The sequence below is a fragment of the Spinacia oleracea genome, chromosome 6 (assembly GCF_020520425.1).
Source record: "Spinacia oleracea cultivar Varoflay chromosome 6, BTI_SOV_V1, whole genome shotgun sequence".
In the NCBI taxonomy this organism is placed as follows: domain Eukaryota; kingdom Viridiplantae; phylum Streptophyta; class Magnoliopsida; order Caryophyllales; family Amaranthaceae; genus Spinacia; species Spinacia oleracea.
This window is the reverse complement of record NC_079492.1, coordinates 21,946,557-22,018,645: the sequence shown is the minus strand read 5'-3', so window position 1 is coordinate 22,018,645 and position 72,089 is coordinate 21,946,557. Positions and strand designations below refer to the sequence as shown.

At 39.8% G+C, this 72,089-nt stretch overlaps 1 protein-coding gene and 1 long non-coding RNA gene across 7 annotated transcripts in view; one reads left to right on the top strand and one right to left on the bottom strand.

The window, feature by feature from the left end:
- LOC130462447 (uncharacterized) overlaps positions 1 to 9,424 on the top strand; it is a 9,466-nt gene extending 42 nt beyond the window's left edge. Inside the window, exons 1-6 of one of the 6 annotated variants that reach the window (XR_008922672.1) lie at positions 1 to 429; positions 692 to 742; positions 967 to 1,023; positions 6,842 to 6,974; positions 7,709 to 7,953; positions 8,777 to 9,424. The exon at positions 1 to 429 is cut by the window's left edge and continues 42 nt beyond it. This is a non-coding gene — a long non-coding RNA (uncharacterized lncRNA). Of the gene's footprint in view, positions 430 to 691; positions 743 to 966; positions 1,058 to 6,832; positions 6,975 to 7,708; positions 7,954 to 8,776 lie in introns of all 6 variants that reach the window. The other 5 variants (XR_008922674.1, XR_008922675.1, XR_008922676.1 and 2 more) reach the window with 5 other exon arrangements.
- Positions 9,425 to 37,597: 28,173 nt separating this feature from the next.
- Positions 37,598 to 38,153, bottom strand: LOC130462468 (uncharacterized). Its single transcript, XM_056830709.1, has 3 exons — positions 38,032 to 38,153; positions 37,832 to 37,930; positions 37,598 to 37,730 (listed from the first exon to the last, which is right to left on the bottom strand). The coding sequence occupies exons 1-3, from the start codon at positions 38,146 to 38,148 to the stop codon at positions 37,632 to 37,634; spliced, it is 315 nt and encodes a 104-aa protein (XP_056686687.1). The 5' UTR covers positions 38,149 to 38,153; the 3' UTR covers positions 37,598 to 37,631.
- Between the last annotated feature and the right edge of the window lie 33,936 nt (positions 38,154 to 72,089).

Here is a 72,089-nt window from a genome sequence, read left to right as displayed (position 1 = left end):
CCCTCTGATTTCATTGTTTATCGCTGCTTGTTGAGTCTCTCACCCCTTCTCCCTTTCCCTCACCAAACAAGAGCCATTTATAGGGTATACTTCCTCGCCATCGTTCCTCACCATCGCGTCTCAATTGCCTCCATCCTCAACCGTCCCAGTGGCGGCGTCTCCCTCGGTAGCCAAATTGTCGTCATCGGAGGGTGGGTTCCTCACCTATCTCTCTTCTCTCAAATCTGAATCGTTTGAAACAAAGTTGCTTGAATGGTTTCCATCTCTCCAAATTTCAACTTCTTGGGTTCTAACTTCTACTCTATCTCCGATATCAAATCATTACTGAATAACAATATCTCCTCTCTCTAAATCCGACTCAACAATGTCCGATTTGTGTTCTTGGCTCCACAGCAGGATCGTCGAACCCCATCTCCAATTTTTACGCAGGTATTTATATGTGTGTTTTTCTACTCATTTTCCTCAAAATTTGGACCTTTTACTTTGATAATCTACAATTATTGTCACTTTCTGAAGTGGGATTTCATTATCTAAGTCAAATTGTAGTTTTAAATGCTTATTTGGTTTCATTATCTATGTCAAATTGTAGTTTTAAATGCTTATTTAATTTCATTATCTATGTCAAATTATAGCTCTAATTTGGGTACAATATAATTTTATTTTTATTTATTTCAATTGAAATGGGTTACAGAGGTGCAGAGCCTAAGCAACTGGCGTTTTCATCAGCTCTTAGTTATATGTGGTATGTTGCGTTCATTTCATTTCAGCCTTTTAGAATGGATAAATCAACCATGGTGGTTTTTTTAATTTGAATTTGATAATTCATGTAGTACGGAAAAATATTGTTCCATTACTTTAAAAAATTAAATTAGTAGTCAATTTTGTTTTTGTTTTTGTATAAAGTATAAATTAATGTTTAATACAACTAAATCTGAACTTCAATTAAACTTTTAACCTGTTGTTCAGATGTAGCACAATCTCCGTCTTCTTCAGCTTCCACTGGATCAACTCCAGCTACTTCAGGTAACAATTGAAGGAAATAATGCCCTTGGTCCAAGTATGCATTTAATGTTAAGTCTAATAAATGCGGTTCAGTATTAAGTAACAAGTTAATAATTCAGTGAGATCAAGTGAGCTGAATGCCTAGCTAGATGCCGCTTCAGATCAAGTGAAATTAATGATATTAATCCACAGCTTACTCTTGACTGAACCCGTAGGGTCACATAAATAGTACGTAAACGGATCAAGTATTTAATGTCATTAAATACTCCATTTATGGATATTCGGAATCGACGGATCTTGGTTTTAGTGGGAGCTAAGATCGTCAAAGGCAAACAATGAATACTCCGGAAACGATGATATTGCCGGAAACGGAAATATGGATCGTATCGGAAATATAAATATTATCCAAGTCGTAAATGTTTCCGGAAACAGGAAACATGGTACGTATCGGAAAATATTATCGGAAATGGAAATATTGCCGGAACCTGAAATATTGCCGGAAACGGAAATATTGTCGGAATCGGAAATATTGTTTTCTCGGAATTTAATTTTGATTATTATAATTATTATAAATTTTAATTTATACTAATTATTTTACTAAAATTAAACTTCCTTGGTATCATATACCGCTTGAGGTTCTTACTTCGGTAATAACTCAAACAATGGAAGCTAGGATACACTAATGACCTACAAGTGGGAAATTAGGCATGGCAATGTTACATTAGTTGTAGTGTCATCTAGTTTGTTTTAAGTCCTTTCAAAGGCTGGAACTTAATGGCTATTTTGTTCCATAATCGGAATACCTAAATTTCTGTTTTCAAACACAGAAAGACTCACATTCAAGAAAAACAAAAACAATGTTTGTTTGTTTTTTGAATGAAATGGTCATTTACGGGTTGAATCAATATGCTTGATTAAAACAAACAACTCTTTAACAATAAGAACTTTACTAGGTTCAAATCAATCTCTTGATCTGAGTTCCGTAAACCTTTAGCATTGTTGCTTAGACCATGTCAACAAGTTAACATTCAAAAACTCTATTTTGATGAACTTTTGAAAGTTGATTGATTACTAGATCAATTTAAGACAACCTAGTCTTACTTGTTGAAAGTAACAAAAGATATGAACTATTGTTAGAACCCCTAGACAATAGAGTTCAAAGCTAAAGAAAGATTTTATGACTTTGTTACACCTAAATTTGAGTGAATATTGGTATGTTTACTCAAAGTGATATAAGTTTGAATCTGTTTGTCTAGTTCAAAGATTCAGAAGTATAAAATCCACATGGCAAGAAATCATAAAGATCTAGGATAGATCATGTTGATGATTACTTGAGAACAAAAATGATCATCAATGATTGTGTGTTGTAATTTCACGATCTAGCTCCATAAGATATGGCATATCTAAGTTGGAATGATCGAAGTCAATCAGTACTTGATTCGATCAATGATGAATCATAAAGAACTTTCCTATAATTTCTAAAAACAAAATGCTCAACTACCACCAAACTAAACCTAATTCGTCAAAGCTATTGAAAAGTAATTTCCGAATATCTTTTCATAGTATGTCTAAAGAGTTCCTAAACTCAGTGGGAGCTTAGTGTTTGTTATTCAACAAACTAAGGCCCAAGTATAGATATATGTTTCATTATGATTTATTCAAATGAGACACAAGAGAATTGTTTCTACCACGAAATTTTGAGAACATAATGTTTGTTTGCTCGAAATGATGTCCTTTTGGAGATTCGTTTCCAAAATGACAAGTGGGAGAAAATAGACCTCGAAAGTATTCGAGGCGAACAACAAACATAAACGGACATTCCGGAGGCTTTTTGAAGTTCTTCAGAAAATCCGAACACTTATCTTTAAGGACTTTAGAAGTGGCTTTAAAGAATAGACATCTCTTAGAAGACTTTACAAGTGTTTCAAAGAGAACAGAATATTCAAAAGACTAACAAGTGGCTATTGATATTCTATTGTTTGATGTTCTATACCCTAGTAGGCATGGAGTTCAGGTCACTGAAGCTATGCCATTCTTCTATTAGATAGTGAAGAAACCTACAACTTGCAGTCAAACTATTATCACGTAGATTAATAAGCTTGTGACTTGTAAGAAAGCTATGACGAAACCCAGATTCCCTAAAATGGTTAGAGGCCATATATAGACTCAAATGTTTTAGATGGTTAAAGGCCATTAAACAAAATCAATGTTTTGATGACAAAATTGAAAATTTGTTGATTTGCAAGAATGGTTTACATCTATTGTTTGCAAATTGATTTTAAGGATAAAAACCATCGAACATGGAATTGTGTTCACACACAAAGCTAGATTTGTTGCTAAAGGATACAAGCAAATTCACGACGTGGATTGTGTTAAAACCTCATGCATAATCATAATGCTCAAGTCTATAATTCAAGCAATGATTGCATATTGGTACATATGGCAATTGGATGACAAAACGTATTCCTCAGTCAAATGTTGGAATTAACTATGTAAATGGTATGTCATAGGATTTGTGGATCCAAATAAATGCTTGAGAAGGAAAGCTAGCTTATGAAATCTAAGTACAGATTTGAGCAAGCAATTGGGAATTAGAAATGTGTTTTAGTGAAGCTAATAAGTATTTTATTTTCATAAAATGTACATGATTCTTATAGATATATAAGAAGTTTAGTGGGAGTACGTAAAACTTAATTGGTCCTATGTGTATCACACACATATCTCTCTATTGTGAAATAACATTCAAATGTTAATGACTTAGATTTTAAATTATTCATCAATGATAGACCAAGGCGAAACTTAGTACATATTGGGTATTAAGATCTATTTACAAAGATCTTATAATATTGTTTTGGATTAAGTAATGACATTTACTAAATCAAACACGAAAGACTCCATTGGAGATATTCGACCCATATGAAATGTTTGAACTATGCATAAACATTTACTAAGTTAAACATCAAAGAGTCTAAATGAGATTCTTAACCTATATTATATGTCAAAGAATTTAGCTGGAATTATTATCTACTGAAACTAGATAGCTAAAGTTACATGAATAGAATTTAATTGGGAATTATTCTGCAAAAGAATTTATCATGTATGATATAATATGAGGATCGCCAAAAATGTATCGTATGACTTTAGGCATGACGAACATATACCAATCTCTATTGATCTAAGTAAAGATCAACTAGATTGAGATCAAGGAAAACTTATGGTACTTGAAAAGGTACATAAGAATAGTTCTTGATTCAAGGAAATAAAGATATGCTAAATATTGATGCTACACGCATAAACACTGGCAAAGGATCAAGCAACATTCCTTTGGAGTTAACCATTGACAAAGACGAGCTAAAGAGCATCGTGTTTTCAAATGGCAACATGGATTGGAGACCATGGGTTGTTGCGTGGGAAATTAAAATAATAATTTCTATGTTCTAAGATATAGTTGGAAAGTCTTCCACATATCTATGAACTGCTTGGATAGGTAAATCTAAACAAAGCATCACTAGCAACCTATACAGTTGAAGTAAAAGTACTTATTGCCTAAGAAGCAATAAAACAGGGTTGTTTATGTTAAAGAGTTCTTCATTGAACTTGGGTAGATCACATATCTGCTGACTTAATAGTTCTTCATTGCAAAATGCGTAGAACCACTATTTAAGTAAGAAAGACTAGATCACATAAAAAATAAACTCAAAAGATGTTATCATCCTATCTCGAAAAACATTCGATGAAAGGGATATTAAGATTGGCAAAGCATGATAACTAAACCTATGCAACAAGTGAGAAGCAACACTCACATTGTAGCACTGGAAATCAATCATAGCTTTGAAATCCATGAACTGTTTTAAAGATGGGTTAGAGGCCCATGGTTGTAAAACGTAGGGGTTGAACATATATCATATATGAAATGTATTTTCATATTCCATTTAATCTTGGTTTAGTATTAAATGATGAGTCCCTTCAATTTGACGAAATATTCAAGATAGACTGTCAGGACCAGTCCTGTGACTAAGAAATGTCTATCAAGTGAACTTGAATGTCAAAAGTTGAAAAAAGGTCCTTGGTCGGAGTTTTCTATAAAGATGGACGCATAGAAAACGTTAGACGACTAGAATGCAAGATGACTAGTAGTTCTGTTTCTTGAACTATGTGGACATGACAATGTCATAATCATTTGCATAGATACTTACTTTGGGAAGATTAGTATCGGACAGACCTATGAAACTTTACTGTAAAAGATGAAAATCTGTCAAAAGTAAATTTCATTAAAATTATTAGACACTAATCCTCAATATCTGAGTGATTTGAGATTACTTGTTTAAGAACTGCTTACTTTGACGTTGTCAACCGTCGCACCGTAAAAGGAGGCTACAAAGGCGACGCTCAGGTAATCAACTATCAAACGAAGTGTAATGTCAAGATCGCAAGATTGAGATTGTCCTCCTATAAATCGGGATGAGATGCTAAAAGTTGTACAAGGCCACTCGGAGAGCTGTAAACTGTAAAATGCATGGCCGTGCTCAGATGAATCATAGGCTATGATTATCTGTTTATTTGATCAGTTGAACTCTGAAACCGAGAAACACCTCTGGACATAATAAGGATGACAACTCTTACCTTATGTTCAAGAGCAAGCATCAAGTGAGAAAGGAATTAGGAAATGCACACTTGTTCCTAAGGACAAGTGGGAGACTAAAGGAAATAATGCCTTTGGTCCAAGTATGCATTTATTGTTAAGTCTAATAAATGTGGTTCAGTATTAATTAACAAGTTAATAATTCAGTGAGATCAAGTGAGCTGAATGCCTAGCTAGAGGCCGCTTCAGTTCAAGTGGAATTAATGATATTAATCCACAGCTTACTCTTGACTGAACCTGTAGGGTCACACAAATAGTACGTAAACGGATCAAGTATTTAATGGCATTAAATACTCCATCTATGGATATTCGGAATCGACGAATCTTGGTTTCAGTGGGAGCTAAGATCGTCAAAGGCAAACAATGAATACTCCGGAAACGATGATATTGCCGGAAACGGAAATACGGATCGTATCGGAAATATAAATATTATCCAAGTCATAGATGTTGCCGGAAACAGGAAACATGGTACGTATCAGAAAATATTATCGGACATGGAAATATTGCCGGAATCTGAAATATTGCCGGAAACGGAAATATTGTCGGAATCGGAAATATTATTGGAATCGGAAAATAATTCCGGAAACGGAAATATTAAATATTTATTCGAAACGAAAATTAATTCAGGAATCGGAAATATTAAATATTGTTCGTATCGGAAATAAATTCCGGAATCGAGAAATTAATCGGAAGCGCGTCGTACGAATTAACATCAGACGAGACTTGCTAGACGAAGGCCCAGCACGAAGCCAGGCCCGCGTCCAGCAAGCCATGCGCGCCAAGACAAGGCAGCCAAGGCCACGCCAGGCCCAACGCAAGGCCAGGCCCAGCAGGCCAAGGCGCGGGCACGGGTGGGCTGCGAGCTGCGCTGCTTGCGTGGGCCGCAAGGCTTGCGTGGGCTGTGCGGCAAGCTCGCTCATGTGTGTTTGTGTTCGATACAAATCCTAAATCTAATGGGATTCGTTCAATGATTAATTCCTAATCCTAATAGATAGATTAGTTAAAAAGAGTTTTAATAAAATTCTAATTAAGCTAATTAGTATTCTAATAGTATTCCGATTCTCTTTCCATATCCCTATAAATATGTGGCCTAGGTTCACAATTTAATAACGAGTTTTAAGTATTCAGAGTGACATTTTGAGAGCACAATCCAGTCATATTGTTTCCCATATTAGCCGAAATTCCTAGTACTTTCAGGGCGATTCTAGTTGGTCAATCTTAAAGCGGATCTGGACAAGCTGTGGACTTTCTACGGAAGGACGACACTTGGAGTCCTAAAGACTTGTTCTTGTTCGGTTCGGGCGCAGCTAGGGAGGGCACGCTACAAAGTGTATGCGTTCTAGACTAATTATTGGATTATATGCAATTAATTTGAATCCTGGCATATAGGTTTTTCCGCATAATTTATGTTGTTCATATGTATCATAACCTAACAACAATAAAGTTTCCATTTTTGTCCTCTTTCAATTTTGAATGTTAGTCTAATTTTAGTTTTGTCAGTTAAGAGTTTAATATTAGGGTTGTGCAACTTAACTAATTGCAAAATTAAGTGCTTTTTGCATTAACATCTTAATACTATGTCCAATTTAGGGTACAAAATTAACAGCTTTTTGCATTAAATAGATGGTGGTTGCTGGTAGTTGTGATTTTGTGAATCGGGTTGATTGAGTTACTATCATGAATCATGATTGTACTTAATGAAGTGATTTGTTCTTGGATTTTTTTCCATATGGATTTTTTTTACCAAGAAGGGTGGTAGATTTAAACTCAAGTTACGAGATAGGAGGGAGCATATGATTAAAACTCAAGTTACAATAAATGTTTGGGCAAGAAATTAGATTTTAGCTTGAGTTGGACCTTATTGGTTATATTTTTGTTTGTTCTGGCATATAAAACTTTGAATTGTTGTGCTGAAAATTATATGCTCCTTGAACCGTTTTTTAATGGTGTCCCATTAGGAGGTCCTCCTAGGCTTAGAGCCGTGTACTATGTTCAGGCATATAAATTTGCATTATACCGAAAAGTCCATCTTGAACAGCTAAAGTTTTAAAAACTTTATACCAGGTCCACTTTCTCTTCTGATCTTACAAATGACCGAATGGACCACTAATATGGAGTTTATTTGGACCAAATGGAGCAATTCCCGGCTCTTAAAGAACCAAATAGTCGAAGAAGAAACTGATCAAGATGGAAAAGTTTTGTTTGGACCAATCAATGGCCCTTCAGTTCTGAGCGCAAAACCAACCCCAGGAATGCCAATTGTGGATGATTGGGATTGCTTGAAATCAATGGTAACAACATATAATCGGGTAAAACTATCCTGCAATTTATTTATCTTTGTAGTTTCCTTTGTGTAAAGAAGAGATTCAAATTTATACCGATTTGGTGGTTTCCTCTTTGTATTTGTTTGTCTTGGTTTACAAAAATTCATGATGCTCATATTCACCGTATTGAGTGGATTCATGATATTCTTTCATATCCATATTTGTTTATCTTAACATGTGTTGAGGTTTTAATAATCTATGTAGAATGCATATTCTACAACAGTTTTGTATTGGTGGTTTACCTGATGCTTACTATTTGTGCCACCTTTTGACTTCATCCGGCTATGTAGAAGGCGTTAGGCCTGAATTTGTTTACTAAACACATCATTCATGGTTTTTGGTGTTGATTTATATGGATAATATTGGCATGATGCCCTGTCAATGTTCAAATTTTTTATAGAAATTATTAGTGTGTTTATTGGTCAGTTCAAATTTGAATAAGACGTCAAACACACTATGGAAAATAAGAGCAAATTCTTCAAACTATAGAAGAGTTCATTTGTTTTGTTGTTCTCAATTTAGTTAGAGGACCGGAGATAGCATTTTTTTATTGCAATGGCCGAGGTGGTTAGTTTAGATTAATAGTTGTTGTCACACTTTTACTAAGAGCACTATTTGAAGAACGATGAATAAAGACTAGCTACGATTCTTTTCTTCTCACTGCCCCCTGGTTAGGGCATGTCAGTGCTTCACTCCTGAATTGGTTTCATTCTTTTATTTGTGTTTGTTTGTTTCCTTCTTTTTTTTCTGTGGCTCTTAAAATTTGAGATTTGTTGATTTTCTTTGGTGAACATTTTCTTTTCCACAGGGATATACCATTGGAAGCATGCTTACACAAAGTACCAACAGATCCATTAGAACGTGGGTCTCAATTGCCAGTCAAGTGGCGATCACGGTTGGATAAAACTCCTTAGGGGCCGCCTGGATCAGATGGAATGGAGAGTAAAAATTAGGGGAGCAGAAGTTATGGGCTGAAATGATAAGCCTGGATTGAGGTTAGATTGTAAGGCCCATAATTTTCCCCCTCCACAAGGGTATAATACATTACCCTAGCCCCCCCTAGTGTAACAATTACTGGAGTAAAAATCTGACGTTCTCTCCTCTCTCATGCTTCGTATATTTGCCATCTCTCTTTCTCTTCCATTTTTCGTCTTTGTCCCCTCATATTCTCTCTCTTCCTCCATTGAAGCTCTCATGTACTAATGACAAGGGTAATTTATTTTTAATTTATCTATTAATATTTTGCTATTTTACAAACAATAACTTTCTTTTCAAATTCTTTTACCCAGAAATTATCTTACTCTCCTGTTGATTTGATGAAGTTTGCATAGTACAATTGATTTCTCATCTGGATATCATCAACACTTTTCGAATCTTATGCAAAAGTAACAGATTCAGTAATTTATTTATTTATTTTTTTGTTGAAAATTCAATAAATTACCGAACAAAAAAAAAAGAGAAAAACTAATTACCCTTGCAAATAGTACTGACATACCAAACCAAGTACTTTGAAAAAATCATCCCCCAAACTAGTCCCCGGTTGTATTTACTCTCCTAAAATTCTCCCCCATAATCACTAACTCCGATCCAGGCGACCCCTTAATGGTTAAAAGACTTCGAGCCTGGGGTTTATGGAAAAACAACTCCTAAGGACTTCAAAGCTGACTATAAGCACTGGAAATGTATTGTTGCTGATTCATATATGTATGGTAATGGCATTCATTGGTCGTCGGTGAGAAATGTGATGGACATGAGAGCTATATACGGAAGGCAAGTTCTTATTACTTTGCTTTAAAATTTATTAGGTTAGTGAAATTTGTAAAGTTGACAGGTCTCATGCTAGGAAATGTATCCTGATATTATTCCGTATTTGATAGTTTGAACAGTAAATGCAATATTAAGTATCAGTTGAAATTTGAATAACCCTGCAGTTCACATACACCAGTTAATTGAATAAGTCAGACCATGACTTACCTTTGAGCTGACTTGATTAAGACTACAGATCATTACTGTAACTGCGCAGAAAATTCTATACTCCGGATTAAGCTACTATAACTTTAGAAATAGTCGTGATCTTAAGATGTTTTGCAAAGATTTTTGTCAAGATTAAGAATCTTTGCCTAATAAAGAGCTGCAAGAAGAGCTACGCCAGGGTGTTTCTGATAGAACTGAGAGTGATGGTGCTGCTAATTTGATTCAAAAATTAAGGGTTGTTAACTATGCACTTGGGGAACTAGGACAGTGGTGTGCTTATAAGGTTACTGTTTTGCTGTCAAAGTTTTATTCTTTGTCCTCAATGTAATTAATCACCCACGGACTGTTTATTCTACTTGCAGGTTGCACACAATTTTTTAGTACTCACTTTTATAGTGTCAGTTATCAAAGGGAGTTGCTCTCAACAAGGATGCCAGCAGTATAGAAGAAGAGAAGGGCTGCCAATGCCATCATCGAAACATTCATATAACATCAACATTATGTTTTTTTTTTTTTTTATCTTTTTATTTTTAATCCTAATAATTAACCATGATTAAACTATTTAATAGAAAAAGTTAGGAAAATAACGAACTTAATAGTATAAGTGTACCGTTGGAAATATAATTTGAAGTAAGTGTACCATTGGAAAAAGTCAATAATAAGAGTGTAATTATGGGAGTTTCCTTTTAAATATGAACTTTGTGAACTACTTTTTAACCAATATTTATATTTAGTGGTAGTAATACAATTTTAAGTTTTTATTTATATAGTTATATTTTATTTTCGAGATTTAGGGAAGATTCATAGTCTCTACATTAACTTTAATTGATCTATGGATGCTTCATAGCAAGATGTGAATCAATGATTCAAGATGCTTCATAGCAAGATGTGAATTTGTAACTATGAAAATACAGTGTTACTACAATGTTCTTGATTATGTTCACATTCACAGTTATTGATCAAAAATTCAAGATGCTTCATAGCAAGATGTGAAATTGTTGCGCTCTTGATTTCACCATCCCGTCAATCTTTGTGACCTGCTTTGGCTATTTCATAAGTCTTATATGCACGCGATGCGTATAATAATTTCGCACGCATCGCGTGCATATAAGACTAGTAAGAGCTTATGTTAAGAGCTAATGCATTTCCATACTTTTTAGGAGGAGACTCTTATTTGGAGTTGGTGCTTAGGTGGCAAAGGAGAGAGATTAAGAGCTCTCTAAACAAGAGTCTCCCTTATTGATGCTCTTAACACTCCACTTCTTATCCAACCAAATCAAATTATACCACATCACCATACTTTATCCTATTTAATTATCTTTTTTTAGGATTTTAGTTGGGTTTGAGGCGAGCTAGTATGGGGATAATGCATAAAAATAGGGAGAGTCTTGAGCAGGCCCGGTGAAGGCCTTGTGCATCCTTGTCAATAACACAGGGCCACCGGATATTATAGGGCCCATTATTTTCAGCCCAAAATTAATGTTAAAAAAAGTTCTGCTAATAAAATTTGTTGGTCTTCCTCGGTTCATCTCTCCCATTATCAATAACAGTCAATTTCAATGCTCCGTATTCTTCGCCAATCAATTTCAACTCTCCGTATTCCTCTCCAATCAGTCAAATTAAATTCTCTTGTATTCCACTCCAATAAGTAAATATTATTCTTGTTTCCATTATTATCTCAATTACAATATTCATTCTTCAAACCTTTCCTATTCTAATAAACAACTTTCCTTTAAACAATCTTGAATCTCAACGGAAGAAATACTCAAATGGTCCGATTTTTTCATCAAATATTCAATTTCAACAGCACCTTCGGAAGAATTACATCCTATTTTTCGCAATTTATCTAATTTCGTATCAAACGGATAGATTATTACCCTCCAAAATAATTTCAAGAAAAAAATCAGATAGGGGATTTTCTTTCTTTAATCTATTGTTACATTTCTTCATTTTCGATTGGTCAATTGTGATCTATTTGCTTAGAGTTGGAAAGGAATGAGATATGGAGATTTGTTGAAAAGCAATAAATCAACAAACTTTCAATAGTAGAAAAAACTCCATTTGCAACCCCTCGGTTGCAACTCTCCCTCGTTGACCTTGCTGCAACTACATGTGGTCAACACGGGTCAATGCATTAAATGAAAAATCTGCAACTCTGTTCCCTAATAAAACACTGCGCGTGAGATTGCGTTTTCTGCGATAAACGCTGCGAAATAACCCTTCGGATCTAGAATCCCCTTATCCAAAACATAGAGACCTCCGCCCAACCTCTCATTCTTCTCTCACAATCTCTCACTCTAATTCCCTCCCCTATTCCATAATCTTCCAAGATCTAACTTTTATTCAATTCTGCTTTGATAATGTCGACCAGAGAATTGAAATCGAAAAATCAATTCAAATCTAAGAAGTTGGAAACAAGAAGTTATGTGTTTTCAAAAAATTGGAAGATATAAGTTCCCGGACGTCGAGGTGATTGATTTTCTTCAACCTACTCCGAATTGTAAGTCCTTAGATCTCCTGTTTTTTAATCTTTAGCTTTACATAATTTTTGGTACTTATGATTATTTGTGTATTATTTTGCCAGATGTACTTGATTTCCCAAACCGCCAGTCACCGGAGAACGACAAGTATGGAGAACGACAAGAAATTCGAGGGCGATTTTCCCGATGCCGGCTTACGGTGTCGCCGCAAGATCCTAACTCCTCCCAGGTTTGTTCGTCTTTCTCTCTCTTGCTAAATCTTATTTCCTTTCTTACCTAGTTTTAGCCCTAACTTGTTGTTTTGAATAAAATTAAAATAGATCTTGAAAAGTTGACGATATGAGAAAGATGCTTGAAGATAAAGCTTGTGTGCTTTGTGAAATACATACGAAAGTCGAGCAGGCGATGAGGATTCGCCAAGGTATTTATTTTTGGAATAATTTGTGCTTAATTATTGTTGATTTGTATTTTTATGGCTATTTAATTAATTTATCTGGTATTTTTGTTATTGTTGTTATTTTAGAGTGTTTTTTCATAATAATCAGGATTATATTCTGGTGCTTACTACTTGTATATTTTCCGAATGTGTGTGAATTGTGCTTTGCTCATTTTGCTACTATTAATTTGATGTTTGTAGTTGTTAGTATATGTTGCCATAAAACCTCTATGTGCGGCATGTTCTTTGGAAAATTTCCTCAGTTTGTATTTGTGTGGTGGGGCTGAAAGTGGGTTAATTTATGGTGGGTAGGAATTGCCAGTTCCATCTTTATTGAGGGGCTTCAGTGCATCTATCAGTCTTGAATCAGATATGTTGTTACTAATTGGTTACTAGACCTGATTTTCTTTTTTTATCTCTTTTCTCATTACTCAACTGGTATGCAAAACACTATTTCCTCGATATGGATCGAATTAAAATCTGGTGAAGAAACTGAACTTGTAACTATTATATGAGTTGATAGTTTCTTGAAAAGCAGGCAAGTGTAAGAATAGATAAGTTCACTAATATTTAAACAGTCTTCTTAATAGTTTTAGTTTAATAAGATACATTAACAAGAGTTTTAGTTTAATAACAAGTCTTCTTGTTTATCAGATTCTCTGTATGTATTTTGGTATCTGTAATCCTCTGATGGCAGTTAACATCCAGTGTACAACTAACTAAGTTTAAGTTATGTTGGTAGAATCAGTCAAAATCTTATCTGCAACAAACAAGTGATTAAATTTCCTTATTTACTACATTTTATTTAATCTACAAATGTTGTAGTTTGATAATCATTAGGATAACATAACCGCCCTACAAACTTTATATATACTTCTTACTCCCATCACTTTGATCATACTTCATAGACTCCAGTTCATACTTCAATCTTTCTTAAACTCCATTTTTACAAGATTATTCGTTTTTACTGAAACACCATTAAGAGGTTGAACAAACTTGTTAGGCAGTATGTTGCAGCTGATGATGATGGACCTCTGATGTCCACAATTTAGCTTGTTAATGTTCCGATTTGTTAGTTTAGGTTTTTCTTGTGAGTTTGAATATTGATTCATTTGTGCGTTTAATTTGTTTTTAATTTCGTTCATTTAGCTTGTTATGCCGGGTTTCACTGTTTCGTGAGTTTAGGGTTTTGTTTGTTGAGTGTGAATTTTGATTGATTAGTGCACTTAATTTCTTTAGGTGTGCTGCAATTTAGATTGATTAGTGCACTTAATTTCTTTTTACGCGCGCTGCAAATTATAGTCCGGTTGTGTTCGTTCTCCAGTTTGTAGGTGTTTTTTACGCGCGCTGACATTCCCATTTCCACATCCATTAATGCAAACTGTCCAATGGGAGCTGTTCCCATTTCCACAGACATTAGTGCAAACTGTCCAAAATGTAGGAGGAAGACTTGGGTATGTAACTGTTGCCGGTGCTTTCTCTCTCCTCTTTTCCACCCCATTTCTTCATCATACTAGTTATTTCTCTGCTGATTTTGATTTTCTCTCTCCTCCATTTGCAGTTCTTCTGACTTGCGTTTCCAGGACCAGGATGCGGGACATGGAAACCCTCTGGAACCAGCCGCAACAACAACATCAGCAGCAACAAGGAATCTCCTACATTGATGATGTTATGGTAGATGATAGTTGTAGACACCTAATTTGTGTCTCCCCTTTGGGATGATGACGATACCATTATCCTTCTTAGGCGATTGGAGTAACTCCAGGAGGAAATCCCAATTGCTCAGAACACCTCCAAAATCCAAGGTCCAAAATCCAATCCTCGAGGCCGTTCCCCTCCCGGAACTCGGTACAAAATACAACTTCCAAAATCCAACTTCAAGATTCGAGTACAATCTCAATTAGTGGACCATCTCATTGCTTTTACTAGGACTTTTCCACTCAAAATCATATAAGGCATGTCAAATTCGGGCGCCGACCCACAAAATCGAGCATGCCGGGCCCCGTCCCGTAAAACCGGAATTCAAAAACTCGAGAAAGGCTTGTTTTTAGATGCTAAACGATGCCTTAACCTCCAAGAAAATACAAAACGCCAAACCTAGTACGATTCGTACAACGGGTAAAGCATTACAAGACAAAACAAGGACGATTCCTCGTCCTTGCTTTGGCGGCATTCAAGCCACGTCAGCAGCGCACAGCACTGGCCTAGCGCCAGGCGCTGGCATGTGCTGGCGTTTTGCACCATTTCCTCCTATAAATACCCCTCATTTCCATCGAAAAAAGGGGGAGCACAATACATACAACGTCGTAATTTTGACATTACTCCTCACAATACAAACTCAAAAACTCCTCAAAAACACATACAAAATTCCTAAATTCAAAAGAAATTGGGAGCTCGTGCCTAAGCCTAACTAGGTAAATCCGAATCCCATTTCAATCAATCATGCTATTTTGATTTCAAATGATTAGCAAGTTGGTGTTTTTTGCCATAAAAAACACCACTTAATTGCAACAATCATACATGCCTTTTCAAAAATACAAACTTTTTCAAAATACAAAATACTCCCTCCGTCCCAGATTAGTTGTTACACTTACTATTGCACAAAGTTTTAGGTGATAAGTGGTTGTTTGGTTATCAATTGTTATTTTATTGAAAAAGTAGATATGATAGAAGTTAGTGGGGTATTTTTTTAATTGAATGAGAGAGGGTGTGAGGACAAAAAAAGGTTTAGTGGGAAGAGAGAGACAATATAATAATCGTGGGGTCATTCCTAATTTAGAAGTGTAACAACTAATCTGGGACGGACGAAAAAGGAAAGTGTAACAACTAATCTGGGACAGAGGGCGTACAAACTTTCAAGATTCAAGGATGTTCAAAGTTGCTTACATTCATCTCTTTGAACTAGAATCACATTCAAGTGTGGAGTAATCAAAGATGACACCTTTTTAGCATTTAAAGGTTTAGTCTTTTGAGATTCAAGACTCCATTTTTCAATGTACAAGTCCAAGTTTTCAAATTTCAAGATCCAACCATGTTTAGGGTTGTTCATAACTACCTCTCTAAACTAGGATCATTTCAAGTTCAAATCATTTCAAGATCAAACATTTCAATATTCAAGCTTTCAATTTCAAGTTTAATATGCAAAATCTAGGATATTTGGGTTGAGCAACCTCTCCCAAGTTGAGATTTTTGGCTTTGAATTCGTGTCGGGCGCACTTATTTTTAAGGAGCCGCTTGGCGTTCGAATCTCATGTGCCTAAATACAAATTTCAATTATGCACCTTTCAATATCGCAATTTCAATATCGCACCTTTCAATATCGCACTTTCAATACCGCAATTTCAATACCGCAATTTCAATTTCGCACTTTCAATTCCGCACCTTTACTTGCCTAGTCCATTTCTAGGCAATGTGGACCTACTCCCTAGTCCTTTTCTAGGGGGTCTTGTATTTACTAATTCCGCACTTTATTTAGTATTGTGATGTTGCTTTATATGCTTTATCGCTTTCATCACCAACATGCTAAATACCACGAAATACAAAGGTTACATCACGCTTAACGAAGATATTTTTGGACAAACCGACCTTAGGTTCCTTAAATCAATCTTTAAAGCAAAGTGACCACCGGACAATTAGAAATTCTATTTTGCTCTAAATTTCAAACCTACATAGTCTAATCTTAGGGTTTATTTTCGAAATAATGTTCTGCCAACGTACTTGAATATTTCTAAAGCTCTCCAAATAAGCATTTTCGTTCCCGAGCCCGGATCTCACCCATCCGTTTCAAGGATTCAAGGCCTTATCCAAAAATAGAGTCATTTTGCGGTCTTCCCAAACGGGACCTAAAATAAAGTTTGGTGGCGACTCCTTCGAGGTGCAAAAAAACAATTCAACGGTTCTCTAAATGAACCGCCGCGGGATCGTAGGAAACGGGAAATCAAAAAAACCCCCTACAATTCTGGCGACTCCACTGGGGACTTTTCTAATTTCAATTTCGAAAATGAGAGCAGATTTCGAGCAACCAGCCACTGATCTGCCGAAGTACTGGATGCTAGCATTGGCGCCAGGCGTAGTCCCTGCGCCCAACGCCACTGCCTGCATCCAGGACAGTGGCTCACAGTGGCTTGTCGCCCACTTTTGCTCAACTTTTCGTGTCGGGAGTTAGTCTGTTTTTGCATCTGGAAGGACGCTCCCAAACCTCGTGAACGAGTGCCGAAAAACGAGCTTTACAAATACAAATTCAAGTACGATTTCAATTTCAATTTCTAGGCATTTCATGCATTTTTCGAAAACCATATTGCGCAAAATGAATTTCTACCTTTGCCCAAACGGATGTGTTCTACATTCGGGCTAGCCCCTGGGGCAACGAAATGGTGACTCTCCATACGGTTCCCGACCAAAGTGTGTGACCATTTTCGCGCCTACCGAAACTTGGCATTTGCTTGACATTCCCGATGTCAAGTATGGAGGCCGTCTGCCGACACACACTTCGAGTTCTAGCTTGCCAAAACCAATTAGCCTCCAACTAGGAAACCAAACCCCTAGGAGCATCATTCAACCTCATGCATCTAAATCGCCGATTTTTAGGGTCTTTAGGAGTGCCACTCCGTTTGATTCAAAACCCTCAAACACGCCTCACGCACAAATCAATCCAACGGCGTCATAATGCCGGATTTTCAAGTCCAAATTCCAAGCTACAAATTCAAAATCAATCCAACGGCGTTATAATGCCGGATTTTCAAGTCCAAATTCCAAGCTACAAATTCAAAATCAATCCAACGGCGTGATAATGTCGGATTTTCAAGTCCAAATTCCAAGCTACAAATTCAAAATCAATCCAACGGGTTCATAATGCGGGATTTTCAAGTCCAAATTCCAAGCTACAAATTCAAAATCAACCCAACGGCGTCATAATGCCGGGTCTTCAATTCCAAATTTCAAGCCACAAATTCAATCCAACGGCGTCATAATGCCGGATTTTCCATTTCGAATTCCAAATTTCAAGTTCAAAATTCAATCCAACGGCGTCATAATGGCCGGTCTTCAATTCCAAATTTCAAGCTTCCCATTCAAAACCCAATTTCCTAGTCCAAAACCTCAATTGTCAAGTCCAAATCCAACGGCGTCATAATGCCGGATTTTCTAGTTCATGTTTCGAGTTTCAAAGTTTCAATTCAAAACCCAAATCCAACGGCTTCATAATGCCGGATTCTCTAGCCAAATTCCAAGATCAAATCCAACGGCGTCATGCTGGATTCCCTATTTCAAAACATTCAAGTCTTCAAACCTCAAACTCAAGTTGCTAACTCCAATCTCAAAACCTCAAGTTCAAATATCCAAACTCATTGCCGGCACAATGCCGACTTTTCAACTCAAACCTCAAGTTCTATGTTCAACCTTTCGAACCTCAAGTCCTATACTTCAAAATTCCAAGTCCACGGCGGCATAATGCCGGACTTTCAAGTTCCCAAATTCAATGTTTCAAATCCAACGGCGGCACAATGCCGGATTTTCCAAACACAAAGCCTCATATTCTATGTACAAAAGTGCATCTCCTCCCATTTCAAAATTCAAACTTCAAGCTCATCTTCAAGTTACAAAAAATCCTCGCCTTCCCAATACAAAAGTCAAAATACTTCCAACGGGTTGAAAATCCCCAGAAATAATACAAGTTCAAGATTCCATCTACGGGTTGAAAATCACCTGAAATAATACAAATTCCAATGGGTTGAAATTCCCTTCAAATACTCCAATTCCAATGGGTTGAGATTCCCCTAAAATATTGACGGGTTGAAAATCCCCTAAAATAATACAAGTCCAATTGTTCAATTGGGTTGAAATTCCCTTCAAATATTCCAAGTCCAATGGGTTGAAACTCCCCTAAAATATTGACGGGTAGAAATTCCCTTTAAATAATACAAAATCAATCCCTTTCAATTGGGTTGAAATTCCCTTCAAATATTCCACGTCCAATGGGTTGAAACTCCCCTAAAATATTGACGGGTTGAAATTCCCTTTTAAATAATACAAAACTAGCTCTCTTTCAATCGGGTTGAAATTCCCTTCAAATATTCCAAGTCCAACGGGTCGAAATTCCCTTGAAACTTCAATTTCCTAGTACAAGTCCAATTTCCAAATCCTAGAGCGGGTTGAAATCCCCTTCAAATAAGTCCAATTTCCAATAGGTCGAAATATTCCTTTTCGATTTCCTAAATTCTAGTACAAAGAGTCAACTTTCACAAAAGAATGAAGGCTCCTCTCAAAACATTTCCAACGGGTTGCAAATCCCGAATACAAATACAAAATCCAAATCCCGAATCTTCGGAGTGACACTTAGAGTCAAGTCTAGGTCTCATTCATTGCATGCATATCATATCATGTGTCGGGAAGTCCAAGTTCTAAAATTGTCTGGTGTGTCCTAACTAGGAGTCCAAAGATCCTGTGGATTCGCCGAAGAGGGGAGAGGTTGAAAAGAACTCCAGCAACCCTAGCCTCCCGCATAGCCGGTGTCGAGCAAGTAGCCAGATCATCTCCTACAAATCAGACTCCCAGCCCCATTCAAGGAACAGTCCAAATGTCTGCCTCTGATCAACTCGCTCAACTCCTAGCGGCTTTCGCCAGCCTCAGTGCCAATGTGGAGAGCATAAGCAACCGGTTGGGTGCCTAGAACAGGGTGCGCCCACCGATGACTTAACCAAGAAGATCGAGAGTCTTGTCAGCAAGGTTACCAATCAAGACAACTACTTTGACACCTCACTGGAAGACAACCTTAAGGGGAAAGCGAATCTGCCAGACAAATTCTCCGCCAATGATATTCCAAAGTTCAAATCAACTAAGAATCCCAAATACCACCTCAAGAACTTCAGAGCTACAATGGCCATCATGGGGGTCGAACTCGAGCTATACCCAGTGGTATTCCCTACGTCTCTGGAACCTGTCTTCCAGAAGTGGTACTATTCACTCAAGGAACATCAAACAAATACCTGGGAAGCGGTTGCTCGAGCATTCATGGAGCAATATCAGCCCAACATTCAGCTGCAAACTACTCTAAGGGAACTAGAAGTTCTCAGGCAAGGGCCTCAGGAAGGATTTACTACTTACCTCAACCGGTGGAGGGAAATGGCATCCCAAATGGTAACCCGGCCCTCCGAGAGAGAGTTAGTCAAGATTTTCATCGCCGGTCTTCTTCCAAAGTACAATGCTCACATGAAGTACCTAGGCCTGGAAATCTTCCAGAAAACCTACAACATCGTGGTCGACATAGAGGATGACCTAATGAAAGCACCCGAAGCCCCAGCTCCGCAAACTGAAAAATGGAAGGGGAAGAGACCTGAGGCAACACACAAAAGTTCATGAGGTTAACGCCCTAGAGGCTCCTCGAGGTCCCAAATCGAACAACTTCAAAAGCAATGCTAACCAGCGCAACTATCAAGGCAGGCCCCAAAGAGTCTTCACAAACCTCGGGATGTCTTACAGTGAGGCATTTGATCGGCTGGTCGAAAAACAAGTCATAGCACCAATTGGTCCAACACCCGATCTTCCAGTTGACAAAAGATCCAAGAGTTGGGATCCGAAAGCTCATTCCAAATACCATCAAGGGAAGGGTCATGACATCGAGGACTGCTACAAGCTCAAACACTTGATCTAGAACATGGTCGACAACAAGACTTTACCCTTACCACCCGGGGCTAAGCAAACCCCCTCTGTACAAGCCATCTCCTATGCCTACGAAGATGAAGAAGAGGAGTTTCCATGCAATCTGATCTCCACAATATGCAAACCAGGTTACGAGCTTATGGTTCCAAGCTTTTGCCATCTACTTCCAAGTGCTCAAAGTTGGGTGATCCCCGAGCCTAGGGTAACCACCGACATACCAGAGAACATTTGTCCACTCGCCACCGTGAAGGCTTTAGGATTCTCAGAGTACGATCTCATGCTGAGTGCCCAACAAACTGTCAAACTCCAGGGTGTCACATACAAATTCTTGGGAGTCCTTGAGCTGGTTTTCTCCTTTGCAACCTATTACGACAATGCTGAGTTCCTGGTAATCTATGTGCCTACTAACTTCGACCTACTATTCGGAGAGCCTTGATTCGAGGAAGTACTAGATGGCCCTGCCTGCCTCACCCTCAAAGGTTCAAGCTTCTGAGACACTCTCATCAAGCAAAAGCCGGCTGTACGCCAGGAAAAGGATGAGTGCATTCAAGATTACTACCACCGATGGGCAATCTCCGCTTGTACAATTCAGCCAGAGCTACCAGAGGGAAAAATGGTGAGAATGTTTCTCTTAGGGCTCAACACTTCATGCAAGGGTAGCTTCGCCGCATTTCCTTACAGCACATGGAACCAAGTCTGGGATCAAGCCCTGAAAATCTGTGCATGCAGTCCCATCTTCGAGGATTATGACGATTACAATGCAGATGCCTGGGAATTCCCTGAGAACTATCTTTTCGATTAGTATCTTTGTCCAAGTCCAGAGTCTATCTTTCAATTTTCGAGTCTAGCAATGAGTCTAAGTGTCTAGAACTAGAGTCTTGCATCAATCAAGTGCCTCTAAAGGCCGAGCTACAAGTCAAACAAGTCGATGTTATGATTGCTGATTTCAATAACACTTCAATTTCTACTTACTCTTCGAGTCCTAATTCAAAATCAAATCCTAATCCACACAACTTTGCTTCACAAGAAACTGACTTTGAATTTCTAAAAGCTATCGAAAATCATGAAAACAGGACGCCCATAATTGAGGACACAGAAAAAATCAACCTTTCTAACAACAGTGATTCAAAACTAGTTCAGATTGGTTTAACTCTTTCTCCAGCAGAGCGGGACGATCTTATCAAGCTACTTTCAGAGTATGTAGACGTCTTCGTATGGTCCTATCATGATATGCCAGGGGTTGATCCAAGCATCGGTTAGCATACAATTCCCCTTATTTTAGGGTCAAAGCCCATCAAGCAGAAGCTCCGTCGCATAAAACCGGATGTTTTCCTCAAAATTCAAGAAGAGGTCTCCAAGAAGTTAGAGGCCGGGTTTATTCGAGAAGCAAAATATCCAGAATGGATCGCAAATGTCGTCCCAGTTCCAAAGAAAGACGGCGAAGTACGAATGTGTGTGTACTACAGGGATCTTAACAGGGCCAGCCCTAAAGACGGTTTTCCATTGCCTCACATCGACATCTTGGTCGACAACACCGCAAATCATGCCTTACTCTCTTTTATGGACGGGTACGCAGGCTACAATCAGATTCCCATGGCAGAGGAAGAGATGGAGAAAACAACCTTCATCACTTAGTGGGGTACATGTTGCTATACAGTTATGCCGTTCGGAATAAAGAACGCAGGAGCAACCTACCAAAGAACAGCAACAACTATCATGAGCGATATGATTCACAGGGAAATTGAGGTATATGTCGACGACATGATTGTTAAATCCAAAGAACGGCACGAGCATACCTCAGTACTTCGAAAGTTTTTCAACAGGCTCAGACAATACAATAAGAGGCTCAATCCTCAAAAGTGCGCATTCGGGGTAACGTCAGGCAAGTTGCTCGGATATGTTATCAGCTCTCGAGGCATAGAGGCTGACCCTTCAAAGATCAAGGCAATTCTCGAGATGCAACCACCAACGAATGAAAAGGAAATTCGGGGTTTTCTTGGCAGACTACAATATATCAGCAGGTTCATTTCAAGACTCACAATGATCTGTGAACCAATATTTCGAAAGCTCCGAAAAAGCGAGCCCAAAGTGCGGGATGACGATTGTCAGCATGCATTCGAAACAATCAAAAGCTACCTTTCCAACCCACCAGTACTACAACCAGCAATGCCAGGGATTCCCCCCAGGCTCTACATCACAACAACAGATTCAGCAGTGGGGGCTATGCTTGCTCAAGAAATTGAAGGCAAGGAGAATGCCGTATACTACATAAGCAAAAAACTGATCGAGTACGAGACCAAATACACTTAGCTCGAGAAACTCAGCATCGCCTTGGTTTGGGCCACAAAGAAACTACTACATGCTCTCCCATACAATACATGTGATCAGCAAAGCCGATCCTCTCAAATATCTATTCGAGAAACCAGCTCTCAACGGACGTTTGTCCAGATGGTTGGTCATGCTAGCAAAATTCGACCTCAAATACATTCCACAGAAATCTATCAAGGGTTCAGCAGTCTCAGATTCCCTAGCCGACTGTCCTGTCGAGGCAGAAGAGGAAGATTACGACTTACCCGACGAGCAAATCTTAATGGCCAGTGATGACAGTTGGTCAATGCATTTTGACGGTGCCTCCAATCAGAACGGATGTGGTGTTGGAGTAATTCTAGTAGCCCTAGACGACACACACATTCCTATATCAGCAAAACTGCAATTCAACGTCACAAACAATGCGGCAGAATATGAAGCATGCATCATGGGCCTGGAAGCCGCCTTAGCCCTAGGTGTCCAGAAACTTCGAGTGTACGGGGATTCCCCCCTAATCATCAATCAAATTTCCGGCAAATGGAAAGTAAGGAGCGAGAGCCTGGCTCCATACCAGTCATACCTTGAGCAGTTGTCCGAACAAATAGAAGAGCTCCGCTATACATACCTCACAAGAGAGGAGAATCAATTCGCCGATGCACTGGAAAAACTGGCCTCAATGATCAACATTCCAAGCGGCATGGCTGAAATGCCACTTACAATTGAAACACGTCAAGAAGCAGCATATGTCCATGCTATTGACAACGTCGAGCAAGACGAAGATGAACCTTGCTTTACAGACATCCAAAGGTATCTACAAAGTTCGGAGTATCCCCCACACTTTTCAAGCATGAATCGAAGGGCTCTACGACTACAATCAACCAATTTCATCATAGAAGGCGGCATTCTATACAAAAGGTCCCTTAACGGTCCTAACCTCTGATGTGTTGACAAGCACAAAGCTCAAAGAGTCATGGACAACATACATGCAAGAGTCTGTGGCACCCACATGAATGGGAAAATTCTAGCTCTCAAGATCGTCAGGGCACGATACTACTGGACTACCCTCGAACGGGATTTCTACTTCTTTGTCAAGAAATGTCCCACATGCCAAAAGTGTGCGAATCTGAAACACATTCCTCCATCACTACTATACTCTCAATCATCACCGTGGCCATTCTCAGCCTGGGGTATCGACGTCATCGGCAAAGTCACTCCGACAGGCACCGGGGGTCATGAGTTCATACTGGTCGCCATCGACTATTTCACCAAATGGGTCGAGGCCAGATCATTCAGAGTATTGGGTTCCAAGCAAGGGGCCCAGTTCACACAAGAAAACATCATATGCAGATATGGCGTTCCTCACGAGTTCATCAGTGACCAGGGAACCCATTTTCAAGGAGAATGTGAAGATCTATTCACCGAGTACAAGATTCAACATCATCGCTCTTCACCTTATCGCCCACAAACCAATGGGGCAGTCGAAGCAGCCAACAAGAATGTCAAGACCATCATCATGAAAATGACTACCAATTACAAGGACTGGCCCCAAGAGCTGCATTTCGCATTGTGGGGATATCGAACTTCAATTTGCACTTCAACAGGTGCAACGCCGTTCTCAATGGTCTATGGAATGGAGGCAGTACAACCTATCAAACTAGAGATACCTTCTCTAAGGATAGTCCTAGAAAGCAAAATCCCACAAGCTGCATGGGTACAAGCAAGGTATTACGAGCTAGTCATGCTCGATGAGCGACGGCTTCAAGCGGCTCACCATATACAAGTTTATCAGTGCCGAGTGGCCAGACATTTCAACAAAAGGGTATGAACTCGAAACATCAAGGAAGGCGAGCTTGTCCTGAAAGCCCTTCGCAAAAGCATCATGGACCCAAGGGGAAAATTCAAACCCAACTGGGCAGGCCCATACATCGTCAAGAAGATCCTCTCCGGGGGAGCAGTTGAACTAACAGACATCGACGGAACAGAATTCAGATCTCTGACCAACCTCGATCAACTCAAGAAGTTCTATGTCTAAGTTCAATGTTCAAGGTCAAGAATTCAAATTCAAGTCCTGTAAGGCAGGCAGAACTACGTCCGGCCTGATTCCCTAACGGGACACGTAGGCAACCTCATTCCGAGGCCCGACCACTTTAATACAAAAAAAATTCAAAGTTTCCTCAATTAAGGGCATCCTAAAAATCAAATCAATTTCAAAACTCAATTGTTGTTGTCTTCCTTTCCAAATGTGCCAATTCAAAGCAAAGCATGTTCAAGCGGAATTTAACACAACAACTCTTTATTTGGCCCTAAGGTCTTCAAAGCTAATTCAAATACAAATTCAGGATCAAATGAAGCAAAGTTCAAAAGCCTTTTGACTTCCTAAACACATCTTCTAAACACATCTTCCAAACACATTACAAACACATTCCAAACACAATTCATTCCAAACACATTTATCCTACAAAGATCTAGGGTCGGGCGACTATGCTCTCGAGTCTTGGCACCTTGAGTACTATCCCCTGGCTCCTCCCGCAATCAATCATCAATCTTCCCCTAGCCCAAGCGGCGGGAGCAGGAACTTGCAAGCCTTCCAAGACGAGAGGACGACGAACCTCCTTTGGATTCCGAACGGTCAAGCACCGGATGGGCCACACTCCCGTCACCTTCCTCATAGTCAGTTGATGCAAGACGTCTAGCTCTAGAACCTCGGACTCTAGCTGGTCCTGAGCAAGAAGCGTCCCTCTGGCTTAGGCCACTCATCCATACAATGTACCCCGCAGACAGAGTAACTGGCTCAGACGGGAACTGGATATTCAAGAATGGTTTGGCGATCCAATACCGCCTCCAAACTCCAAGTCGATTTGCATTCAGCGCAACAGGTTTCGGGTTCTCTTCCTTGCAGTCCGGGACCTCCTGTTTCAAGCCATACTGTCTCATCACTCGAGCAGGCGAGTAGGAGACCAGTATTGTGAGGCTTAGCACCCTCAAAGCAGTAGAACTAGGGGTATATCTCATAGCAGCAATTCCCCACCAAGGAACTACCCACCTTATACAAGATTCAATCCTAGAGAGTGCGCATCTCCACTCGTCCAATGAAAGCCGGCCATACACCATGGGCCGCACGGTGAATTCTTTCCTATTGTAGCTCTCCATGGTCTCCGATGGTGCCACCAACATGAGCCTCTCCATAAGCCAAACCTTGGGTAGTATACAAGAAGCACATTTCAAAATTCAACATTCAAAATTCAAATACAAGTACAAGTTCAACAATACAAAGAAGGCTCAAGATCCTTACTTGGAGTAATACCGGACTTCCCGACGGCAATGAAGAGGGGTCCGACTTCAGCATGTCAAGGCCCATCAATGTTTCGCCAACCACGAGCAGCATTGGGTCCCGACCATTAGCAAACTGCTCTACAATCTCAATTAGGGAGGCATCGCCATTGCCAAACCCCTGCGTCGAAAAGAGGAAGCGAGCAAATATACAAAAACTCAAGGCTCTCAAGCGGAAAACTCTGCGAACATCAAACCCAACAAAGTAGGTGACAAAGAGGGAAAAATCCACCCCTCTGCCATATACAACATCACTCAAAAGTGGGGGCTTCAGGCCCGAATACCTTTCAAAGCTAAAAAAAAAGTGTTTTTCAACACTAGGCATGCATGGCTCCAGCATCATGGGCCACCCCAATATGGCACTAAATTCCTCAGGGAAGGGACATACCTCATTTTTTCCAAAGCGGAAGACATGATGATTCGCGTCCCAAGCCTCCAGAGCAGCAAGAATGAAGTGCAAGTCCAATTTTACAAACCGGAAAGAGACGAGCACCCCAAGATGCATGCCATCAAGCTCCCTTTTCTCCAACTTGCCTAGCGAACCAAGCTACGAGTTCAAGGCACCGTCAAAGGACACAACCATATTTTCTCTTCGTGAGGAAGCAGTATGCAATGATAGCAGGGAAGGATTGATACCAGAAATGATCCGAAATGCTCCCTATTTATACAAGAGTCGGCTTGCACGGTAGCTCACAGGCGCCAAGCCCGCGCCGAGCGCAGGGAGCCTGCACCAAAGGACGAGGCCACCGTCCTCTCTTTTGACTCCGAGTGCACACTCTTTAGTGTTTCGGACAGCAGAGTACAACTTCCATTATTCAAGATTCCAAAGCCGCAAGCCGCGCAATTTCAAGCAGTCCGGATCAACGCTTCGGGCAGATTTCGGATCAATTTTTCTTTCAAAATTCAAGCATTCTAGTCCTAGATCGGCGTCCTAAGTCGAGTCTGCATGTGCATTAGCAAAAGTTGAATATACTTTGACTTGCGCTTTTCCTAACCAAAAAACCTCAGTCAAAGTGGGGGCTTATAGTGGGTACATACACCCGAAAAAATGGGCAAAATTTTTTCAAATTTTTTGGCAAAATTGTCATGCATGCATATAGCTACAAAATTTCAAGGCACACACAATGCATACAATTTCAAGCATTTAAACATACAAAAGCCAGTCTTCAAAAAACTTCAAACAAATTCAAGTTCGAAGCCATATAAACCATACAAAAATTCAAGTTTCAAGCCATACAAACACAATACAATCCAGCCTATACAAAATCAACCCAGGCAAGCTGGAACTCGCTACCATGCAGGGTAAGTCTGAGTCATCATCAGCGGTGACGCTAACCACAGGCGCCTTGTCCCTGTTTCGCCTCCTAAGGCGCTCCAGCTCCTGGTCCAGCTCCGTCCCAGGGGTACTAGGATCCTCCTCCGAGATACGAAGTGTGCCAGTGGAGGGATGAACTCCCTGCTGAGGAGAGGAATACTGATAAGGTGGCGGCATCGGCATATACGGGTACGACCCAAACATCTGAGCCTGACGCATCCTCTCCATCTTCGTATAACAAGCCCATGAACCTGCACCCCAAGGCTGAGGACCACTTCCTCCGAAGTAGTAGCCGGAAGGAGGAACAAAGGGCCGTGAACCGCTAGCACCTCCAAATGAATGCCTGGTGGGATCAACATGTACAAAAGGGGAAGCTCCCCGCTCAGCATCAGAATACCTCTGATGAGCACCAGCACCGGACCCCTGTCCCAGCTCCAAGCTTGGTCCCTCCTGTCCCAAGGACGTCTCTGCCTGAGGCTCCCTGTCAACAGAGTCTATACGGTCTCGACGGCGCTCCTATACAAAATACAATTTCAAGAATCAATTTCCCAGTTGGAATTTCCAGTATACAAGTTTCAAGATCAAGTGAGGTACCTCTCTGTTCCGGCCAGAAAGCTTCCGGGTCAGCTTGGCGCACTGCCTCTTCCAGGAATCAAGCAATAGCATCCAGCGACGCACTCTCACCCGAGGCGCCTGCATACAAAATTCAAGATCAATTTCCAAATACAAGTTACAAACAGTTTCAAAAATGCAACAGTACTTACAGGGGCGTAATGCTCGGATACAACATCATATGTTTTCCGGTGCGAAGGAGAAGCCCAAGGAATGGTCTCCAACACCTCTTCCCCGTCCGAATTCTCATAGCGGAGGATCATATCAGCATGAGGAATGTCCTCAGGATCAACCTCCTCCTCCTACATACAATCATTCAATCATACAATCATACAATCATCCAATCAATACATCAATATAAGAATATAAGAATACAAGAATACAAGAATATAAGAATACAAGAATACAAGAATACAAGTTGCAAAGCTCACCGGCAGTACGAAGCGTACTGGTGGAGCCAACCTCATCAGGAAGTCATCATAGCTCCCCTTCCTGTGTACAAAATCCCTCCAAGAGCGGCAAACAGCATCGCCCCTAGCCTCCACATAGAGCCGGGCCAACTCTTCATCCAACGCCAGCATGGACCCTGGTGGGTCCTTGGGGATAAGTCTCTCCCCCGAATTGTGCTGAGGGGACACCCGCTCCCCCAGATACCACATATGGCGGTACACCCCTGGAAGCAAAACCCGCCGCCCAGACAGGAAATGGGCACGAGCAGCTGAGGCAGGTACAACCGCGTTGGCAAAAGGACGCCATACCACCTACAAAGCAGACAACTCAGGCAGCAGTACAAATACAAGAGAACAAAACAGTACAAGAATATTACCCTATCAGCAAGTAAAACTCTCCAAGCTCTGCGAGAAGCCGCCAAGGACGCACCAACGCGCACCGTTCCTATCCAAGAGGCAGCATACGGGTAAGCCACATCTCTAGTACGCTCCGACGCCAAAGTCGGAAAGTGATCATAGATCCAAATCTTTCAAGGAACAAACAAAACACCAGTCAAGTTCAAGATACAAACATACAATTACAAAGTACAAAGTACAAGGAGTCTCGAATACCTCCAGCACGCTCCACAGAGCAGCCATGCTCGGGTCACTCCCCAATGCAGTCCGGGAGGCCCGCCCCCTTTCATACAAGAGGTGGCTATATGCCAAACCACCCCAGTTATAAATCGCGACAGCTCTCAAGTCCCTCAGAGCGGACAAGAAGCTAATATGCACCCGACTGTTCCTACTCGGGGCAAATCACTCTGCTAACCAAGACAAGGAGGAAGAGCCTAACCCTCTGATCCGCGGACACACCCTCACCACAGATGGCTTCCACAAGCACCGTCACAGAAGCGTGGGAGTCGTCCTCTGACAAATCAAAAACAGGGCCGAGCAAATCCCTGGCAATGGCCGAGCGCCACGTCAGCTCAGAATCAAAGGTCACATTCCTCTCAGGAAAAGGAAGACCTGTAATCATAGCAAACTCAAGAGGGGTAACAGTGATCTCTCCCCATGCCATGTGGAAAGTGTTGGTGGTATTCCACCACCGCTCTAACAAAGCCCACAAACGGTTTTTAATCCCCGTTCTCCTCGGGGAACATGCCATGGTGCGCCAGAAATCGGCCAGGCCCATCTGCGACCAAATCTCCATAGCCTCTGCATCAGCACAGAGAGCTTTAAAGGCCCTCTGAACCTCCACCAAGGACCAGTAAGTACGGAACGACTTTCCATCGACCTACAGGTGAACGAGTTAGCTCAAGATCTATACAAGTACGAAATACAAAATTCAAAACACATTACAAGACTCACCATGCCAGCACGAGGCCGCTGAGACAAGTGCCAATCTAGCCGAAACACAAGGTCGGAAGGGGTCCAACTAGCACCAGGGAAAGCCGGCGCATCTCGGGGAACCATACCCCCACCTGGCGCATTTATTGCAGCCGCTTCGTCATCCAAAGCGTCTTCCTCAGCAGCTCGAACCACATATGATTCAGCGAGCTTTCTCCAAGTGTGACGAGGCATACTAAATCAAGCAGCATACAAAGTGTCAAAATTCTAAACTGGGGGCTATCCTATACTGGCCCACACAAGGTCAAAAGATGCAAAACAAAATCCCCAGTGGACCTCTAATTCAAAATACAAGTTCTACACCAACGCCTAAGCTATCCACGCCGAAGCAGGTATTCAAATTCATACACCAACGCCTCAGCTACCCACGCCGAAGCAGGTATACTAGTTCTACATCAACTCCTAGGCTATCCATGCCGAAGCAGATACGAGTTCAAAAAAATTTCAAAAGTACAAGTTCCAACAGTTTAAGTTCAAGTGGCTATCAAACAGTTTTTGTAATACCCTGTATTTTTATAACTTTAAGTTTCGGGACGAAACTTCTTTTAAGGGGGATAGATTGTAATATCCCAATATTTTATAATTTCGTATAATATATTTTATAGTCAAAATATAATTATATCCGTTTTTAGCTAGTCCTTTTAATATTTTCAGAAATTTAAAAACGCTATTTTAAAACCAGTAGGACTCTTATTACGAGCACCTATATATAACCCTTTAAACCTAATTATTTTATGTAAACCTTGTGCAGCCGTAATTTCACCCTAGCTAACAAATCCTCTTCATTCATTATATATTAGTTGCGTATTACCTCACATCTAACCCAAATATCTTTAGCAACCATTGTTTTTCATCATATTGATCTATCATATTGATTATTTGGTTATCAAAAGCATACAAGAAAATTTGAGCACACTGTCACCGTAAGATGATCATCTTGCTACCCCGCACGCACCTGAGTGCGTGTGTTCATTGCGTACATTATCGTATATTAATTTCGGGAAGGTAATCACGCACACTTAGTCTCTTTAAATTATTCGTAATTAAGTATTGATTATTATATATAATCATGTATAGGTCTTTGGAGTTGTTTGTTATATATAGTATAAATTTTATGTCTAATTATAAGTGAATAATGTGATAACGTGTATTAGATAAATGCTCAACTCATGGATAATGTTGTTGAGTTAGATTTCTTATTATATTAATCACTATTATTTTGTATATGTGTAGATATCTAAGGGTCTAGTTTATTTGTGGATTGATATTGAAATTTGGATTGGGTCAATCTATATATTCTAGAGTTTTAGATCGTTATAGAGTTTTTTGGCTTTATTAATTAATAGTTAGTAATCACACTTAGTCCCTTCTAATTGTTCGTGTATATTATTAGTTGTAATCACACGCACCTAGTCTATTTAGTTATTTATATATATTAATTACTGAGTTATTTATATATATTAATTATTATGTGTACTCTCGTAATGTTAGAAGTTGTTACATATATTATATGTGAAGTTTGCTTAATTGATTTATCAATGAGATCTTTTTACATGACTTAGATTATTTTGCCTTTGATATATGCTTATATGGGTTACAACTGCGTTGTTTATATGTTAACTTCTAATACTTGATAAAGTGAATTAGCATAGTAGCCGTATAAGATTGAGACTGTAATGCTACAAGTGTTTTATATTGTACCATACGTCTAATTCTATTAGTCTGCGAGCTTAACGCTATTTACAACATTATTTTTATGGAAGTTTAGATTAATCATTTTGGGATGATAATTGATCATCTTGTAGTAAAATTTCTCTTAAGATAATATATAAACCGATTGGAAAGCACATTGTGCTTTATTATTTTGTCGGGGCTAACTAGCACGACCTAGGCTTATTCTACTCCTTTGAGTTAAAAACACTCACTGGGGGGTGTGCACACTTAAAGACTAAGACCTGTTTGGTGGTTACATCCAATAGTCCAATACTATTGGGTGGTGGACTAGATTCACATTTTTCTGGTGGTTACATCCAATAGTTTAATATATACTAATGGGTGGTGGACGCGATCCACATCTCTCTGGTGGTTACATCCAATAATTCAATATATACTATTGGGTGGTGGACTCGATCCACATTAATCAAATGGTGAACTTATAAGAAATTAAAAATAAACCCTTGTTACTTATGGTTATATGTACTTGTTTTATAAGAATTGTTTGTCAATTTGTACTTATGTGTTTGTTAAATTATTATTATTATTATTATAATTATTATTATTATTTATTATTATTATTATTATTATTATTGTTATTATTATTATTATTATTGTTATATGTCTGGTTATTCAATAAGCGTTGATTACTCAGCTTTTGCTGACGTGTGTGTTTATTTGTTATGTGTGTTTGCGGCCATGTCTTTTTCTTATGGTGGCCCTGCGACGATCCTTTTGGAATTTGTCCACTATGGTGAGCAGTCAAGATTGACTAGAGCAGATCGATCGTGAAAGATGCAATTACAAGTTGAAGGAGTTCAATATTATCGTTTAGTCTTGTATGACCGTTTAATACTTTTAGTTTAAATAGACCACCTAGTAATCGAGTTGTAATATTTTGAGTATTGTAAGCCTTAGCACTTGACAATGTGATCAAGTGTGGCGGTGATACCTCCGATTTAGGTGTAAGCTTCCGCAAATTTGTTATAAAGTCTTTTATATTCTTATTTATTTCTAGTTAGTAAATTGGGGGTGTTACAGTTTTCTACAAGATTCAAGAAGCTTAAGCATACAAGCATCATTTCAAAGTACGAGAAAATCAAAACTACATGCAATCCTAGAGTTATTTCATAAGCAAAAACATGAAAAACTTACGTGGACAAGGCAAGAACAAGACCATGGGAAGAGCTTAATCGACCTTTGAGAGAAAGAGCAAAAGAATTTCAAGTGAATGTGCCTCAAAATGGCACGGCAAGGGGCACTTATATAGTGCAGCTCCGCGCCAGGCACCGCCCCAGCGCCCTGCGCTGACCTGCTGCATGCGCAAATCTGCAGCGCGCGTGGTCTCCCGTGCTGATTGCACGTCCTTTGCAGCTACGGTCTTCCGCACCAAGCATCAAGCGTCGCATCGAACCATCCATCGAAAATACGGGTATACACCTGTACCTCCAAGTACAAACAGATGAATATTTCAAGAATACAAAGCCCAAAAAATACAACGACTCAGGCGCCCAACTCCCAACGGACCCAAGCTCTGGGAAAGTCAGTCGAAATTCAAAAATTTTAAGGGCAAGTAAAAAGCACTTATCCCCAACAAAGCACATCCCAACGGATTAACTCCGGGTGTCAAAGTTCAAAATTCAAGATTCAAAAATTCAAAATTTCGATGCCAAGCTCCGTCCTGAACTGAAGGCGGAAAAATACAAGTACAAATGGGAGTCATCACCAACCGCACCGAGGTAGACTCTATCCTTTTTCTAACGCCTGTTTTATTTAGGTACTGGCGTACAAAGAGTGGTCTCGATTGCAGAACATCTTAACCATTCTCCGTCCCTTTCGAAATACTTTGACTTGCGCTTTTCTAACCGAACGCTCAGTCAAAGTGGGGGCTTCTGTTGACACCTAATTTGTGTCTCGCCTTTGGGATGATGACGATACCATTATTCTTGTTAGGCGATTAGAGTAACTCCAGGCGGAAATCCCAATTGCTAAGAACACCTCCAAAATCCAGTCCCCGAGGCCGTTCCCCTCCCGGAACTCGGTACAAAATACAACTTCCAAAATCCAACATCAAGATTCGAGTACAATCTCAATTAGTGGACCATCCGGTTTTACTAGGCCTTTTCCACTCAAAATCATATAAGGCAAGTCAAATTCGGGCGCCGACCCAAAAAACCGAGCATCCCGGGCCCCGTCCTGTAAAACCGAAATTCAAAAACCCGAGAAAGGCTTGTTTTTAGACGCTAAACGATGCCTTAACCTCCAAGGAAATAGAAAACGCCAAACCTAGTACGATTCGTACAACGGGTACAACATTACAAGAAAAAACTAAGGGCGATTCCCCGTCCTTGCTTTGGCGGCATTCAAGCCACGTCAGCAGCGCGCAGCGCTGGCCTGGCGCCAGGCGCTGGCGTGTGCTAGCGTTTTGCACCATTCCCTCCTATAAATACCCCTCATTTCCATCGAAAAAAGGAGGAGCACAACACATACAACGTCGTAATTTCGACATTACTCACAATACAAACTCAAAAACTCCTCAAAAACACATACAAAATTCCTAAATTCAAAAGCAATTGGGAGCTCGTGCCTAAGCCTAACTAGGTAAATCCGAATCCCATTTCAATCAATCATGCAATTTTGATTTCAAATGATTAGCAAGTTGGTGTTTTTTGCCATAAAAAGCACCACTTGCAACAATCATACATGCTTTTTCAAAATACAAAATACAAACTTTCAAGATTCAAGGATGTTCAAAGTTGCTTACATTCATCTCTTTGAACTAGAATCATCTTCAAGTGTGGAGTAATCAAAGATGACACCTTTTTAGCATTTAAAGGTTTAGTCTTTTGAGATTCAAGACTCCATTTTTCAATATACAAGTTCAAGTTTTCAAATTTCAAGTTCCCACCATGTAAATGTTCATAACTACCTCTCTAAACTAGGATCATTTCAAGTTCAAATTTCAATCATTTCAAGATCAAACATTTCAATATTCAAGCATTCAATTTCAAGTTTAATATGCAAAATCTAGGATATTTAGGTTGAGCAACCTCTCCCAAGTTGAGATTTTTGGCTTTGAATTCATGTCGGGCGCACTTATTTTTAAGGATCTGCTTGGCGTTCGAATCTCACGTGCCCAAGTACAAATTTCAATTATGCACCTTTCAATATCGCAATTTCAATATCGCACTTTCAATATCGCACTTTCAATACCGCAATTTCAATACCGCAATTTCAATTTCGCACTTTCAATTCCGCACCTTTACTTGCCTAGTCCATTTCTAGGCAATGTGGACCTACTCCCTAGTCCTTTTCTAGGGGGTCTTGTATTTACTAATTCCGCACTTTATTTAGTATTGTGATGTTGCTTTATGTGCTTTATCGCTTTCATCACCAACATGCTAAATACCACGAAATACAAAGGTTACGTCACGCTTAACGAAGATATTTTTGGACAAACCGGCCTTAGGTTCCTTAAATCAATCTTTAAAGCAAAGTGACCAACGTACAATTAGAAATTCTATTTTGCTCTAAATTTCAAACCCACATAGTCTAATATTAGGGTTTATTTTCGAAATAATGTTGTGCCAACGTATTTGAATATTTCTAAAGCTCGCCGAATAAGCATTTTCGTTCCCGAGCCCGGATCTCACCCATCCGTTTCAAGGATTCAAAGGCCTTATCCAAAAATAGAGTCATTTTGCGGTCTTCCTAAACGGGACCTAAAATAAAGTTTGGTGGCGCCTCCTTCGAGGTGCAAAAAAACAAATCAACGGTTCTCTAAACGAACCGCCGCGTGCCAACCCCCCTTGTAGGAAACGGGAAATCAGAAAAAACCCCCTACAATAGTTTATCACCCTCCGTTGACAACATCATTAGAGATGATTAATCATAGGAACAATAGTATACCCTCTTCTCCTCTTTACAGTTTTCGCAATTTTTCAATTTGGGTTAGCTTTGTGTTTAATTGGATTTTAATTACTGTGAATTCTGGGGGAATTTGGCAAGTTCGTTTAGATTTTCACTAGAGGAAAAATACTTATAAGTTGCTCATCAAAGGTTGCCCTTAGTAAACAAGTGCAACCTTTAAGAACAAAAAATTTAAAAAATAAAAATAAATTAAAATCTGAACTTTTTCCTCCAAACAAACGCAACCTTTAACCAGGAACTAAAAAAAGAACCAACAATGCCTCTCCTCCCTCACGAGTCACGTCTCTCACCCTGCAAACCATCTCCCTGCTCCCTCTCTCTCTTTTCCCCGCAGGCCGCAGCCACCAGTAATTCTTGCTCGCAGACGAACCTTTACGAGGTACGGAATTGTTCTGTAATTTTATCATTTTCGGTATATTAGGGTTTTAATATTCCATTTATTATGTCGGGATTGTCTGATTGATTGAGAAATGGAAGGCAAAACTGGATTGGAAACCCTAATTGTACATTGATTTTAGAGTTTAATAGTTGCCGAGGACCAAATATGCAATTTTATTTTGAAGCTTATTTCCGAGAATGGAGTTTATGGTCTTTTTTATTGTCGCTTCTGCAAATTGTGAAATTGTTCAACAAACCTGATGGCTTTTGCAGTTAATGCTTATATTTATGATTACTCCTTCTCAATTGAGAACTGAAAGTTGATCATACTAATTAGAATTACTTACTTTGTAATACTGTTAAAAGTCTCAAGTCTGCTTATACATGTTAATTGAAGTTATTGCTACGTTGCTATGTGTGACCGATTTTACTGGTATAAAAGAAAGTTTTCTTTTGGTGTTGGTTTAATTAGGTTGCATTCGGTACTGTCAGTACAAAACTAAAATGGCTTACTTTTAAATTCACGGAGTTAATTAATTTGCATATCACTTGGCGTATCACTCAGCTTTTTACTCGTTTTCTTGGAAGCTAATATATCTAGTGGGACTCGGATGGAACTTCTAGGTGGGATGAAATTTTTGGTTTATGAGAGTCTTTATATAGCTCGTTACTAGTTGCTCTATAAGGTATTTGAGGGCTGTTTTTTATTGTGTGCTTCTCTTCTATGTTTCTGTTGCTGCAGTCTTATGTTGATGTGTCGGTGCTGCTTGGTGTAGCTTCTGCTACTGGTGTGTGTTGTTTGTGGTTGATGCAGCTGCTTGATCTGTGCAGATTACTGAATTCTATTATGCATCTTGATTTGGTAGTAAGGAATAGTATTCTTCTTATCACGCGAATCTTTTTAAAGTTTCTCAGAAAGGTTTCTTCGTGATTGCAACCACCAAGGTATGATGACAGAGAAACTGCATAACGAGTTTCAAATCCCGGGGTCTCTGTTGAGATGGTGTGGACTGCTTTCGCTGGGGAACACTAGTGGAAAAAGGGTCATTTGCATCGCACTTTTAAGCATATTTGCGTCGCACATCGTGCGTGGCAAAAGCTCTCGACGCAAATGACTAAAAGTCATTTGCGTCGCTCATTTGTGCGACGCAAATGACCCTTATTTGCGTCGCACAATTAGCAAATGTGCGCGGCAAATAACTTTTCAGGCACCATATTGAAAAGTCATTTTCCACGCACATTAGCTAAATGTGCGACGCAAATAAGAGTCATTTGCGTCGCACATTTAGCTAATGTGCGTGGCAAATGACTTTTCAGGCACCATGTTGAAAAGTCATTTGCCACGCACATTAGCTAAATGTGCGACGCAAATGACTTTTAGGCGCCAAAAAAAAAGTCATTTGCCACGCACATTAGCTTAATGTGCGACGCAAATGACAATTTTAGCGCCAAAAAATTAAGTCATTTTCCTCGCACATTGAGCTAACGTGCGTTGCAAATGACTTATTTTTTTTTAAAAAAAATTCGTTTTTTAATATTTTAGTTGGAAATTCCGACATGATCGTCTTTCAAATTAGACGCTTCATTCCCAATACCGGGAATACATTTATAAATAATACCTGTCACAAAAGTTTACAACGTAATACCTGTCACAAAGGTACGTAGCTAGCTAGAGATCAAGTTCATATTACAAATTAAGCTAAAAATTCGACATTGTTCATGAAGTAATCTGCCCAAAAATCTTTCACCTCATTAATCTCCTCCGGTGAATAAGGCAATGTTCTTGAAAAATCCTAAAAAAGTGTAAATAATTCAATTTATCAACGATTGATCAATATAATAGTTTTGTGTACTTCAATTTATTATATAAAGTACGTAGTTTATGAGAACATACCTTAGTAAGATCTTGACTATTACCATGATTCATTATTATGTCGTACATAAAACGCATGACGTAGTAGCCACAATCTAGTGATCCCGGTTGTTGAGCACACTAAATGCATTAAAATAAATAACACAAGAAAAATTTCTATCACATTGTATGTTATAATTTTGAAAAGCTTGCTTCTTAGGTAAATAATAAACTAATTATACCTGTGCTGGAATCCATGTTAATTTAGTTCCCTTAGATTGTCCACCTAGTCTCTTGTAACTCCGACAAGCACTACACATTCGATAAAATATGCAATTATATATACTTTGTTTACACATGTAAATGCAAAGAATATTTTACATGCAAGTGCAATTATATACTTTGTTTACACATGTAAATGCAATTATATACGTAGTAGCTACATTTAAGACTAATTGAGTCGTTCTAGGTCATTTTTAGGCGAAAATGATGTTTTCGAACCCAACTTTGAACTAAAGAACCTAAGGAATGTTTTTAAACGTATTACACGTCTCATATGCACAGTTATAACTTTCTAAGGCTCTTTACAATCTATTATTTCACATTTAAGGCTAATTGGGTCGTTCTAGGTCATTTTTAGGCAAAAATGATGTTTTCGAACCCAACTTTGAACCAAAGAACCTAAGGAATGTTTTCAAACTTATTACACGTCTCATATGCATAGTTATAACTGTCTAAGGCTCTTTACAATCTATTATTTCACATTTAAGGCTAATTGGGTCGTTCTAGGTCATTTTTAGGCAAAAATGATGTTTTCGAACCCAACTTTGAACTAAAGAACCTAAGGAATGTTTTCAAACTTATTCTACGTTTAATATGCTTATTTATAACTTTCTAAGGCTCTTTACAATCTATTATTTCACATTTAAGGCTAATTGGGTCGTTCTAGGTCATTTTTAGGCAAAAATGAAGTTTTCGAACCCAACTTTGAACCAAAGAACCTAAGGAATGTTTTCAAACTTATTCTACGTTTAATATGCTTATTTACAACTTTCTAAGGCTCTTTACAATCTATTATTTCACATTTAAGGCTAATTGAGTCGTTCTAGGTCATTTTTAGGCAAAAATGAAGTTTTCGACCTAACTTTGAACTAAAGAACCTAAGGAATGTTTTCAAACTTATTACATGTCTCATATGCATAGTTATAACTTTCTAAGGCTCTTTACAATCTATTATTTCACATTTAAGGCTAATTGAGTCGTTCTAGGTCATTTTTAGGCAAAAATGAAGTTTTCGAACCCAACTTTGAACTAAAGAACCTAAGGAATGTTTTCAAACTTATTACATGTCTCATATGCATAGTTATAACTTTCTAAGGCCCTTTACAATCTATTATTTCACATTTAAGGCTAATTGAGTCGTTCTAGGTCATTTTTAGGCAAAAATGATGTTTTCGAACCCAACTTTGAACTAAAGAACCTAAGGAATGTTTTCAAACTTATTACACGTCTCATATGCATAGTTATAACTTTCTAAGGCTCTTTACAATCTATTATTTCACATTTAAGGCTAATTGAGTCGTTCTAGGTCATTTTTAGGCAAAAATGAAGTTTTCGAACCCAACTTTGAACTAAAGAACCTAAGGAATGTTTTCAAACTTATTACATGTCTCATATGCATAGTTATAACTTTCTAAGGCTCTTTACAATCTATTATTTCACATTTAAGGCTAATTCAGTCGTTCTAGGTCATTTTTAGGCAAAAATGATGTTTTCGAACCCAACTTTGAACTAAAGAACCTAAGGAATGTTTTCAAACTTATTACATGTCTCATATGCATAGTTATAACTTTCTAAGGCCCTTTACAATCTATTATTTCACATTTAAGACTTTGCACCACAAACAGCTCAACCTTACACATCATTTCAGAACCGATTGATATCCTTTTCCTGCCAATTGTACCTTGACCCCCAAGTCTCCCATCATGTCTAGACTTTGGTACTCCGACTTCTTTCAAACGTGGCATATATTGAGAAACCCATGCAGCAACTTCCTCCGCGACGGTCCGTTGGACAATACTAGCTTCAGGTTTGGCCGGATTCATCACTCTATCTTTCAAGGTACCCATTTCCCGTTCAAAGGGATACATGTACCTCATACAAACTGGCCCACAAAGCTTAATTTCACGAACAAGATGAATAATCAAATGAGGCATCATGTCAAAGAATGATGGCGGAAAATACTTTTCAAACCGACACATGGTCTCAAGTACATCGGCCTGCAAATCATCCAGTATTGTTGGATTGATCACCTTGCTACAAATTGTGTTGAAAAAGAAACACAATCTTTTAATGGTATACCTCACTTGTGGAGGCAATATCCCTCGAATTGCAACCGGCAGCAATTTTTGCATCAACACGTGACAATCATGAGATTTCATTCCAACTAATTTCAAGTCAGACATGGACACAAGTCTACGAAAATTTGAAGAGTAACCGGCAGGGACCTTTAAGCCATGCAAAGACTCACAAAAGCTAACTTTCTCCTTTTTAGACAAGGTGAAACAAGCTGGGGGAAGGTACCAGCGTTTTCCCCTTTCTTGAGGTGCCAACTCGGAGCGACCCATAGCAGCCATATCTTGTCTAACTTTAGGCCCATCCTTCGTTTTTCCTTGCATATTCAACAATGGCATCACAAACATTTTTCTCAATATGCATTACATCCAAACAATGCCTAACTTCCAAATCTCTCCAATATGGGAGATCCCAAAAGATAGACCTCTTCTTGTAACCACCACTTGGCTGACCTTTATAAGGCTTACCAAACTCTGTCTCAATGTCTTTAACCCGTTCATAAACCTCACACGCACATAAGGGGGCAGGAGCTTCTCTCATCTCCAATTCTCCATTAAAAGCTTCCTTCTCTTTTCGAAATGGGTGATCTTCAGGAAGATACATCCGGTAATCCATGTACACATCTTTCCCACAAAATTTTAGGTGCCTCGAGACCAAATTATCATGACAAACTGGACATGCCTTCTTTCCCTTTACAGAATACCCTGACAAATTTCCATAAGCCGGGAAATCATTTATCGTACAAAAAATCATGGCACGTAAAGTGAAATTGGTTTTGGTGTATGCATCAAACATCAACACCCCTTCATCCCACAACAATTTCAAATCTTCAATGAGTGGCTCTAGATACACATCTATGTCATTTCCGGGTTGTTTAGGCCCAGAGATTAAGAGCGACAACATGATGTATCTACGCTTCATGCATAACCAAGGAGGCAAATTGTATATGGTGAGAAGAACCGGCCAAGTGCTATATTGGGTACTAAGTGTCCCAAATGGGTTCATTCCATCCGTGCAAAGACCAAGCCTGAGATTCCGAACTTCTTCCCTAAAGACCTTGTACTTTCGATCAATGTTCCTCCATTGTGGAGAATCAGCATGATGCCTCATTAACCCATCTTTCTTCCTCCCTTCGGCATGCCACCTCAAGAGTTTTGCAGTTTTCTCTTCTGAGAAAAGGCGCTTAAATCTTGGTATAATTGGAAGATACCAAAGCACCTTAGCCGGAGAAGGTTTCTTCTTAGTTGATGTTGCATCATTCTCCACGATCTTGTAATGGGACAATCCGCATCTTGGGCACTCATGCAGATTTGCATACTGCTTTCGATACAACACGCAATCATTTGGACACGCGTGTATCTTCTCATAATCCATACCCAAAGGACACATAAGCTTCTGGGCCTCATAGTTAGACCTTGGAAGTTTATTTCCTTCAGGAAGATTACCAGACGTGGCCTCCAAAAACTGTGAAAAACTCTTGTTGGTCCAACCGTTTTCCACCTTTAAGTTGAAATATTCGATGACGGCACCAAGTACAGTTTGTGTAGAACCAGGATATAACGGTGTTGCGGAAGCTTTGATTATACTATCATACATATGGGGACGCTCAACGAAATGATGGTCTTCCACATCATGCATCATATCATCTATCCTATCTTTCTCCTCTTCTTCCTCACTTTCAACACCAATATCATCCTCAATTTCATTATCATCACCATTATCACAATGATTATGCTGACTCGAGCTCGGCATACTAGAACTTGCCCCATGATCTATGCTCTCACCATGCCATGTCCACGTCGTGTAGTTACCCTTAAAACCGCGACGAACTATGTGATCAAAAATATCATCAATATCCCGATACCCCCTTGAATTATTGCAATCACAACAAGGACACATAATTAAACTTGATTCATGTTCTGATTGATGTTTCAAGGCAACCTTAATGAACTCTTGAATCCCTTGTAAGAACCTTGTAGAAAATCTTTTACTACCATACATCCAACTCCGATCCATTTTCAACCACTAAAGATAAAACAATATGACCAAATTTTGTCAAAGGTTAGAATACAAACTAGGCTATTCATATCATTATAAATCCAAAATTTTGTAGCAAACCCAAAACATGATTTCATATATCACCTAAATTCATTTCATAGCCTAAATTCATTTCATAACCTACACAAACCATCTCATAAAACTACACAAACCCAAAACTTCATTTCATAACTTTTAATTCAACAAAACCTTAATGTAATAAACAACTAAAATTCAACAAAACCTAAATCCTAAAATGTACCCAATTAAAATATAATTCAACTAAACCTACAACTAAAATTCATCAAAACCTAAATCCTAAAATGTACCTAATTAAAATTCAACAAATAATATCAACCATTAAAATTCAATTATAATGCATAATTAAAATTCAATTATAATGTCCACAATTAAAATTCAATTATAATGTCCACAATTAAAATTAAAATGCACAATTAAAATTCAATAAATATCAAAATTAAAATCCAATACCTAAGAGAGGAGAGATGACAATGAACAAGGGCGGCTGAGTGGGTGGCGGCGTGGGCGGCTGCCGTGCCGTGGACGAATTCCTTGGCCGTGGGCGGCGGCTCTAAAAAGGGAGCAAGCAGTACGTGAAGCGCGCAGTGAGGCGAAGCAGTGAATTAAGTAGCGAAGGAACGGCCGTCGCGAAGGAACGGCCGGCGCGACGGAAGGCGGCGAAGCAACGACGACAGTGCCGCCGGTGAGAACGAAGCAACTAGTGTTGGTGCAGGTGGTGGTTTCGTTTGGGAGGGCGCAGTGTTTGTCGAGCAGTAACCTAAGTCAGAATGAATTCCTAAGCAATTAAGGTAGAGCGCGAATTCGAAAAAAAAAAAATTTAAAAACCCAGTGCGTCGCATATTTACAAATATAATATGCGTGGCAAATGACTCTAGGAGCATCCTAGAGTCATTTGCGTCGCAGATTAGTAAATCTGCGACGCACTGGATTGAGTAAACTGCGTCGCAGGTTTACTAATCTGCGACGCAAATGACTCTTGGGGGCATCCTAGAGTCATTTGCCTCGCAGTTTAACAAAGCTGCGACGCAAATGACTAAATTTTATGCTAAAATTTGTCATTTGCGTCACATGTTCAGAATGGCGTGGCAAATGCGGGGATGCAAATAAGCCTTTTTCCACTAGTTCGTTCAATTTGTCGAGGCTAGTGTAATGGAGGGGAAATATGAACTACATCTAACTGGACAACTTGGCGATGTTATTAAGTAGTCTACACAAATAGGTCTTACCTAGGTAATTTTTCTCATTACATATTAATTTCTAGCTGCTATTGTTAGGTATGCTGTAGAATGTCAAGAGTACGATTCTTCAAGTTTTTTTAGATTTTCAGCTTTTTTGAATCTAAATAAAGGTCAAAATGTTCTTTCTCTTCCGCTTCAGATCATATAGTTTCACTCTTTATTTCTGGATTCATCATTCCTGAATCTTGATAAACTTTACACAATAATATTAGAAATTATATTATAAGGTGAGGGCGAGGGCCATGGAGCTGAACTTGGTTGCTACGGGTGAAATCAACTTAATGGAGGGGCGGGACATTCATATACATTTTCTTGCTGGGGCTGTTCCCAAGGACGGTCCATCAGCGGGCGTGACATTGGTAACAACACTTGTCTCCTTATTAAGTCAAAAGAGAATGAGAGCTGAATAGCTGATACAGCTATGACTGGGGAGATGACTTTGAGGGGCCTTGTGCTACCTGTTGGTGGTGTCAAGGATAGGGTTGGTTTGAAATGCTTATTTTTCCTTTGCTTTGTATCAAAAACTGCTGGATTCTTCCATCTAACTTTGATATGTGCACTCTTTGTTGGCATCAGCTATCCTCTTTGTTTATGAGAGCTGCATTAGTAAAAAATCCGTGAAACTCAAAAACACTAATAACGTGTTTCTATTAATATAATTAGAGGGTAATCAATCAATATTAGAACATCTATTTCTATTATTATTGCCTCAAATATTCTGTTGTTATTTCAGAATCAGTCTCTGCTGGATTGTTGCTGATATATGCAGGAACAGAACAAAGAAACTTCATGAATAAGTCAACAAAAGGTTGGTATCTGGAAAAAAAAAAATATTCATGTTTTCTACCTAACTAGCATGTGGTGACCGAAGGTTTTTAAAAATGTTTCTTAATTATTAAGATGGGGCCATTTTCATTTGTCTAATTACTTCATAAGATGACAGTTTTGATGCATGTGATAATATTGAAATTAAGAGTGGTTCCTGTCATTTCTTACTAGTTCACCTATCTACCATCCCTGAAATCGCAACGTGAATTATTGGCTGCATATCTCTTGGTTCGATTTGCAGAGCCAAATACCACTCTGATATAATCTCTAAGTTAGTAAATGCAGTAAAATTATCGAAGGCTTCTTTAATCAGAAATATGTTAGTTTAATTACCAGATCAAATGCAACTGCAATTCTGCAAAAGCCAGAAATTTAAGTATAATCTGCTTCAAAAGGATTCTGAAGCAACTACTTTATATCATTTTGATAGAAATATATAACAGTTAACAGAATAACAACACAAGAAAACTTTTTTTAACTTCTAATACAATCTCATGAATCTATAAATCACTGGCTTCTTTTATACATCATTAACTTGCCTCATACGAATCTAGCTAAACCTAATCTAGATCACCTCATATTACAACTCTCTTCCCTAAAAATTGCACTCATTATAAAAGGGAATACTGTTGGCAACTAATTTTGTGGCTTGGATTTCTGATTGCTAACTTTTTAAGTACACTCCTAAGCTAATGTAAAACTCTGACTCACTAGTCACTACCATATTCCGTTCTCTTCTCGTAGGTCTAACAGATCTGTACAAGAGCATAACTTACTTAATTTGCCACTAGCTAGGATTCTTGTTAACCTTCTGAAATCAAATCATGAAACTCATGTACCCAGAATTAATTTTCCTGTTAAGTAGAAAACTACCAGGATGATGAAACTGATGTTGGGTCGCAGAGCAGGTGTACCTGCAAGAAGAGTGTTTCAAAGAGGTGGGTTATCAGGCCCGTAACTTGCAAGGAGTAGTCAGTTCGGGTTGCTTGGAGTTGTTAATGACGGTGGAGATCCATAGTTGTTGCTGCAAACTGAAGGAAATATGTCCTTCACCCAAGGTGCATTAAGTCTAATACCAAGGTTCAGATTAATTGCTAACAATTAATTCAGTGAGATCAAGTGATCAGAACAGCTAGCTGGAGCAATGCTTCCGATCAGTGAGTTCTAATGGATATTGAACTCACAACTTACTCTTGACTGAACCTACAAGGTCACACCAATGACACGTAACAGATCACCGGATTAAATGAATCGGAAATTCATTTAATAGCTTTTCGGGAATTAGTTGGAAACGTATTATACGATACGACCTTCATCGGAATCGTATATCGTATCGCGAATATTCGTAAGCTGGGCAACACGAATAAATCGTATCGTACGATGGTGATTCGTCGTATACGAAACGATGAATAATATATCGGAAATATATTAAATCGCGAATACGAAGGGCATCGGAGTTGCCGGCCCGCCGAGCCAAGCGCGTAAGCGTGCAAGGCCCAACGAGCCAGCAAGCTCGCGAGCAAAGGCGAGCAAGGCCAGCCCATTGGGCGCGAGCACGCACAGCACGCAACAGCGCAAGCATCGCAGCGACGAGCGAGCATGCCCACGGCCCAGCTGCTCGGCGCGCGCGCTGTGGGCTTAGGCCTGCAGTGAGTCGCTGGGCGCGGGGCTGTGCGGTCCGTGGCTTGCGTGATGTGGTCGGTCAAGGCCTTTGGTTCTTGGCCGGTTACATCATTAATACAATAGGCATATTGTATTTTCCAACAACACACAATTCATATTACTCAAACCCTAGAGACACAGAGAACCCTAATTCTCTCTATGCCTCCAAAGTGAGTTCTTCCCAAAAAGCAAAATATCTTGATCAATTGTCTAAGCTATGATAATCAAGACGGATCTGATCGTGTCGGTGAACCAAGTAGAGGAACAAGTGGAGTTCTTTGTTCGTGTTCGTTGACAGATTATTGTGAAAAACACGCTTCGAATGTAAGTTTGCTTAATCTGTGCTTTATACATGTTTCCTGGCTTTGGGGATTGTTCCACACATGTTATTATGTTTAACTGTATTCCCCTACAGTGGTATCATGAGCTTTATGTATTCAAAGCATGAATTAGCATGATTATTATTGTTTTTGCATCTGTCGAAAAATTTGGAATTTTTGTTGATTTTTCGGAATTTTTACGAATTATTGGATGAATTGCGTAATAATCAGGTCCGAAATAAAAAATGTTCGTTTTTTCGAGTTTTAAAACCATAATCTGATGGAAAACGATTTTCGAAGATCAACTCATGGGAATAGAATTGCAAAAACAGGCCTCGAAGTATCGTTTTTTGGGCGTTTTTGTTAATTTTTCATTAAAAATTAAAAGTGTCGGACAGTAATTCAATTAAAAGGTCGACCTAAACTACTCGGAATTGCTTGAAATTTTAAAACAATGTTGCTGGGTACATGCTTGATCTATTGTATAAACCCTAATTTTGCCTTTCCCCAATTCGTAAAATTTGAAACCCTAATTGAATTTTAATTAATTTTGGTTTAATAATTCGGTTAATTGGGAAAGGGGATATAATTTCATGGGTCAGTGGCTAATTTTAAAAATTATTGGATTAAAATTTTGAATGGTTTCGTTAATTTTAATCGCACTTAAACCAAATTATTAAAAATCTGAAATTTAATTGTTTATGAACGATTTAAAGGTTCAGATTTTATTAATTAAAAGTTCAAACTTTAAATGTTGATTCGTTCGTTCTTAAAAGTTTGAATATTGTTACCCCTTGATTTAATAATTTTACGAAACTGGATTGTCGTTAAAGTTTATTGAATCGTTAAAAATCGTTGTTTTTCGAAAATAAAATCGTAACTTTTTGAAAAATAAAATTAATGCAAGTTGGTGAAATTAAATTTAATTTTAATTAAGTTGGTCCGTATCACGAACCAAAGGCACGAACATGAGCATGGTGGACGTATGGCTCGTCGAGACATGCGGGGCCATTGTGCTTGACCGAGCCGCATGCGACACGGGCAGCAGCAGGTACGATGCGTGCCTCGTGCGCGCTGGGCGAGGAAGGGGCAGGCGGGTATGCTTGCGGGGCTGCAACGAAGCAAGGCGCGAGCCGTGCGACGTCCAGCACACACACGACGCACAACACGCATGCAGGGGCAGCATGGCTGCGGGGACGCGGTGCGCGCGCGATGGGGCCAGGGGTGTGCGAGCCTTGCTCGGGCGCTCTTGGGCCTCACGCAAGGCATAGGGCTGGGCGCAAGCCTAGCCCGACTAAGTAATTGAACCTTTTTTGTTAAAAAAAAAAATCGTTTAATTCGTTGGGCTTCGTATATTTGCATTAATTTGGGCTAACGGGATATTTAATATAATATTTTATTTGCTTGGGCTGGGCCGCGAGTTTTAATTTAATATTTCATAATTAATTATACGGAATAATTATTGGTTTGAGTGGGAGCCACTAAATGAAATTAAAATGAAATAATTATTTATAATTATTTTCGTAGGTCGCATTATTTTAATTAAATTCAATTTTAATTAGAATAAAGTCTAAGGATTAATAATTTGGAAATTGATTAATCTTTTAGGACACGTTTATGTGAACGTGAATTTTAATTAATTGACGTAAATACTTGCATATTAATATGAGCCATTCGTTTTAGCATACGAATGGGTGAATGCATAGAATATATATTTTATGCAATGCAGGTACTCCAAGTGACTAGTATGCCAATTTAGGATAGTTAAATATGGTCTGCGTACCGTTCTATCTTTGAATGTAAAGTTTTAAATATGGTCTGCGTACCATGGATATTTTGATGTAATTTATTATTTTCAAGTATTTCTAAGTTTAGAACTTTAAGTTAGCATTTGAACGAAGATTCAAGACGATGCCAAGCTAACAAGGAGGTGATGAAGATTGGATGCTTCAAGACAAGATGTTTTGGGCCATACTAGATCACCATTTATTTATGAACTTCAATATATATATTATGCGTGAATGTATGAATGTATGTATGCTTTGCATGAACAGGTTGTTTCCTATGAATCGATTAGTTTTAAGTTCACTTAATAATCGAACCAACACAGAAACAACTAGGTCCAAGTAATATTGAGTTTAAAAATTGCCTTCCAAATCAACACTTACAAAAATCTAGGGATCTAAGATAGTAGGTTTACGCTAAAGCGAGGTGCTATTTTAGTTGACTTAGGTGGTAAGGCGTCCTAAAGGAGCACGTTGATTGTGGTTACAACACAAACAACAATGGCATTAAGTTGTGGCAATGGGATAAATTATGGCATTAATTTATTAACAAAGAGTAATTTGGAGATTACTAGCAATAGGTTTTGCTTACCTAAAATCTTAAACTACTTAAGACATGCTAAAGCTGCTTAAGGATTTAGGACTTTTGGGGTCTTGGAATCGTTTCATTCATTTTGGACCATGTTTTTGCTTTTTGCATGAATGAAATGTTTTAATAGCTTTAATGATTGCATGTTTTGCTTTTATTTCAAAGTTATTGAATTGTATGAATGGTTATTTATTGCAAATTCTTTTCGATTGTAGTAATCAAAATGGTCGCAAACATAACAACAATCATATCAGCTGAAATTCTGGATGTCGAGTTAGACTTGACTAATTTTCTTGAATGGAAAGAGAAACTTGTCGAAGTTTTGAAAATTAATGGCATACACTATGTCATTGAACAACCTTTCCCTAGCTATGATGCGCGAGGCATGACTCCTGAAAGGTACAGAAGTTGGGCACTTCATAAGTACCTTGTCACGGAGTTCATCCTTAAGTCTATCCCTGAGAGTTGGAGAGGGAGGTTCATTACTTTTGAACCTCAAGCTCTCCTAAGTAGCCTCGAGGATAAGTGTGCGGGTTTTCGACCCTTGTGCCAAACTAGTGGCAATGGGGTTGACGAATTAGCTAATTTGATGAGCGATCTCAAGCTCATAACCCCACGCAAGTCGTGCCTAGAAATTGAACTTCGGGAGGCACAAAGGCGCATCTACTCTGTCAAGATGGACAAAAACACATCCATTCGGTCTCATGTGGATATGATGTCTGGATTAATTTTCACAATTGAGAGACTTGGTGGTTCCATCAAAGAGTCGGTAGCTATTGCACTAGTGCTGAATTCTCTTCATAAGGATTATGAGGGTTTTAAGATGCACTATCTCTTTCATCAGAAAGAGAGCACATTCTGTGAACTTGTGGAATTACACATGAAATGCGAGAAAATCCTTACGTTCAATCAAGACCCTCTGAATGTGAGGTGCACTAAATTCAAGAAAGTAGGCAAGGGGAAGAAAGTCAGGCTTCATTTTCGTCCACTCCCGGAGGGCATCTGGCGCCTTCCAAGAGCAAGATGAAGAGGAATGCTTCTCCTTCTACATCGCAATGCTTCAATTGTAATGAAATTTGTCATTACAAGCGAGATTGCCCCAAACTAAAGGAAGAGAAGAAGGACGGAAACGTTGCTTCTCCTTCAGGTATGTATGTTATACATTGTAATCTTGCTAATTCTACTTCTTGGGTATTAGATACTGGTTGTGGCTCACATTTATGTTCCAATTCACAGGGACTAAGGAGAAGTAGAAAGCTTGATAAAGGCGAGATGGATCTAGGCGTGGGAAATGGAGCACGGATTGCTGCATTAGCAGTAGGATCTCATTTTATTTCTTTGCCTAGTGGGTTTGTTTTGGAACTAGAAAACTGTTACTATGTTCCTAGTATCACCAGAAACATCATTTCCGTTTCAAGTTTGGATTCTAAAGGTTTTAGTTTTCAATTTAAAGACAATAGTTGTTCTTTTTCTTTGAATGGAATGTTTTATGGTGCAGCACAACAAGAAAATGGTCTTTATGTGCTAGATACGAGCAAAAACATTTATAACATAAATACCAAAAAGGTTAAAACTGGTGATTCGGATCTCACATTTTTGTGGCATTGTCGATTAGGCCATATAAACATAAAGCGCATGGAATTACTTCAACGGAAAGGAATTCTAGAATCATTCGACTTGGAGAAGATTGATCAATGCGAATCTTGTTTACTTGGCAAAATGACAAAGCAACCTTTCTCAAAGGTGGGAGAAAGAGCAAGCGAACTACTAGGGCTAATACATACGGACGTATGTGGGCCTATGAGTACAAAAGCTAGAGGTCAGTTCAGCTATTTCATAACGTTTACTGACGACTTCAGTAGATATGGATATATTTACTTAATGAAGCACAAGTCTGAATCGTTTGAAAAATTCAGAGAATTTCAAAATGAAGTAGGGAATCATAATGGCAAGAATATCAAAGCTCTAAGATCGGATCAAGGAGGTGAATATCTTAGCCACGAGTTTGATGACCATCTAAAAGAATGCGGTATTCTTTCTGAATTGACTGCTCCGGGGACACCTCAATGGAATGGAGTGTCGGAACGGAGAAATAGGACCTTACTTGATATGGTCAGGTTAATGATGGGTCAGGCCGAACTTCCTTTACAGTTCTGGGGACATGCGTTGCAAACTGCAGCACTCACACTGAATCGTGCTCCGTCAAAAGCTGTTGAAAAGACTCCATACGAATTATGTACTGGGAAACTTCCAAAGTTGTCTTTTCTGAAGATTTGGGGTTGCGAAGCATATGTCAAGCGATTAATTTCGGACAAGCTACAACCTAAATCTGACAAATTTTTTTTCGTTTGGTATCCAAAAGAAACTATGGGGTATTATTTCTACAACAAGTCAGACAACAAGGTATTCGTTGCTCGTGACGGCGTCTTTTTGGAAAGAAATCATATTTCCAAATTGACAAGTAGGAGAATAAGACCTCGATGAGATTCGAGACGAACAACGAACTCAGAACTCTTTAGAAGCAGTTCAAGTTGATTAACCTCCAAGGTCTTTAGAAGAGCCAGTGGGAGTAGTTCCTCAAAACGTTGTTGCCCCTCGTAGGTCAAACATAACTATTTTTCAGCCGGACAGATGGACAGGCGTCCTCTTGATTGAAAACTTAGACGTTCTCATATTGGATAGTGATGAACCTTTGACTTACAAGCAAGCTATGACGAGCCCAAGCTCCATTAAATGGTTAGAGGCCATGCAATCTGAAATAGACTCCATGTCTGAAAATCAAGTCTGGGATTTGGTTGATTTGCCGGATGGGTTCACACATATCAGAAGCAAATAGGTCTTCAAGTTGAAGAAAGACAAAGATGGAATTATATACATATACAAGGCTAGATTGGTAGCAAAAGGTTACAGGCAAGTTCACGGCGTTGACTACGATGAAACCTTTTCTCCAGTCGAGATGCTTAAGTCTATTCGGATAATCTTTGCGATTGTCGCTTTTCATGACTATGAAATATGGCAAATGTATGTCAAAACTGCCTTCTTGAACGGTGTTCTTGAAGAGACTGTTTTCATGACACAGCCGGAGGGTTTTGTCGATCAAAAGAACCAAGGAAAGCTATGCAAGCTTAAGAAGTCCATCTACGAACTAAAGCAGGCATCAAGGAGTTGGAATAAACGATTTGATGAAGCAGTCAATAAGTTTGGCTTCATCAAGAATCAGGACGAATCTTGTGTATACAAGAAGGTCAGTGGGAGCAAAATTGCGTTCCTAGTCTTGTATGTTGACGACATACTGCTTATTGGAAACGACATTCCTAAGTTGGAGTCTGTAAGGACTTGGCTCGGGAAGTGTTTCTCAATGAAGGACTTAGGAGAGGCACAGCACATATTGGGCATCAAGATCTATAGGGATAGATCTAAGAGGATGATTGGACTAAGCCAAAGCACTTACATTGACAAAGTGCTAGCTAGGTTCAATATGATGGAAGCCAAGAGAGGCCATCTACCCATGTCACATGGCATATATCTAAGCAAGAATCAGTGTCCCAAAACATCTGATGAGCGTAGAAAGATGAGTGGAATTCCATACGCTTCGGCTATTGGATCCATCATGCATGCTATGATTTGTACAAGGCCGGATGTTTTGTTCGCACTCAGTGCAACGAGCAGGTACCAGTCAGAACCAGGTGAGGCGCATTGGACTGCTGCCAAGAACATCCTAAAGTACCTGAAAAGGACTAAGGATCAGTTCCTGGTTTATGGTGGTACAAATGAGTTGATTGTTAAGGGCTATACGGACGCAAGCTTTCAAATCGACAGAGATGATTTCAGATCACAGTCTGGGTTTGTGTTCTGCCTCAACGGCGGAGCAGTAAGCTGGAAAAGTGCTAAGCAAAGCCCTATTGCGGATTCTACAACTGAAGCCGAGTACATTGCTGCCTCAGAAGCAGCAAAGGAAGCTGTTTGGATTCGGAAGTTCATCGAAGAACTTGGTGTTGTCCCCTCCATTAAAGGACTAGTGGCTTTGTATTGCGACAATAGCGGAGCCATTGCCCAGGCAAAGGAGCCTAGGAGCCACCAGAAATCCAAGCACGTAATGCGGCGATTTCATATACTTCGAGAGATCGTTGAAAGAAAGGAAATCGAGATTTGCAAGGTTGGAATAGACGACAACGTCCTGGATCCATTGACTAAACCGTTGCCACAAGTGGAACACGACGCACATGTAGCAACCATGGGAATCAAGCATGTTGGAGAATGGCTATGATTTTCTAAGTATTGTTTTAGAACATCCGTTAGATCTATGTTTAAAACAATTGGTTTAACCATTTCATATGTATGAAATTTATTTATTTCATATTCATTTAATTGTGGTTTAGAATTAAATGATAAGTCCATGTGATTCAAATCATTCAAATGGGATGTCAAGATGGATTCTTCGACAAAGAAACACCCATAAGTGAACTTGAATATTGAAGTCACAAAGGATCTATAATCCATGTCATTGAAAGGTGGACGACCAATGACTAATGAAGATTAGATTGCAAGTAGATTACTTAGTTCTGTTTCTTGAACTAGAGTGACTGGATGTCAGAATCTTTTGCATAGATACTTATTGGATCTTGTATCGGATTGACCATGAGAACACTTTAAGAGATTGTTGTTGTATCGGATATGGTGTTGTTGTGTAACAAGGCCTCTCGGAGAGTTAGATACTGTAAAATGCATGGCCGTGCTCAGAATTGTTAGGCTTAACCTTCTGCAAAAGTTTAACAGTTGAACTCTGTAATCCGAGAAACACTTCTGGACCTAATAAGGATGGCTTGGATCTTACCTTATGTTCAGTAAGTAACACTAAGAGACAAAGGAATGTGGATGCACACTTGTCTGAATGACAAGTGGGAGATTGAAGGAAATATGTCCTTCACCCAAGGTGCATTAAGTCTAATACCAAGGTTCAGATTAATTGCGAACAATTAATTCAGTGAGATCAAGTGATCGGAATAGCTAGCTGGAGCAATGCTTCCGATCAGCGAGTTCTAATGGATATTGAACTCACAACTTACTCTTGACTAAACCTACAAGGTCACACCAATGACACGTAACAGATCACCGGATTAAATGAATCGGAAATTCATTTAATAGCTTTTCGGGAATTAGTTGGAAACGTATTATACGATACGACCTTCATCGGAATCGTATATCGTATCGCGAATATTCGTAAGCTGGGCGGCACGAATAAATCGTATCGTACGATGGTCATTCGTCTTATACGAAACGATAAATAATATATCGGAAATATATTAAATCGCGAATACGAAGGGCATCGGAGTTGCCGGCCTGTCGAGCTAAGCGCGTAAGCGTGCAAGGCCCAACGAGCCAGCAAGCTCGCGAGCAAAGGCGAGCAAGGCCAGCCCATTGGGCGCGAGCACGCACAGCACGCAACAGCGCAAGCATCGCAGCGACGAGCGAGAAGGCCCACGGCCCAGCTGCTCGGCGCGTGCGCTGTGGGATTCGGCCTGCAGTGTGTCGCTAGGCACGGGGCTGTGCGGTTCGTGGCTTGCGTGATGTGGCCGGTCAAGGCCTTTGGTTCTTGGCCGGTTAAATCATTAATACAATAGGCATATTGTATTTTCCAACAACACACAATTCATATTACTCAAACCCTAGAGACACAGAGAACCCTAATTCTCTCTGTGCCTCCAAAGTGAGTTCTTCCCAAAAAGAAAAATATCTTGATCAATTGTCTAAGCTACGATAATCAAGACGGTTCTGATCGTGTCGGTGAACCAAGTAGAGGAACGACAAGTTGAGTTCTTTGTTCGTGTTCGTTGACAGATTATTGTGGAAAACACGCTTCGAATGTAAGTTTGCTTAATCTGTGCTTTATACATGTTTCCTGGCTTTGGGGATTGTTCCGCACATGTTATTATGTTTAACTGTATTTCCCTACACAAACATATTAAAAGAGAACAAGTTCAATACCCCTTATGAACTCAAGTCATGATAACCAATCTTAGAGATTGGGAAACCATACAATCTTAAAAGGATATTCTATTGCAAGAAATTCAACCCATTTTAGTCATGAAATTACGAAAAAAATATATCCAAAAATACAACCCCATATTGGTTTTTCTTGCACAAGATGGATTTATCACCCCTTGTATGAATTCCTTACCCCTAACACTCGGAAAAATGAAAAGAAAAACACACACAAACATAATAAATATGGGATCTTTGATGGGGCATTTTTTAGATACCTACACATCATTATTTTAACTAGGTTGAAAATTGTGATAGTACACTTTACTTTAGAAAGGGAACCTACTATTATACATCAGAATTGAAGGTTATTGCATGCTTAGTGTTTATCTAGCCACGTAATTGTCATTCAATCGATATTATGAAGCCATGGATCATCCCCGCCCACTCAAACTGTGGCGTCTGTTCAGTTTTTAGTTTTTGCATAGGAATCAGAATACTTACTTCATTTCTTCCTATGTTCAGAGGTGTTAGCGGCAATGCAAGAGGCCATATAGAAATAACAGTTTGGGTCTTTTTAAAAGAGCTGACTTAATTCAAGCATTTAATGTTAATTAACTTCCAATGAATTGTGGAATTGCAGAGTGTTGATGAAAATGAATGTCAAAAAAAGCGCACTTCCTCAATGGAAATCGATTAAGGTAAATAATAACTTGTTCACTACTTATTGTACGGCCAAAACAATAACATTTCCTATTATCTAATTTATGTTCTCTTTAATCTAATGCACCCAACAACAAGGAGAGGTCGAGTGTGGCTATTACGTGATGAAATTCATGCATGACATATTCAAAATTTTCAAGGAAGTTCAAGATCTGGAAAAGGTACATAAAATAGCATATTTATGATGTATTATTAGGCTAGAAATTAGTTAAAAAAACTATTCGCCTATAATTGGCATGAACCGTCGAAAATGCCATTTTGGGACAAATATGACCTATATCGTCCCAAATAAGCCTTATGTGTTCATAAAGAACTTGAAATGAATCTTAGTAACCTCTAACTAAGCATATAAAACATAAAAAAGATTTAGAAAGTGTCATTAGGTTCGTTTGTTGGTAGTTGGGGTCGAAAATGCCATTTTTGGCCAAAAATGACCTATATCGACCCAAATGACCCTTAGGCGTGCATAACGAAGTTGAAATGAGTCTTATAATAATATAATTAATCATAAGAATCATAAAAAACATTTAGAATATGCATAGAGGTTTGTTTGTTGGTAATTGGGATCGAAAATGCCATTTTTGGCCATAAATGACCTATATCGACCCAAATGACCCTTAGGCGTGCATAACGAACTTGAAATGAGTTTCATAAACAGATAAATAATCATATGAATCATTAAAAAGGTTTAGGATTTGAATATAAGTTCATTTGTTGGTGGTTGGGATCGAAAATGCCATTTTTGGCCATAAATGACCTATATCGACCCAAATGACCCATATGCGTGCATAATGAACTTGAAATTAGTTTCATAAACATATAACTAATCATATGAATCATGAAAAATGTTTAGAATTTGTAAATAGGTTTGTTTGTTGGTAGTTCGGATCAAAAATGCCATTTTTGGCCAAAAATGACCTATATCGACCCAAATGACCCATAGACGTTCATAAAGAACATGAAATGAGTCTTATAATCATATAACTAATCATATGAATCATGAAAAACGTTTATAATATGGAAATAGGTTCGTTTGTTGGTAGTTGGGATCGAAAATGCCATTTTCGGCCATAAATGACCTATATCGACCCAAATGACCCTTAGGCGTGCATAACGAACTTGAAATGAGTTTCATGAACATCTAACTAATCATATGAATCATTAAAAAGGTTTATAATTTGAATATAAGTTCGTTTGTTGATAGTACTGGGATCGAAAATGCCATTTTTGGCCATAAAAATGACCTATATCGACCCAAATGAACCATAGGCGTGCATAACGAACATGAAATGAGTCTTATAATCATATAAATAATCATCTAAATCATGAAAAAGTTTTAGAATGTGGATATAAGGTCGTTTGTTGGTAGTTGGGATCGAAAATGCCATTTTTGGCCATAAATGACCTATATCGACCCAAATGCCCAATAGGCGTGCATAACGAATTTGTAATGAGTCTTATAATCATCTGACTAATCATATAAATCATGGAAATGGGCTAGAATGTGGAAAGAGGTTCTTTTGTTGATAGTTGGGTTCAAAAATGCCATTTTTGGCCATAAATGACCTATATCGACCCAAATGACCCGTATGCGTGAATAACGAACTTGAAATGAGTCTTATAAACACATAACTAATCATATGAATCATGAAAAAGATTTAGAAAGTGTCCTTAGGTTCATTTGTTGATATTTGGGATCAAAAATGACATTTTTGGCCAAATATGATATATATCGAGCCAAATTAGCCTTAGATGTGCATAAAGAACTTGAAATGAATCTTAGTACACTCCGAAAGTTGTTTTTGCGACCAATATAATTTTTGTTTTCACCTATGAAACTTAATTTAATTTATTGGTTTGCATGTACGTTGTTCTTTTAAAGGTTTACAAAACTCCAAGGGAGGGGCCCTTTACCAAAGAGGAGTTGGATGAAGTTTGAGACATGTGGGCTACTTACTTCAACGACTGTGAACTGCCCTCAGTGTAATAAATAGAGCAGGCTTGTAGTTATCCGTGACTTTTACATTATTTTGTTATTTATCGATTTAATTAATTACATTTGAATTAATTCGGTAATATTATTGGAAATTTGAAATTTATATCATTTTTGAAGAATGTCAAGCTGATGTTTGATAAAACAGTATTCTACAAATTATAATGCAGAATTTTATATTGCAAAATCAGAAATTATATTGCAGAATATCAGGAATTATATTGCAGAATTTTTTTTAATTTTTTTTTTTTAAAAAAAAACTCAAAAGTTGCCCTTGTTTGCAACAAGAGCAACTTATGTGAAGCTTATAAGTTGCCCTTGTTAAGGGCAACTTTTGATAATTTTTACAAAAGTGACCCCCCCATAGGTGGCGCTTATGAAGGGCAACTTATAAGCCTATTTTAAGGGCAACTTATGATGTTTTTTCCTCTAGTGTTAGTTGGGTGGTTGTGAAGGAGAAATTTTGGTGTGTTGTTTGTTTTTGGTAATGCACACCAAGTGTTTGATAAATTGTCTGAATGGAAAAATGACATGAATTATGTTTAGGGAGTAAAAATGTGTTGCGTCTATTCTGCTTATTTAGTTGATTGTGCTGTTTGTGTGCTGCTCCCAGCTATGGGCATTTCATTTCTTTTACTTGTTTAGTTCTCAATTTGGTTATTTCAATTGGTATCACTTGTATCAGTCAGTCTTTTTTCCAGATTAGGGGTCATGGGACTGAGTCCAATTCTCTCAATTCGATTATTTCACGTCGTATACTTGTAACTTGTATCAGTCAGTCTTTTACGCTAGATTAGGGGTTATGGGACTTGAGTCCAATTCTCTCAATTTGGTTATTTCAAGTCGTATACTTGTAACTTGTATCTTATATGATATTCTATACTCTAGGATAACTACGTTATTTTCAACAGTTTTTCTTCCTTCCCCTAACTTAAGTTACTCTTCCGTACTCTTGGCTATTGTATGAAGTACATTTTAACTACGAGCATACCAAAGGAGCGTTTCTCTTGGTTTTTATACGTGATTTATGTCAACCTATCATTCCATTGTTCATTCGGTGGGAGTATAGAACACATTTTTTTCCAAATACTTGCCTTGGCGAAAATTGTACTTGCCTTGATGTGTTGTTGGTTATTTCTTGGCAAAAGTTGTTGCAATAGTTTTGTAACTCTTTTGACAAATAAAAGATGTCATTTATCTCAATTTAGAGTTTGGACTTCGGAGCTTGCTGGGGTTCGTAACAGAGATGCTATAAATAGTGTTGTAAATATGTTTCTTATTTCTCCCTGTTATGATGGTGTTAACTTAGAAATGAACATAGCCACTATCTAATCATAAGTTCATAACCACTGAAGTTCGATAGCAACATTCTTTTCGTCGGAAACAAGCTGATAAAAAATTAAAGAGAGTTTCTCTCAGCTAAGATAAATTTTTAAATTAGATCTTCTTACAGATATAGCTCGATTCATATTTTGATCTTCTGATTTTTAATCTTTAGCTTTACATATTTTTTTGGTAATTTTGATAATTTATTATCTGTGCATTATTTTGACAGATCTAATTGATTTCCACTGGAGAACGAAAAGTATGAAGAAGAAGTACGGACATCAACAAGATCTTCGAGGGCGAGTTTCCTGATGTTTACGGTGTCGCTGCTATCAAAGATCCTAACTCCCAAGTTTTTTCGTTTTTCTCTATCAAAGATACTTGGAGAACGACAAGTATGAAGAAGATTCGCTGATTTAATTGCTGAATTGTTGGTGATATTGTAGACACCTACTTTTGTCCCCATTCCCGAAAGGGAAGGTTCGATGATGAAAACATAAATCTCCACTTGACAACGCATCTCCTATAAAATAACGAATCTCGATCACCCCTTTTCATTTCACCCGAAACCTAGAAACCTGCTATTTATGGAAACCTGCTAAAAATCGTAACTGCCAAAATGGGTAGTTGTTAAAAGTGGCAAGTCATAAAAGTTAGAAACCTGTCAGAATTAGGCGTTGCACTCCAACATAAATCCTAAATGAGATAGAGATTACGAGAGAATCCTATTCCTAATATGATTCGAAAATAAGAGTCACGTATTAATTAAAATCCTAACGAGAGTTCGTAACGGGCCCAGACGCATTCCGTCACAAGGTTAATACGCACTAAAAGACTCAATTAAATCTCAAATACTCCGGATTTTAGGAATCCGAATCTGACTAAGAAAACAGCCCAGACCCTATTTTCAACGCCTAGTTCTGGCGCTGAAATTACCTGGGACGTATTCTTTCCTAATTCCTCGTGGATTAGAGCTCTACAATTCTATCTTTCCACGAACTCTTTTCTATAAATAGGGCCTTAAGTTCGACGTGAAAGGAACACAACACACAATTATTATTTCTGAGTATTGACTCTAAACCCCTAAGCCTAAGCCTCACGCTGCAAAACTGATCACGCGTTCTGTCGCAATAGATCCATAAATCGAACAGAACGTATCCTGTCCCATAACTTGAGATTCGTTAAATAAAAGGAGAAATAGCAAAGTCAAAGTGGTTAGCTTTCTGAGAACCGTGACGCACCTCTCGAGGGTGCGTCGTAATGTGTCCCTTTTCTAAGATTTAATTGCTTTCCTCGCCCTTTTTATGAACTGTTAAGCTAACTAAATCTGATTGTTCTATCACGCCAAATAAATATAATATTTTTGGGAAATTGGATTATCATGATAGGTCCCTTAAAACAATCTAAATCAGATAATCGCGATCGATCTAGTATTATATGTTGCATATTGCTAAAATCAACTCAGATTAGTTTAATAGTTAACGCCTGTCCCTTCAATTATTTATGCTGAGCTAGTAAGGATATCCTGCCTCTGGAGTTATCGAAAAGCGAGTACTCCTCTCGGTATTTACAGTCCCCCGAACCCTCAATCTCTACCTTGCGGGTGTATGTTGAGAGATCCCCACACCAGGGATCACAAGGGAACCTACGGCCGTCGTGGTCAAACATAATTGCACTCCCTTTATGTCACGATAACAGGGTTTTGTCAATTATTCTCATTGTCGTTAAAAACTGAATGGCGACTCCTATATTACTAGTCAATTGGGTGTAAACTCATAGGAAATCCAATTACACTTGATTTGACAAAAAGAAACGTCACACCCACGAGGGACAAGGTCACGCATTAGCCTTGTGATTTTTCGACCCCCTCACAGTGGCGACTCTGCTGGGGATAGTGAAGGAAATACTCGTGCTCGTAGGTAATCAAAATAGCCGAAGGGTGAAACGATCCTACCCCGCGTTTATTTCCCGATCAAGTTGGGACGACCTGAAAATCAGCATATTAATGTGAATGGACAGAACCGCATAACGAATCTAGGCTCCCTTGGTGTTTCATCTCGGGAGTTGGGACTAAGGATACCCATCGCCAACCGGGGGGTGCATACGCTTCGAATGTTGTCCACTCGGCACTTTTGCTAGTAGTACACCTGTCCCAAACCCAATCGTTCGCCCATTAGGTCCCTCTCATTGGTGCATGCCCCCTTGGCTTACATCGTGATCGGCCTCTTGGGCGAAATTCGTCTGTTGAAGACACTACCTCGACCGGGGCGTGTGTTGGATCTGCGATAGAAGCGGTACCAAGCCAGGCGCAAAAACTACCCATAGAAGCCTATCATAAACTACGTGACATATTATTATTGCTTCATGATGTAATGTTAGTTATGTGTAGCGAAATATGTGATTGTGTATGACAAACAATGTTAGCAAACCAACGACCTAAAAAATTTCCCAAACATTCATAAACCATTTTGCCAAAGAATTATACCGAAATACGTGTTCCGCAAACCCGAACGATCGCCACAAAAATAAGCGACGCTCGGGATGGCCTGTAACGAATCCCACAAACGCTGCACGACGCGTAAAGGACGTTATTAGGCAAGCACGCGAAATCGAAGTCGCATAAACAAAAGAAGACGCAAACAGAAAACGAGAACCAGCCAGGGACGCATTTTCAACGCCCCTGGCTGGGCGCCAGAATTTCTCACGCCCTACGCTGGGCGCTGAAGTTGCTGCTTGGCCTTCTGGTCAGGCGCAGCGGCCTCGGTGCCCGCGCAAAAGGATAATACGTAGCACCAAAAAAAACGTTCGTAATTTATTTTTGCTACGAGAGCGTAAGAAGAAGCACTCGATTCTAGAAGCGACTTAAAATAAATAAATAAATAACTCTTTGCGTCGTTGTTAGGCCTCCTACGACGACAATGCTCGGCGTCAAAACCGGGCATGCTAATAATTATGAATGTCACACAGGCAAAGATTTTCGGAAATATAAAGAGTTCAAAAGTGCACACATAGTAGCCCAACTATACTAGTCCGACTTAAGGGTAGTCATAAAATGTCTAAAAAACGACTCATGAAACAAACTAATGTGTCTCCTACTCCACAACAATAATGCAGGGCCCCTGAATACCTACCCGTGATATCATCAAGGAGCGCGATGGAAGAAGCATGTCCCGAACATCTATACCTAGAGGTCGCACAAACCCAAGAGATGCATGCTCTGGAACACGACCCTCTACGTTCTCAAAGGCCACTCGCCTCAAAGAACCATGCTATGCCAAAAACGCTCCCCAACTCACATGCTTTCGGGCTATTGTTTGGGTTAGAAAAGAAAAGAGCGAGGAATGAAACAGAAATTATGGCATTAGCCCTTCAAGATGAATTGTTTGATCCTACTAAGTTGATCGCTCCATCACCCTCAAAAGATGACCAAATCCGACGAGGGTGGCGCAAGACTTTCAAATGGACTAATGCTCGTGGGATGAAGTTCAAGATATCTGCGGGAGAGGGTCCGATGTACGAAGAATTAGAGTCTGAATCCGAGTCCGAACCTAGCAAAATTATAACCCCTCCCAAAAATAGTTTAGACCCGGAAATATCTACTCCGGGAGATCTTTTTGATGTAATGCTTCATGAATTTAATAAGATAAACAAAACTTTTGAGTATATGCCGCTTAAAAATCCGAGTAATAATGCAGAATGTCTCGCCACTAATGAGCACGAAAAAGAGCCAGAAGAGGAATATACCGAATTAATAAAAGCTGTAAATGAACAAGAACTCAAAACCCCTATAATTGAGGACACATAATCGGTAAATATTGGAACAGAAGAAAATCCTAAAATCATTAAAATTGGCCTCACCTTAACTCCCACTTAAAAGGCCGATCTAATCTCCACTTTGCGGGAATTCGAGGGTGTCTTTGCTTGGTCCTACAAAGACATGCCAGGAATAGATCGAGAAATCGCTGAGCATAAAATTCCGCTAGATCCCAAAATGACGCCAGTAAAACAAAAGCTACGGCGGCTCAAACCAGAGATAGCCTTGAAAATAAAAGAAGAAGTCACTAAACAATTAGACGCCGGCTTCATAAAAGTCTCCAAATACCCAGAATGGGTGGCCAATATTGTCCCCGTAGCAAAAAAAGATGGACGAGTGCGAATGCGCGTAGACTTTCGAGACCTCAACAAAGCCAGTCCCAAAGATGACTTCCCTCTACCTCACATTGACATACTAGTAGACAACACCGCAGAACACGCGCTTCTCTCCTTTATGGACAGGTACGCCGGATATAACCAAATACTTATGGAAGAAGAAGACATGGAAAAAACAACCTTCATTACCCCTTGGGGTACATATTGCTACAATGTAATGCCTTTTGGTTTGAAAAACGCGGGGGCCACCTATCAAAGAACAACCACCACGTTACTCCATGACATGATACACAAAGAAATCGAGGTCTATGTAGACGACATGATCGTCAAATCTAAAGACCGGCACGGTCACCTCCCGGCACTTAGAAAGTTCTTCACCCGAATCTTGAAATATAACATGAGACTAAATCCACAAAAATGTGTGTTCGGGGTAACCTCTGGAAAATTGCTAGGATATGTTGTTAGTACGCGAGGAATCGAGATTGACCCATCCAAGATCAAAGCCATTACCGAAATGCCCCCTCCGAAAACTGAAAAACAGATAAGGGGCTTCCTAGGAAAGCTGCAATACATTAGTAGGTTCATTTCCAAGCTTACTATGACTTGTGAGCCAATATTCAAAAAATTAAGAAAAGAAGAAAAAGTCGAATGGAATGAACAATGCCAAACTGCCTTCGATAAAATCAAAGAATATCTAAGCAAACCACCTGTTCTTTCCCCGCCTTTGCCTGGAATCCCTTTACGCCTATACCTAACCGTCATGGATACTGCAGCGGGAGCTATGCTCTCACAGTGTATACATGGATCCGAGCGAGCCATTTACTACTTGAGCAAGAAGTTCATACAGTACGAGACGAGATACACAGAACTTGAGAAAACCTGCCTCGCCCTCGTCTAGGCATCCAAAAAACTCAGACATTACCTATTGGCCCACATTGTTCATATAGTGTCACAACTAGACCCCTTAAAATATATGTTTAGAAAATCCCGCCCTAAATGGTCGCCTGTCCAGGTGGCTAGTCATGCTCTCAGAATTCGACCTAAAATTCATGCCAGAAAAAACAATCAAAGGAAGAGCGGTAGCCGAGGTCCTGGCCGAGCATGCCACAAATGGGGAAACCACGAAAGCTTACCTCCTCCCTGACGAGGAACTTCTGATGATACGAGACGACTATTGGACACTATACTTCGATGGCGCGTCCAATCAGAAGGGATACGGCGTCGGAGTTCTCCTAGTCAGTCCCGAAGGGGCCCATATACCAATTTCCGTCAAGCTTGACTTCGAGGCCACAAACAACCCCGCCGAATATGAAGCCTGCATAGTTAGGCTAGAGGCCGCAGTTAGCCTCGGAGTCAAGCATCTACAAGTCTTCGGGGATTCTTCCCTATTAATCAACCATATATCCAAAAGATGGAAGGTCCGAAGCACTAGTCTCTCAAAATATCAAACTCACTTAGACCAAATAGTCGAGCAATTCGAAAAAATCGAGTATACGTACTTACCAAGAGACGACAACCAATTCGCGGATGCACTAGCAAAACTAGCTTCAATGCTCAACATCCCGAATGAATGGGACGGAATGACCCTTCGGGTCGAACGAAGGAAAGAGCCGGCTTATTGCTGTGCCATAGACTCAGAACCTGAAAACACCGAAGAAGAACCATGGTATACGGACATCCTTCGTTACAAAACAAGTGGGGAATTCCCCCCAAACACGTCCCCGCGAGCACAAAAGGCCCTACGCCTCCTCGCTTCACAATATAGCATAATTCTGGGGGAACTATACAAATACACGCCGAATAAAATCAAGTTACTTTGTGTCCACCAAAACCAAGCCCAAAGACTAATGGAAGAATACCATAACGGCGTGTGCGGACCTCATATGAACGAAAAAATGCTATCCCGAAAAATATCCCGCTCAGGGTACTATTGGACCATTATGGAAATCGATTGCCATCACTTTGTAAAAACTTGCCCAAAATGCCAAATCTTCAGTAACCTTAACCACTTGCCTCCCTCAGAACTATACACCTTCACTTCTCCATGACCCTTTTCTACCTGGGGTATAGATATAATCGGCAAGGTAACACCAACAGGCGTAGGGGGACACGAGTACGTTTTAGTCGCAATTGATTACTTCACTAAATGGGTAGAGGCAGTCTCCTATGCAAAATTAACGGCCAAACATGTCGCTCGATTCCTAGAAAAGAACATATTCTGTCGATACGGAGTTCCACATGAAATCATAAGTGACCAAGGTTCCCACTTTAGGGCCGAAGTCCAAGACCTGCTCGAAAAATATCATGTCAAACATCATAAATCCTCTCCCTACAGGCCGCAAATGAACGGCGCGGTAGAGGCGGCCAACAAAAATATTAAAGTCATAATCGAAAAAATGGCCGAAAATTATAAGGATTGGCCCAACAAATTACACTTCGCATTATGGGGCTATCGAACCCTACTCCATTGGAGTAACACCCTACTCCCTGGTATACGGAATGGAAGCAGTTCAACCGATCGAGTTGGAAATTCCCTCCCTCCGGATCGTCCTAGAAAGCAAGCTGCCCGAGGCCGATTGGGTTCAAGCTAGGTACGACGAGCTCGTCCTTTTAGACGAATGGAGGTTGAGAGCTTTACATCACGTGCAAGTGTATCAAAAGCGCATCGCAAGGCAATTCAACAAAAGAGTCAAACCACGAAATATCAAAGAAGGCGATTTTGTGTTAAAAGAAGTCCGCGCACCTACTACGGACCCTCGAGAAAAATTCCGGCCTAATTGGACCGGACCGTATTTTGTAAAGACCATCCTACCTGGCAGAGCAGTCTAACTAGCCGACATAGATGGAGCGGAATTCGCTAACCTCACGAATTTAGACCAATTGAAAAAATACTATATTTAATAAAATCCAGTCCGGAGTTAAGGCATCTAATAAAACGCATTAAGACTCATAAGCAAGCATTCTGCGCATTACTCTAAGCAAACGGCTTAAAACTCGCTAAAGTACAAAGGACGAAGGACAAAGTTTCAGCGCCCAGGACTGGACGCCTTTATTTTTAACGCCCAGCCTGGGCGCCGATATTTCCTACGCCCGAATTTGGGCGTCATTCTCTCTTGCCACCTATCCTCCCGCTTCTGCAAGTGTTCGTACCCCTTTTTCGGATCATCAAAAGAACCACGAACACTTGGGGGGTAGCAGATGTGTAATGAACACCCCTTTCAAAAACTTCAAAAAATCATAGCTAGAACTACGCGCGACCTGTTTCTGACAAGATACGTAGGCAATCCTTATCAAGGATCCGATCCAATAAAGATTAAAAAATACTAAATTCATGGAGCACATCAAGACAAAAGGATATTACAAAGGGCACTATACCCTAACCCATGCACGGGCAAGGCCAAATAGAATGAAAACAAAGACGCAAGAATTTTCAGGAACAAGCCCAACAAAGGAGTATGGCACGAGTCGGCAAAAAACGAAAAAATAGTGAACATGCATATGTAATACCCCAAGTAGTCGGCTAGTCTAAAAATATGTGTGCACTCTTGTATGAACTCATTTTTTTACATGGAATTCTTTCTCTTTTCGAAATTCGTCGTTGGTTTAGAAAGCTAGTACTGCTATAATATGTTGAGGCAAAGCCCATGGAAGGCTCAAAACATTCTTGCACCAAAAATTCGAAAAAAATAAAATATATATACATGCGGAATACAAGAATGAATATATACAAAACAGCAGGCAAGCCTAAGACTTGTCATCGGCTTCATGTCTCCAAGCCTCGCCGGTCCACCCACTCCACTCCCCGTGGTATGAGGACCCCCAGCCAGAATCACCCCAAAAATGAGGTTGTGGCTGCAACTCGGGGCTAGGCTCTCCAGCCACCGACACGGAACGTCGCCTACACTCCAGCTCGGACCTCTCCCCGGAAGAACTCGCCCCCACATCGGAACGACGATACCGTAGGGGCGAGTACCGTGCCCTCTCTCTCTCCTCACGACCGCGTTCCCCACCCGAGGGACCTGCGTCGTCGGCCCCGGCTCGTCCAACCCCCGTCTGCAAAAAATAAAAAGGAGGGTGAGTAACGAAAAGCCAAACAAAAGGTACAGATCAAAAGAAAAAAAGAGGGCACATTACCCGAGTGGAGTGGGGGCTCCTGCAAGAAAGTGCAGATCGGGCCCGAACCAACGCGGACTTCAATCGGTTGATCACCCCCACCATCGCGTTGGCCGTACGTGTCGGAACCTGAAACAGGAATGTTAGTAACAAAAGAAAAAAACAAAAGATATAAGAAGAGTGCACAAATAAAAGGTGCATACCGCCTGTACTCCCTCAGGGAGCGGAGCATGGAAAACCCGGTCGTCCGGGACAGTCTCCACAATCTCGGATCCACTCTCTCCGGTATACGAGATCCGAGCATCGGGAAGCACCCATCCCCCTAACGAAGGGTCAGGATACTCCTGCACAAAACACAGTAAACATAAACACATAGGCACGAGCATGAAAACACTAAAAAAAAAATCAGTACAAAAGAGAGAGCAACTCACAACGCCAGGCTCCGGGAGACGAAGAGAATCCTTGATAAAGTGATAATAGCTAGCTCCCGCTATCACCAACTCCGTCGCCGGCACGCCAGTTCTCGAGTGGACCCTCCACGACTCGCCTATCGAACGAGTAGACAGCATGGTCGCAGGCGGAGGCTTAGGCACCGAAAGAACCCCGACCGTGTGCATACGTACCCGCTCTCCCAGGTACCAGACAGGGTCGCGGCGGCCAACGAACAAGATGCGCATCTGGCTCAGGGCATAACTATCCCTGACCGATGCATAAGTACCCCTAAAGGAGAGCCATGGGATCCAAACCACCTGTTTTGTACAGACACGGTCAGATCTCGCACATAGAAAATAAAAGAAAAATGACGAAATACGAGATAGAGGATAAGATTCTGCACATGCTCAGGGTTCCCGTCCCGAATGAGATCCCACACGGTATCGGGCGGTGGACGCGCAGTCAGCTTTTTCTTCCAACCCCAACGACGACCGGCAGGGTACTCCAAAGGCCTCTACCCCTTTCGGGGAGCCAGCCAAGGCAAGTGCTCAAAAGGCCACAGCTGTAAAAGAAAAAAGAAAAAAAAAATAATACATCAGAAAAAGGCCCGTTAAAAGCGAGAAAACAAAAGAAAGGCTAGGCACATACCTCGATCAAACGCGGCACTCCCGCCAATGTAATGACAAAGTGACGTCTACACGGGTCCGAGTCGCGCACCGCCAAACTCATCTGGCCGACGAGCGTTGCATAGCCCAAATCGCCCCAGCAATAATCACCCAGCGTAGACACGTCCCCCACCATGCATATCCACATCGGGTCAAAGGTGTCAGTCGGACCCGATAGAAAAGTGGAAGTAATGAAATGGAGGTAGAACAGCCGGGCCTGTCTCAAAGACGACTTATCCACCCCATGCTCCAGGGCCCACATCAGGTCAGCAAAAGGTATCCCACGGGGTTGGTACAAAGGCAATCTCATGCCCATCCACGAGCCCAGAAGCCTGGTACCCTCAGCAACGGTCGGCGGTGGGCCATCCGACCTCAGGCGAACGGGGTTCCCTGTAAAGGTCAAGCCCGTCAAAGCCGTGTAGTCCTCGGGAGTGATCATCATCTCACCCCAAGGAAAATGGAAAGTGTTGGTGGTATCCCACCACCACCTCATGAACGACCGCAGAAAGGACAGGGAGATGTTAAGCCGCAGTATCTCCCAGAAAGTTTCGACCACCGGAAACAGTGAGCTCGCCCTCACCAAAGCCTGGGCGTCCAGCTCAGGAAACCAAAAATAGTCTCGCTCGTCGCTGCACCGTAGCCGCAAACCGTAGTGTCCCTCCTCGCGTGAAGGCGGGTAGTCACGTGGTGCTCTAGGTCGTAGTGCAGGTCCCGACCGTCATAGAACTCAGGACCCACCAATAGGGGTCCCGCGCCAGTAGACTGACGCGTCATGCCACGCTCCTCGTGGCCACCAGAAGGAGGTGACGACTCGTCAGACATGCTGATCAACGATACAACAAGGCATTATACCTTTAACAAAATTGGCACTCACACCAATCACTAAAAGAATGCATTCCACTCATAAAATAGAGTCATACAATTTTTGTTCCCTAAAAACATGATACTAAGTTCATACTGAGCCAAAAATTCCCTAAGTAAAAAAAATTATTAACTCTAACAAAATCAAAATTCTTCCATAATTTGTCATTAATGAATTATGAAGAACGCAAGCAATATACCAAAAACACCTACATTGTAAGAAAACACTAGAGTCGTAGGTATACTTGGGGGCTAGTATAAACATTTCCAAATTCAACAAGAATCAACATACTTGCGAAAATTAACATGCACAAACTAATTAACATGTTATGTAGAAAATTTCCAACTATCTAATTGAAGGAAAGGGGCACAAAATCAAAAACCCCCAAATCGATTTCATGCACAAAAAAACTTGACCAAAAATACTGAAATTGACAAAAAAAAGCTCAAAATTACTGAAAATTACTTACATTGGGAAGATTAGGAGTAACTTGGAGTAGAATTCGCAAAGAAAAGTGAAGAAACGAGCAAAAAATCAGTTGAAATAGGTGATGAGTTTGAGCAAAAATGGTGGAAATGGGAAAGGAAGGAGACGGTCCGCGTATTTAAAGACCAGTCTCCCCTTCGCATTTTCAACGCCTAGCTGTGGGCGTCAGAAATTCTAGCGCCCAGAGCTGGGCGCTGAAAGTGTTTCCCAGACAGCGAATATTCGCTGTCGGGCACGCGCAATCCCTATTTATGTAAAATATCCGTTATCTTGATATTTCTTTCCCAAAAACGGTATTTTGCAATATCGTTAACAAAAAAATATACACAGTGTGGACCCACTTATGGGACACATCTAATCGGGAAATATTGTGACCCACCAACAGGTTGTAATCACAAAAGCCCTTCTACATAGGCAAAATGAAAAGCAAGAAATTCAAAATGGACTCGTCCACCCTCAGCGGGCGGGGTCTGCGTCACTAGCCGCGCAGGTCCTTATTAAAAAAAAAACACAAACAAATTTCAAAATAGTTTCGTCCACTTCTATCGGGCGGGGTGTCCACCCTTAGTGGACACGCTCGCCATCTTTAGCCGGCGGGGTTTGCGTCACTAACCGCGCAGGTCCTTAGTCGCTGCAGCGATAACTTTTTTGGTTTTCCGTTTTTCCAATAAAGAACGATGTGAGTAGATTTTGGTTTTCCGTTTTTCCATAAAAAAAGAACGATGTGAGTAGATTTTGGTTTTCCGTTTTTCCAAAAAATCGATGTGAGTAGCTTTCCCTTTTTCCAAAATTTAATAGAATGGTTTTCCGTTTTTTCCAAAAAAAAAGAACGATGTGCTGTATTTTCCTTCGTTTTACGTCCCATAAAAACAAGGGAGTTTTCTCGTTTAGCTAACCCTGAAAATGAGAATCTTTAAAAACATTTTTTACCTCGTGATTGGGCTTGGCCAGGCCCAATTACACTTTATAGCTTTGATTTCGAAAACATCTGTAGCTACTCCCAATGACAAAGTGAGGGAGTTCCTACGCCTCTTTAGATACTTCCAATGACAAAGTGAGGGAGTATTCTATACTATTCGTTGACAGATCCCAATGACGCGTGAGGGATATGTCGACACTTCAAGTGATGACCCTTAAGTCAAATGTTATCACTCGGGGGCTCGTGAGACCCACGCAAAAACAGGTCACCATGGCTTGTGCGACGCACTCCGTCTAATACTTTGACCATCGTCTTACTCCAAGACTCAGTCAAAGTGGGGGCTAACTGTAGACACCTACTTTTGTCCCCATTCCCGAAAGGGAAGGTTCGATGATGAAAACATAAATCTCCACTTGACAACGCATCTCCTATAAAATAACGAATCTCGATCACCCCTTTTCATTTCACCCAAAACCTGCTATTTATAGAAACCTGCTATTTATGGAAACCTGCTAAAAATAGTAACTGCCGTAATGGGTAGTTGTTAAAAGTGGCAAGTCATAAAAGATAGAAACCTGTCAGAATTAGGTGTTGCACTCCAACATAAATCCTAAATGAGATAGAGATTACGAGAGAATCCTATTCCTAATATAATTCGAAAATAAGAGTCACGTATTAATTAAAATCCTAACGAGCCTAGAGTTCGTAACGGGCCCAGACGCATTCCGTCACAAGGTTAATACGCACTAAAAGACTCAATTAAATCTCAAACACTCCGGATGTTAGGAATCCGGATCTGACTAAGAAAACAGCCCAAACCCTATTTTCAACGCCTGGTTCTGGGCGCCGAAATCTTCGGCGCCCAGGCCTGGGCGCTGAAATTACCTGGGACGTATTCTTTCCTAATTCCTCGTGGATTAGAGCTCTACAATTCTATCTTTCCACGAACTGTTTTCTATAAATAGGGCCTTAAGTTCGACGTGAAAGGAACACAACACACAATTATTATTTCTGAGTATTGACTCTAAACCCCTAAGCCTAAGCCTCACGCTGCAAAACTGATCACGCGTTCTGTCGCAATAGATCCATAAATCGAACAGAACGTATCCTGTCCCATAACTTGAGATTCGTTAAATAAAAGGAGAAATAGCAAAGTCAAAGTGGTTAGTTTTCTGAGAACCGTGACGCACCTCTCGAGGGTGCGTCGTAATGTGTCCCTTTTCTATGATTTAATTGCTTTCCTCGCCCTTTTTATGAACTGTTAAGCTAACTAAATCTGATTGTTCTATCACGCCTAATAAATATAATATTTTTGGGAAATTAGATTATCATGCTAGGTCCCTTAAAACAATCTAAATCAGATAATCGAGATCGATCTAGTATTATATGTTGCATATTGCTAAAATCAACTCAGATTAGTTTAATAGTTAACGCATGTCCCTTCAATTATTTATGCTGAGCTAGTAAGGATATCCTGCCTCTGGAGTTATCGAAGAGCGAGTACTCCTCTCGGTAGTTACAGTCCCCCGAACCCTCAATATCTACCTTGCGGGTGTATGTTGAGAGATCCCCACACCAGGGATCACAAGGGAACCTACGGCCGTCGTGGTCAAACATAATAGCACTCCCTTTATGTCACGAATACCGGGTTTTGTCAGTTTTTCTCATTGTCGTTAAAAACTGAATGACGACTCCTATATTACTAGTCAATTGGGTGTAAACTTACAGGAAATCCAATTACACTTCATTTGACAAAAAGAAACGTCACACCCACGAGGGACAAGGTCACGCATTA

Bases quoted from the DNA above. Each gene is read 5' to 3' on its own strand.
- LOC130462468 (XM_056830709.1), bottom strand. From the start codon at position 38,148: ATGTGTAAACAAAGTATATATAATTGCATATTTTATCGAATGTGTAGT. The intron at 37,931-38,031 runs GTATAATTAGTT...TAATGCATTTAG, and splicing joins TAACATGGATTCCAGCACAG to TGTGCTCAACAACCGGGATC. The intron at 37,731-37,831 runs GTATGTTCTCAT...ACACTTTTTTAG, and splicing joins ATAGTCAAGATCTTACTAAG to GATTTTTCAAGAACATTGCC.